The following is a 72089-nucleotide window of genomic DNA, read 5'->3' on the forward strand; positions in this document are numbered from 1 at the left end:
TACAAGCATGTAATTTATTTAAAGCTTGGGAGGCAATTCGTATGTGACCATTTTAGCGACTGGCAAGAAACCCTTTTTCGGGAGGGATTTCATATGCGGCCCTTGCTTTACCGTAAAGCTAGCAATACCCACTGTTTCTCGGAAACGGCTACAGCAATAAATTTGTTCTTTCCGTAATAAATTAGCAAGTAATTCCCTAGGGTTGAGTTTTCGAGTTTTATCATTTTTTCGGGGGTGAGTTTCGCGCTAGGGGATGATGGGGTAGTTTTTCGGGATTGGTTAATATACCAATTACGAGCAATTAATTAGCAATAAAATATGCCGTTAAAATGGGCTCTTTACTCCTTTTCATTGCCGAGATATAGGTTGGGTGCTGCTAGCTTTACCGTAAAGCTAGCAGCACCCACTGTTTCTCGGAAACGGCTACAGCAATAATTTTTCCTTTCCGTAATAAAATAGCAATAAATTAGCAATTAATTCCTTGGGGTTGAATTTTCGATTTTCATCATCTTTTTGGTAGTGAGTTTTACGCTAGGGGATGATGGGGTAGTTTTTCAGGATTGGTTAATATACCAATCAAGAGCAATTAAATAGCAATAAAATATGCCGTTAAAATGATCCCTGTACTCCTTTTCATTGCCGAGATATAGAGTGGGTGCTCCACTGTTTCTCGGAAACGGCTACAGCAATAAATTTCTTCTTTGCGTAATAAATTAGCAATAAATTAGCAATAAAATATAGTCGTAGTCTGAATTCGTTCTTATAAAATGGTGCTGCTGACTTTACCGATATTTTTTTCAGCTGGTAATTTTCGGTTTTTGTATTACATTCTTGGTATCTTTCTTAGTTTTCTCAAAAAGAAATTGTTTATTTCATTTTTAAACTAAAATAATTCAGTGTTTTTTAAAGATTACATCCTAAGCTTTAAAACAATATCAAAAAAATTGTATTAGATTTATTCAAACTTGAGTAATACCGTCTGGTGGGACTTCTGTAAATCTACGAAGTTTTTAAAAATTACATGTTTTGAGACAGCGTATTATTTGAATTAAATTTTTGAGATTTTTTTGAATGAAACATCATTTAGTAGGATGATTGAGAGGTAAGTTGTGCACGTTTGAGAGTTTTAAAAGTAACATTATATTAGTTACACATTTTTAAATCATTTTTAAACAAAATTCATGTAAGGCTCACTTTCCGACCACACCGTACCTATGTGTATACATTGTGTTTCTTTTTATTACAACCATAAGATAGATTATTTCATCGTCTTTCATGTCCAATTTGTAAAATTTTTTTGATCCATTAGTCAAAGAATTACATTAAGATAACTCAACCGTGCACTTCGCCGTACGCTAGTTTACAGTGCGCCAATGTTTGTGAGAAGGGTGACTTTAGCGTTATAAATAAAAAATTATAGAAGCTACCGATTTAATTTTAGAAAATCTTTATATAAGGTTTTTTTTGTAAAATTTTCTGAATTTTTTAAATGGCCAAGTCAGTTTTTTTCAGAAAATTATATTTTCGGAGTTATTTAAAAAAAAAAACATCTATTTTCGCAGTATATTTGTTTAATAAAAAATGAAGCACCCACTTCTCGAGTAGAACTTTTTGATATGTTGTTTATTAAATATTTCTTAATGAAATTACAAAAAGTTTTATCTTGTTTGATTTTTTCCGAAGTGAAAATCTAAATGCACTCCCCTATATAGAATAACATCTATAATACTTTTATTTTTGTATATTCTAACAAATTTTAATAGTTTTTTCCTACAAATGTATTAAAAATGCAATAATACAGTTTAAATTAAATTTAAAAACCTTTTAAACCACCTTTTTTAAATTGCGCAAGTTGTATTATTAATATTAATGTTAATAAATGAAATTTAAATATTTTGACGTTTCACAATTTGAAAATTCACTTTTAACTGCAGTTCCTTAAAATTTTTAAAGCACTGGCGCTTTAAAGTAGCATTTTTAACGCTCCTATGGAGTGCTCTAAATTGCATTTTTAACACGTTTATAGAAAAATATATTTAAAAACACTAATATATCCTTTCCACACCTTTTCTGGACTGATAGGTACATACATAAATTAAAACATTTAGTAACGAACTCCATACTGTCTGTGTGCGCATGCGCGCAGATTAATAAAATTTCACCCTCAATCGAAGCGCGCCTAAAGAAGTGTAACTTCAAAAATACAGTGATAATACATTTAAAGTCAACATAATTTTTTCAGGCTGTTGCCAAGGAATTAAAATATTTTCTTCATCCAATATCTTCTTATTCCTCTTTCTAAGCAATTCTGCTTGTTCATTGGCAGATTAATAACTTCTATGGAAGATTGTCACTCCATATTTTGCTTGATTGGCCGATACTTCTTCTACCAATTGGGGATTATTTTCTTGTTATTTTGACCCTCTATTCTGCTATGCGGTTGTTCTTTTTTCTTCTATTTAATGTCCATTTGTTTATACATTGTACGTTACATTTTCTTTTAATGTCTTTACCCCTCTTTCGATCTCTCAGCATATTTCCTGTAATTCTTCTCAGTACTCTCATCTCTAGTAGTCTCCTTTCCAGTAGTTTTTGTGTTGTGGCTGTATACTGTATAGGGTCTTGTTTCTGATGCAATATGTCATTATTGGTTGTACAATGACTTTATAAATTATTGACTTCATCGCTGTGTTAATATGTCGGTTTCGCCATATAGTGTTATTAAGACACCCTACCAATCTAGTTGCATTTTGTACTTGATTTCTCACTTCTTTGTGCAGGGCTCAGTAGCCTGACAATGTAGTTGTAAGGTATTTTATTTCTATTACTTGTTTAATACTGATTGGTTCTTTACTGATTACTATTGTTTTTGTTTTCATTTTAGTTCTCTCAGAAAACTAAAACAATAGTAATCAGTAAAGAACCAATCAGATGTTAAATAGAAATTAATGGTATCAGAATTGAAGTAAAATACCTTGGGATTACATTGTCAAGCCACAGAAACCTGGACAAAGAAGTGAGAAATCAAGTACAAAAAGCAAATAGACTGGCAGGATGCCTTAATAAAACTATATTGCGAAACCGACATATTAACACTGAGATGAAGTCAAGAATTTATAAAGCCAGTGTAAGACCAATAATGACATAAATATGCATCAGAAACAAGACCCGATACAGCCACAACACAAAGACTACTGGAAACGGCAGAGATGAGAGTACCGAGAAGAATTACAGGAAATACGCTGAGAGATCGAAAGAGGAGTGAAGATATTATAAGACAATGTAACGTACAGTGTATAAACGGATGGACACTAAATAGAAAGAAAGGATGGAATAACTGCATAACCAGAATGGGGGAGACACGTGTGGTCAAAATAACAAGAGATACATCACCAATCGGTAGAAGAAGTATCGGCCGACCGCGCAAAAGATGGATAAACAACCTTCCATAGAGGTATCCGCCATCAATCCGCCAATGAACAAGCAGAATTGCTTATAAAGAGAAGGAAGAAGAATAAGATCATTGTTTCAATCCAATATAATATTAAACTTTCTTCAGTCCACGTTTTATCAGACCGGAGAAAATACGCGTATTGCTGTCAAAAACTGAGTATAAATGCAGTGATATGGGAGAGAGTGAATATGACATGCGGTGAACTAGATGGGATCGGTTTCACAAACAAAAAGGGGAAAGCAATATGGTGGAACAACTCTTTGATAGTATACTCTTTGAAAATATATAGGTATAAAATTATATTATATTATATAAATATATTAGGCTCAAATGGAACTGGGCAGGACACGTCGCGTCGCCAGGCTGACATATTCAAGATGGACACGAAAGCTGATGGAGTGGAGACCAAGGGAAGATAAACGCAGTAGAGGAAGGCTGTCTAGACGATGGACAGATGATATCAGGCGGATTAGTAAAAACTGGCAACAATCAGCACAAAACCGTGAGGTGTGGAAACAATTGGGGGAGCCCTATGTCCAGCAGTGGACGTGAATTGGTTGGATGATGATATAAATATATTATATAATTAACAAGTTTAATAATTAATTAATAACATATTATATTCCATATATACCATATAAAAACCTGCCCGCCGCTATGTTGCTTTACCACAGTGTCAAATCAAGTGGTCACATTTAGTAAATGTAAATACAAAAGCATCATTTATGTCTTATCCACTCCCACCCACATCACTAAAGCTTGGATTATAGGCAAAATGCCTTTTTTTGCCTATTTTGCCTATTATAATAGTTTTTTGCACTTTTTGCCTTTTTTCGTAAATTCCGCCTATTGGTGCCTTTTTTAAAATTTCATGGTACTACCCATGATATTATTCTATTACTAAACCATTCTATAATAAAATTTTGGGTCAATAATAAAATATCAATGGTTTGTATATATAACAGATTTCTAGGAAAATGTACCTAATCGAGACTTGAGGGTTAACTATTTGGAAATCCCTAAGCTTTATTAGTTTATTATCAGTTGTATATTCGGTTACTGTATCAGAGTTTAGTCACAAATTGCTATATCCTAGTTTAGTTTTGTTACGTATACCGAAAAGCAAAGAACACGTTTTAAAACGTTTTAGACATTTGTGTGAAAACAATTTGACATCTAAATTAAGGCTATGGATCGCACCTTATTCGAAACTTTCTCTAGAAGGAGATGGAGCATTTTGTAAACCATGCGGCAAATCGGTAAGTTTTATTTTTTCTCTTTTTTTCTCGTCCCACAACATAACTAAATTCTAAAGCGGTTTTAGAATTCTAATTATTTTTTTTATTTCTCAGATTTCAAGTAGAAAAGTACTTTATTGACCAGCATTGTGGAACCCCACTTCATAAACGTAATTTGAAAAAATTAAATTCTTCTAAGTTAGCCCAAATATCTCTGCGGGATAGTTTAAGCAGTTCAAAAAAAAGGAGGAAGACGCATTTAAATTTGATTTATGCCAGATGATGATTGCATCCAACATTCCTCTATATAAAGTTAATAACCCTAGTTTTCAATGCTTTTTCGAAAAATATCTTAATAAATCCTTACCGGACGAGAGTACATTGAGAAAACATACTGTGGAAAAATGTTTTGTGGAATGTATTTCAAAAATTAAGCGGGAGTTAGAGGGCAATTTTTTGTATATTATCGTGGATGAAACGACAGATGTATGCGGCAGGTATATAGCTAATTTAATGATTGGAATTTTGAACGAAAACTTTGCGAGAAAACCCTATTTAGTTGCCGTTAAAGAATTGGAAAAAACAAACAATTTAACAATAAGTCGATTTATACAAGATAGCTTAACAAACCTCTTTTTATCCAACCCTATACCAGTGAATAAAATAGTTTTAATGCTTTCAGATCCTGCGGCATATATGTTAAAAGCTGCTGTTAATATAAAGATTTTTTATCCTAAGTTAATTCATTGCACTTGTGTAGCCCACGGGGTAAATAGAATTGCTGAAGAAATAAGAAATCTGTTTCCGTTGGTAAATAATTTTATAAATTTTATGAAAAAAGTTTTTGTAAAGGCTCCGTTGAGGGTGCAAATATATAAAGAAAGACTTCCCGGTGTTCCTTTGCCACCTAAACCAGTAATTACAAGGTGGGGAACCTGGCTCGAAGCAGTTTTTTTTACTTTGAACACTGCAATGAAATAGAATTAGTTATGTCAGAATTTGATGATGATATTTCCGAAGCCATTCGAGAAGCAAAAAAAAAATATTAAAAAATCCAAAATTGAAACAGGAACTCGCTTATATCAATGACAATTATAAATTAATAGTTACCACAATTACCTTATTAGAAAAACAGGAGATAAATTTATGTGAGTCAGTAAAATTAATAGATAATTTAAAGATGAAAATTAAATCGGCACCTGGAAGTAACGGTCAATTAATTTAAAAAAAAAATGAAATATGTTTTCGACAAGAATGAAGGTTTTTCGTTTTTATCTAATGTTGTTAAAGTTTTGAATGGGACATTTTCCGAGGAATTACAAATTATGCCAGATTTACTATCCGCTCTGAAATATGTTCCAATTACATCTGTCGCAGTCGAACGTTCGTTTTCAATGTATAAATTAATTTTAAGTGATCGAAGACATAGTTTTAAGACCGAAAATATTGAAAAACATTTAGTTGTTTCTATTAATGATAAAATTTTAAGTGGTTATAAATAATAAGTTATATTCCTTCATTGCCTATATTTTGCCTAAATGTTGATATTCCTGCCTTTTTTAATAAAAATATTTGCCTATATAGGCGCCTTTTTCTTCAATTTTTTACTTTTTCTTTACACATCACTGTATACATCAAGTATATTCAAATGGGAAATAAGCCACAATTTTACCTAAAAATGATTTTATTAACGTTTCGACGCCCAAGTCGGGTGTCGTTGTCAAAATACAAAATAATAAGTTATTATTTTGTATTTTGACAACGACACCCGACTTGGGTGTCGAAACGTTAATAAAATCATTTTTAGGTAAAATTGTGGATAATAAGTTATTATTTTGTATTTTGACAACGACACCCGACTTGGGCGTCGAAACGTTAATAAAATCATTTTTAGGTAAAATTGTAGCTTATTTCCCATTTGAATATACTTGATTATAAAAATGCCACAAGAAAATAGCTTCAGAACAACATTAAGAAACTGTATACATGTTACCAAACTGGAACAAAATTTAATATGTAAACGGCGACGAAAAGTAAACGCGACGTCTAATGAGAATGGTAGTTAAAATAATGGGAAGTGTATGGAACAAGTATGGGAAGTAAACGGAACGTATAGTGAGAATCGAATTTTAATGGGAGGTGTATGGAATGGGTATGGAATATGGAAAGTAAACGGGAGGTATAGTGAGAATTGACCCTTATAGTTCTTACGCTTATTATGCTGCTAGAATGTCTCCCATCAATCAATACGTGATCTATTTGATTATTTGTTCTTCCATCGTTTGATCTCCATGTTGCCTTGTGAATCTTTTTTCTAGCGAACTGTGTAGAGTTGATTTAGAGAGTAGTAGAATTCATTTATGAATATATAGAGTATTAATATATTTATACAATTAGAAGAATATACGTAGAATATTTTTATACAATTATGTTATTCTAATAAAAAATTTTTTAATTATTCTAAAATAACATGGGATAGCCTACATAAGATTTATTTATGATAACTCCGTTTGTTATTAATTTTACGAAAATTAGTTATTCTTTGTAAAAAGTTCTGCATGATCTCAAAACTCAGAATTTTGGATCAATCATAGGATATCAAATTTTATTAATTTTATACGAAGTATGTCCAAACAATGAATTTCGCTTAAAAGTAAAGTTCATTTAATTTTCACACTATTGAAAATTGTTATTGTAAGAAATTGTTCAAAATTAAAAATTATGTATCAATATGCAGTTACTTCCGTCTAATTGAACTGTGTATATTGTGAACTAGAAAGGTACGAACAGAACAAGTGGGTCGCGGCAGAGGTGGAGGTCGCGGTGGATGGTACTATGTAGTTAAGTTGCGGTCGATGTCCATAGCACATAGCGAGGAGGTTACCTGCGCAGCTCACTCGAGCTAGGACCAATATCAAGTAGTGAAGAAATTTGATTCAATTTGAATGACAAAAAGATGCTACGTTTGCGATGTTGTGTGAGTCAAGCGATTATAGTAATGAAATGTGATGGGAGCTGAGCTGCAGAATTGCTATCAGATTTTCCTTTACATTTAGCACCTGAAATTCAAAAATTAACTGAATACCAAAAAAATATTTTTAGTTACTCGGGTAGCAACCCGAGTATCTACACTTTCCATCATATAAAATTGGTACACTTTTTTTCCAAATGTAAACCTGTGTTCAGACTGGACACAATGATTCGTGAATCACTACGTTATTGCCATCACAGATAATGGAATTGCACTAAATCTAAATAAAAAATAACGTTCAAAAATATATAAAGTTTTTAGATAGGTATAATTTTTATCATTAACAACAAAAACCTGTATTTAATAAATTTAATAACCAGAGTGTGGGTTGAGTTAATGTCCAAAATGTTTGAAGGATCCCAACTCAATACAGTTTCGTGCTATACTTTACTTAAAACCAATGACACCTATCAATTTGAATTTTAACATAATAAATTTAACAAAAGCACTTCAAATAAAATACCAAACGTCAGACCGCGTATTTTAAATTTAAAAAATATTTTCGAAAAATTTAATATTTCTAAACTAGACATTACTCTTTCGAGGTGTGAACAGTTTCTGTTTTGCAGCAGTTAAAGTTTGCCACTAGTTTAGGCATAGGCGCCCATACACACGGGCAGGGGGGGCCGTGGCCACCGGCGCCCATACAAAAATTTTCAGGGGGGGCCAGACGTGAAGATGTTGCACATTACTGTATACTTTGGATAACCATATTATATAGTTTACAGCACCCGAAAAGCTAGGTGGGGGCCACGCCCCCCCGCCCATGGGTATGGGCGCCCATGGCCGTGGCCCCCCTAGCTTTTCGGGAAAGAACAAAAATTAAATTTATATTACATAAACGTATTTTTGTCAAAAAATGATTGTATAATTTTGAGGGATAAATTGGGTAATTAATAGTTTAACAGAAAATCTGTGTGTCTGCGACAGAGGTCTATATGGAATGTGCATAATACATATTTCGCACAGTCACGGTATGCTATTAACGAAAACATTGAAAGAGATTAGTAACGTGGGAACATAATAATATATACTGTAATCGACACCCAAAATTACTAATTAAATTAATCATTTTATAATACTGCAAAGAAAATCATATCAGCAAGAAATCCGATCTCTGACCGATAATCACTAATGAGCCATTTTCTTTAATAACTGGCACTATAAAGATAAAGTGTAAAATAAAAAGTTTTGTGTATTTTTTAAAATTGATTGAACATAGTTAGTCAAATTTTAGTTTGCAAAAGTATTTTTTTAGTAAGTAGATTATTTTAAAGTGTACATTATGATGAACAAAATAATTTTATTTAAATGAAAAACAGGTGATTTTTCATGACGAATGAGTGTTATATACAGGGTGTCCCAAAAGTAGCGGAAAGGTCGAATAATTCGCGAAATGAACATCGGATCGAAAAACTGAAAAATATGTATTAAATATTTCTCAAAAATCTATGCGATGACACTAAACAAGTCCACCACTTCAAACCCTGGGTGTGTAACTTTAAAATCTTAAATGGAACCCCTTATTTTTGTTGCAGATTTGGATTTTCCTTGTAAAAATAAGCAAATTTTATCCGAGCCATTTTGCGAATTGTGGATAGAGAGCGCTATAATCGGAAAAAACGATATATCGTGTGACCATAGCAAAATTATAGAAACGGTCTAATATCTCGAGAAATATACTTCCAAATAAAAAACTAAAAAAGACGTGTTCAATATTTTTCAAAATTCTATAGAATGACACCAAACAGGATTTTTCATTCCACACTCTGGAGGTGGGGGTGAGAGTTAACTTTAAAATCTTAAATATGAACCCCCGTTTTTTATCGCAGATTGAGTTTCCTCCTCAAAAATAAGTAATATTTATTCTAAACTTTTTTTAGAATTGTTGACGGATGGTGCTATAATCGGAAAATGCGATTTATTTGCGCCATCTGTCAACGATTCTAAATATGTTTGAAATATATGTGACTTATTTTTCATAAGGATTCTAAATCTGCAAAAATAAAGGGGGCTCCTTTTTAAGATTTTAAAGTAAAAACTTGGTTCGACACATACTCATGGTTAGACTACTCGCCAAAGTTGAAGGCAGGGCTTTGCAAGCATTGTATGCTTTTCAAACGGGTTTTAAAGAGAGGCGCAACTTTTGTGGTACCCATGACATTTCCATGTAAAAACTGGGTCTAGTATTTAAATGTATGAATAATTTCTCACAACAGAGTTCACACTAGGTTTTTAGGTGGTTTAAACTACAGTAGACTCCCTCTATAACGATAACTGAAATGGTGGTCTATTTATCTCGTTATAAGAGGATCTCGTTATATCAAACAACAATAATATGATGCCTTGTTTTGATGCCTCTTACGTAGTTTATTAGGTGTCGATGGTCAACCTGAACAGTAAACAATGAGACTTCGCCGTCATAAATTGTAAATTTCCTATAATATTCAATATCGGTCGATAAACAGGCAGAAGTTTACTACAGGTGGCAGAGTTTATTACAGCACTGGCCTCGATAATAAGACAGATGTTGGGCGTTTCTGTGTACAGGCAGTTGGGGCATTTATTTATTTATGACTATTACAACGCTAAAAACAGGTAAAGACACGTATTCTTCGATTTCAATTTTCCTCGTTGTAACCAAATATGCCTCGTTATAGAGCGTTATAGTTCAATAGGAATTTCATGGGACACCTAATGTACCTCGTTGTAAGCGAAACCTCGTTATATCCGTGCTCGTTATAGAGAAAGTCTACTGTATATATTGTCATCCGAAATATACAAAATGTAATGTGCAACATCTTCACGTTTGCCCCCTCCCCTAAAAATTTTTATATAGGCGCCATTGAGTTTAGGGTCTAAACCTAGCTAACAACCGCCGGTGCTGTTGCTTAAGTGTTTGCATATAGGTAAGTTGAGCATTTTTGCTTTTATGTTTTTCAAGCGGCTTTCTTTTATGCTATTTTGCTTGCTCTTTTTATTTCTTTTTGCTTTCTAGTTATTAATACTTCATTGACTGGTTTTTTCTTACAATGAGTGAGGAAAAGGGGGGCTCAGCCCCCTTATCCTGATACTTCTTCTCCGGCTAAAATTGCAATGACTAATAATTCCGAAAAAAATCAAAATCAGACTTCCGACAATAATTCTCAGGAAGAAAAAAAGGTTAATACATACTCCGAAAAAGATCATGGACCTTTTGTAGTATATCTTGAATCTACAAATATACCGAATATAAAAATTGGCACATTCAATACAATTAAAATAGCTCGAGATATATTCAACCTCAAATTTAATGACGTTAAAAAATAGATAGTAAAGGGCTCAATAGAGTTTCAGTTGAATTTGCCAATTTTCACTCGGCTAACATGCTACTTAAGAACACTCAACTTCTAAATCAGGGATACAAGATATATATACCTTTTAACTTCGTAACCTGCAAAGGTATCGTCAGACAGATTGATACAGATATTGATGAAAAAGAACTTCTTCGGTGTTGCGATACAGGAAATGACATTGAAATTTTACATATAAAAAGAGTAAATAGAAGAGTAATTAAAGATGGAGTAAGTTCTTATGAACCCACAGGTAGGACACTATTTACATTTCGAGGCGTTCTTATGCCCAAAACTGTGTTTTTTTATGGCATACCAAGACTAGTGGATACATATATTGCTCCAGTGACATAATGCTATAACTGTTTTAGATTTGGCCACACAAAAACAAACTGTAAAGGGAAAGAAAGATGTTTTAATTGCGGGGAAAACAAACATGAAGACTTATGCATGACAAAATGTTTTTACTGTAAGGACTCTCACAAATCTATTGACAAGAGCTGCCCAGAATATACAAGACAAAAGAATATTAAAGAACTTGTGGCGTATGAAAATTTGACATTTTTTGAGGCAAGTGAAGCCATTCCAAACTCATACATCTCAAACAATAAATTTATTTATAACCCGAGAGATTTTCCAAATTTTAAAAATAACAGCAGGTCATTAGAAATTACTCCAAGTACCAGTACAAATAATTCTAACACCATAGAACAATCGCAACGAAGAACAAACAATTTTAGATCATCTACAGTAAAACGTTCCTTTCAACAGGTGGTTCTAAACTCCGACAACAAACGGAGAGTCGTGCAAAAACGTCAAGATAAGCAACCAAATGAAAAGAGTACATATACACAGCAATTAAGACCAGAAAAGCCAACTTCTACCCCCACTAGCTCATTTTCTCGTTCAGAACCTTTCAAATCAAGAACCTTAGCTAATTTGTCACAAAACTCCAATCAAGCCTGGCAATCCAGTGCATCACAAAACTTTCAAAATATTGATACCTTTTCTTCAAATGACTTTTTAAACTCATGCCTAAATTTTATTAGTAATACATCATCAGAAAACTTAAATTTACTTAAAAACCATTTATTTCCCCGATTAAAAGTAGAGTCCTATATGGACCAAGAGGATAAATCTGATTCTGATTTTAATTAATTAAACATATATTAAATCACATAATCATGAATTCTAAAAAGAAATTAAAAATTATTCAGTGGAATATTAGAAGTATCAAATCAAACAGGGAAAACATAACGAACTTAATTTTCAAAGAAGACCCTGACATAATTGCTATTAATGAAACTTGGCTTAAACAAGATTTTAATTTTTCTTTGAAGTATTATAATGTTGTCAGACAGGACAGAGATGACGGTTATGGTGGAGTAGCTACTTGTATCAAGAAATCTATTATTTTTTTTTACAATATAGAAGTACAACTCAGAACAAATCCAATACATAACAACAAAAATTGGTAACTTATACATAATAAATATTTACTCCAATACAAATAATGCCATAACTCTTCGTTTATTGAGCTCAACAATAGAAAACATACCTACAGAAAACTTAATTATACTAGGTGATCTGAACTCTCACCATCCCCTATGGGATAGATGTCCTACCAATAAGGGAGGAAAAAATATTTATGATTTTATTTTTGATAAAGAACTAATTATCCTAAATGATGGGTCAGCAACATTGTTTCAACCTCCTAATAATAATCTTAGCGCTGTAGATCTAGCCATAGCAAGTAATAATATGGCTCTATGCTCTACTTGGGGTGTCATACAAGATTGTGGAAATAGCAACCATTTCCCCACCTTTGTCATAATAAACAACTGTGAGTTTAACAAAAATGATACCATCTATACACAAACATACAAAATGAGAAATATCAAAAGAGCAGACTGGTATACATTCCACACTGGAATGATAACAGGAATGCTTGATTTACCGGTAAACTCTAATTACAATGAGTTTTTGAAGGTAGTTAATCAAGTAGCAGTTAACTCAATTCCCTATAAAAACTGTAGAACACAGGGTAAACCTTCAAATCCGTGGTGGGATGAAGAATGTTCACTTGGGATTAAAAGCCGCAAACAGGCAATTCAAATCTTTAAACAATATGTTTCCTTAGAGAACTATATAAACGCTAAACGTATAATCGCCCAAACTAAACGAGACCTCAGAATTAAAAAAAGAAATAAATTCATAAACTTCTGTGAATCATTAAATAAGGAATCTAACACTACCTATGTTTGGAATAAAGTTAAAAAATTCTCAAATAACAAAAATTACGGCCAGACATTTCATAACCCCGCAGATAACATTAAAACAGAAATTCTACAGAACATGTCTGCAGTTTTTATTGATCCAAATTTTGAGCTTGACGATATAAACGAGCAAGTTTCCCCTTTTACAATCTGGGAACTTAACAATGCTGTAAATAATAAAAAAATTCGGCACCAGGTATGGACGACATTCCTTACCTTATGATAAAACATCTACCACTAGAAGCTAAACATTTTCTGTTGAACATCTACAATAATTGTCTAAATGGTGACAACCTGCCTGAAGATTGGAAAAACCATAATGTTATAAATATCTTAAAGCCACACAAAAATCTACTCTTAGCCAGTAGTTTCAGACCAATAGTTTTATCCTCATGTGTGCTTAAAACATTAGAAATATTAATCAAGAATCGCCTAGATTGGTCCTTAGATAGAACATAACTGTTCATTCACCAACCATCAGACAGGCTTTAGAAAAGGTAGAGGCACTGCTGACAACTTGACCCTCCTTCATTCCACAATTGTGGGAGCCTTTGAATCCTCCCAATCGCTTTTGGCCATCTTTCTTGATATCAAAGCAGCATATGATAATGTCAATATATACAAACTTTATAGCAAACTAAAACTTCGAAATATTCCATCTGCAATAAATAATATTGTGTTCAAAATTTTACAGTACAGACTTTTATATTCAAGATCTAATGATGGTGACTTTTTGGGACCTTTCATGGCAACTAAGGGGCTACCTCAAGGTTCACCCTTAAGTAGCATTTTGTTTAATATTTATATAGCAGAATTGTTTTGTATTATCGATAATGAAGTTAAAATATGTGGATATGCAGACGACTTGGTTTTGTATATTAAGGGATATGATATCCAAAGCATGGTAAGTAAAATAAACACAGAATTGGAAAACACATTACACTGGCTTGCAGAACATGACTTGTCCGTGTCCAAAGACAAATGTGAAGCTGTATGGTTCACAAAGGGTAGGCGAAGAGATAATCTAACAGAAATCAAAATCAACAACACAACCATTCCTCTAAAAAATGAAGTGAAATTTCTAGGCATAATTTTTCATAAGCATCTATCATGGGACTTACATGTTGACAATATTATACTCAAGGCAAAGAAAAATATTAACATACTACGTGCAATATGTAGAGTCTGGTGGGGAGCTGACCCAAGAACACTCCTAATGGTTTTTAATGCCTTGATCAGATCTCACCTCGATTATGGTTCCTTCCTATTCAACCCAATATCACAAAAATACAACAACAAACTCAATGCAGTATTTTTTGAGGGACTTAAGATATGTTTGGGGTGCATGAAGTCTACACCAAATTTGGCAATCTTGGCAGAGTCTGCCCAAATGGAACTAGAACATAGAAGATTTTTGTTAGCCTCTAAATTTTTAAGTAAAATCATCATTATTGAGAATCATCCCATAATATTACTCCTAATTGAAATACGTAAAAGACTCATAAACAAACCTAATTTTTATACAAGGCATAATGTACCGTACTTGGTTTCGGCATTAGAATATTTTTTCCATATTTTAAAAAAATATACAAAAGCGCAAATTTTCCATGCTATGAATTAGACTATGATACACTAATGAATCCACTTCCAATTCTAAATTGTAATATCAAAAAATATGACCCGATGATTAAAGAAAAATTCCTTATGACTACTGAACAATATGGGAAAGACCATACCTTTATAGATACTGATGCCTCAAAAAACAAAAAAAGGGTAGGTTTTGGGATATGCATCCCGAGTATTGAATATAATTTCTCCTCAAGACTTCCTGAAGCTCTAAGCATAAGCAAAGCAGAGAGTATAGCAATACATCAAGCGGTGGAAGTCGCAACTACAAAACATCTAAAGAAAGCTATAATATTTTCTGATTCGCTCAATGCAATAACCAATATTAAAACATGTAACATATCTGCTTCATCCCTAAAAACAAAGAAACTTATATCTTCAGCCAATGAGAATGGCACCAAAATTCTCCTTTCCTGGATACCTGGACACTCTAATATATTTGGTAACACCCAGGCTGACATACTGGCAAAAATAGGAAGAGACCTGAATGTACCAATGGAAGTACAACTGGATTCCCAGGATGCCCTATCAGTCATCAGAGGAAAAATTACAAAAGAGTACCAAGAAAAATGGAAATCTTTAGTCCAGAAGAAGACTTCGCAATACAAAACATTTCAAGACTTCTTTCCCACAAAACCTTGGTATTCAGATTTTCCATATAGAAATAGAAGACACACTACCACCATCATTAGAATGCGCACAGGCCATTGTTTAACAAAACAACATCTGTATAAAATGAATATAAAAGATAATCCTTTTTGTGAATGTGGTCGTCTCGAGGATTTAAAACGCATCTTTTTTGAAAGCCCGATTAATGTGATTCCTAATTTTGATATATACACAAAATTTATTTCCATGAACTTCAAAACACCGCTCTCTATATACAATATTCTAAGTTCCTTAACGAAAGAATCAGTCAATGTAATTATGCGTTTCTTGCAATTAACCAAATAAGCTTATAAACTGCAATGCGTTTTCTAGCAATTAACAAAATAAGCTTACAAATTGCAAGGCTCAACTGTTTATATGTATTCGTGTTATATGTTGCTTTTTGTCATTTCAATTATGTTTTAATTTTTAATCATACTAAACCTGACCCAATTAATCTCATTTAATTATAATCATCACACCTCATCAAAAGCTTCCTTACAAGAACATAGTCAGCGATTTTGGTATGGCTTAGAGCCAGACTACGTCAAGATCGCCTATATATCGTGCAAAAACAAAAAGAATAAGAATAATAAATTTAAAGTCACGTCTAGATTTATTATCTATCAATATTTTTGAATTGAAATATTATTAAAATTATAATAAAATACGAAGCAATGTATGGGTACCCACTTAATTGAGATGATGTAAAATTACAAAATTACATATTAGGATAATTTTTTAGGACGCATGTTTAAATAAATATGACTGACTGATCGAGAATGCTCGATATTTTTCAAGTTTTTAGCTAAAATGTCGGTCTGTCACACAGTCCTGCTTTTAGCTGATTTGATATATTTTCGTTGAACGGCAACGTTCCTCTAGAAATTAGAATGACATTATGTGACAAGATCAACTTACACAACTTGAAAAACACGATTTTCAGTTTTAAGAGTTGTACCAGTTTTTAGGACGCGAAGTGTACCTACCGTAGCGCATGAAATGACAGCGGAATGTTAACTTGGCCTTAAACGCACCAATAACAGGGAAGCATCCTTGTAGACTGCGCAGTAGGCATCCATGTAAAAACAAACTCATTTGATTTGCAAAAGCATCTATGTAAACCCCTTGGATGGCATCGCGCTAAACCTCCATCGCAACTTACCTGTTCTATCTCTTCCATTCTCTACAGTATGTTTGTTTTACATGGATGTCGATATCGACCGCGACTGCGACCTCCACCGCTACCCACTTGTTCTGTTCGTTCCATAATGGTACTTAACTCTTGAGTGAAATTCATATTTTTGTATGTACCTCGTATACAATTGATAAAATTCTATATCTTATGACTGCATCTTTGGTTTTAGACCACGCTGAATTTTTTTATAAAGAATAACTTTTTTTGTAAAATTGTAAAATTTAATATCTGATGATTGTATTTTAAATTTTAAAACATGCAGAACTTGTTATGAGGAATATTTTTTTTCGTAAAATTAATAGCAAAATAGGTTTGCATATGGTGCCAACTTAGTGAGATATATTGCATAAAATAATTTCTTGTTTGTTTTTAATTACATTAAAATTAATTAAAATAAAAATGTTCCTTCTTCTCCATTGACCAGAATTAGAAATAATAAGGAACTTGAAGAACTCTATAACGAACCAAAAATATCGACGGCAATTAAAGCGCAGAGAATCCGATATTTCGGACACATTGAAAGAATGGAAAGGGAAAGAATGCCAAAAATGGTACTATCACGTAAGCCAATCCAAAAAAGAAGAATAGATAGACCAAGAAGGAGATGGATAGAGAGCGTATATAAAGACTTTCAAAAGAGTAATATTGTGAACTGGAAAGAAAAAGCTTTGGACAGAAAACAATGGAAGGAAGTGGTCAAGAAATGTATGGAAAGACTATGGGGAATATTAAGTGTTTTATATAAATGAATGTAATATTGTATATAGTATAGTAGTATAGGATATAGTGTTATAAATATATAATATAATAGTAATTAATTGTAAGAAAAAAAAATTAAATCTTTCAGCCCTAGGTCTTCAAGGCCTGTTGAGCTTAATAAATAAATAAAATAAAAATGTTATCTAATTCCAAAAATTTTATATCATAATAATATACAGTGCTCTTCAGTTAAAACTATACACTTTAAGTAACTTTTGAACCACTGATTTTTAGGAAAAGCGCAAAACACGTTAAATAATAATTGAAGGAGGAGACATTATGCCATATTTAAGCTTGCTGGGAAAATCACCCTCTAACCCCCCGTACCATCCGTTAAATTTTTTAAAATTACTACCATCTTTTTTATTTGATATGTGGATTCTCCTCTTTGTACTGATTTCAAAAATATATGACGCTTGTAGTGATGTTTCTCATAAACACATGACTCTTATAGTGATTAGTTTATGAGAAAAAGAAATACAAAAGCAAGAAAATTGGATTGGAAAAAAATTATTTTTTAACAATTTTACAATAAAATTGTTGAAGATGACTGCCATTCACCTCCATACAATAGTGTATAGCTAATAAAGGGCAGACATTTTGATCAATAAATTGTTATTGTATAAATTTTTGGTAGTTATTTATTATTTATTTAGCGTATTTCACCTGACACATTTACATTTACATATATTTTGTATAAGACAATACATAGGTTCACAAACGTACATCTAACTTATTTACATAATCTATCGACTCTGGAGTCGCCATCAGGAAATCCTCTGACCTGCCACGATATAATCTTGTGGGACACTGTTCTGTGATGTGATAGATGGTTTGTGGTTGTCCACAGTCACAGAGTGGGGATGGTCGTTTACCCCATTTGTGCATCATGTAACCACATCTGCCGTGTTGGGTTCTGATTCGGTTCAGCATAGACCATGTGTGGCGTGGTAAGTCAAAGCCTGGTGGTTTTTGTGTGATGTAGGGTAAGTTGCTATTTTGTTGTTCCATCCATTCTCGAGTCCATGTTGTCGTTAAATTGAACTCACCCTCCACAGCAACTTTTGCTGTTTTTATTGGCAGGTTCTCGTTATCTACTATCTTTCTGTACTCACTAGTGAGTGCGTGCATGCGTCGTAGTTTGGGTGGTGGAATGTGGCTCAGTACTGGGAGCCATTGCGTAGGGGTGGATTTGATAACTCCAGCAATCATTCTCATTGTATTATTTAATTGGGCATCTATTGTGTGTATATGTGGGCTGTTAAGCCATGCTGAAGAGCAGTATTCCGCAGTTGAAAAGACTAGGCCCAAGGCAGATGATCGCAAGGTGGAAGCCGATGCTCCCCATGTTGTTCCGCACAGCTTCTGGATGATGTTGTTTCTGGATTTAAGTTTTTCCGCTGTTTTTGTCAGATGTTCCTTGAATGATAGTGTTCTGTCAAGAGTCACCCCAAGGTACTTTGGTGTTTTATTGTAGGCGAGTGTGGTGTTTTCGAACTGAATATTGAGTATTCTTCCTGCAAGCTTGTTATTAAGGTGGAAACTGGAAACCTCTGTTTTCGTACCGTTTGGTTGGAGCCTCCATTTACGGAAATATTTTCCCACTATGTGTAAGTCCGCCTTGAGGATTTCATCTGTTTCTTCAAATGACTTACACTTTGTTGCAAGGACCCAGTCATCGGCGTAACCAAACTTTCTTGATCTGGTTTCTGGTATATCAGATATGTATAGGCTAAACATAATATCAGGACAGATCCCTGAGGCAGTCCATTCTTCAGTTTCCTTGGGGTGCTGATGTCAGATCCCATGACCACGTGAATCGTTAGGTCGGCTAGCACGCTGTTGATTATTCGAGCGGTGGATTTACAGGGGATGGTAAGGAGGAGCTTGTATATCATGCCTTCTCTCCCGACTGTATCGTAGGTCGCTTTTAGGTCTATGAATGTGGCTGCAGTTTTAAGTTTTCGCTGGAACCCTGCCTCAATAAATGTGGTAAGTGAAAGAACCTGATCTGCGCAGCTTCTTTTGGGTCGGAAACCTGCCTGATCAACCGGTATTGTTTCAAGCAGCTTTGTGCTAATTCTATTGTAGATAAGGAGCTCTAGAAGCTTAAACGTAACCGATAGTAGGGCTATTGGTCTGTAATTCTTAGGGTTGTTATCATTTGGTTTTCCTGGTTTTAATATGGCAGTGACCTTCGAGCGTTTGAGTTCCTGTGAAATGATCATTCTAAATGTTTGTAATAAAATTGTTAAAAAAATAATTTTTTCTCAATCCAGCTTTCTTGCTTTTATATTTATTTTTCTCATTTACTAATCACTATAAGCATCATGTGTTATACATTTTTGAAATCAGTACAACGAGGACAATGCAAATATGAAATAAAAAAGGTGGTAGTAATTTACAAAAATTTAAGGGATGGTACGGGGGTGAGAGGGTGATTTTTCAGCAAGCTTAAATATGGCATAATGTATCCCTCTTCAATTATTATTTGAGGTATTTTTGCGCTTTTCTTAAAAATCAGTGGTTTAAAAGTTATTTAAGGTGGACAGTTTTATCTGAAGAGCACTGTGTAAAAAATAAAACTTTCAATAAATTAGGGCAGAATGCAAAGGAGTGGTGGGAAGACTAAATTAAGTAAATCGATTGAAGGTCTGTAATGATTTATTTTTGATTTTATGATTCATATTTTCCAAGAATATTTAAAACTTTTGAGTAAACGAGTTTGGGAGCGTCTTTTCCAAATAAGTAGTCCATGTGGTTCCAAGTGGGAAGCGGAACCCAATACTTTTCCTTACAACTTTTAAGTTCACCATGAAGTCTATTTACATCTGCTTCACTTGACAACCAATCATTAGAACTATAAATAAGATGAATGGGTGCACTTATTTTAGATAAATTATAGTCAGGGGCTGTTTCGGAACCGTTATAATAGTATCTGTTTTTGGTTGGTCCAAAGTCATATTTACGGAAACGCCCAGATTCGACTTCTTGTGCATAATGAAGAACCTGTTTGGTAGATGCACCAGCTGGGTAATGGGCATAAATCAGAACAGTGTCGGCAGGATCCATCTGATCTGGACTAAATCCAGATATTGCGAAAATAGAAATTTTACAATATACCTACAAAAAAAAATAATAGAGATTTTGGTTTGCATATGAAAGGTGCAGGTGAAAAACTAGCTAAGTCAAATTTTATGATTTTAAGATGTAGCAATTTTAAAGTTCAAAGCGCTACAAACACTAAAGCTTTTGGAGTCAGAATTTATTTTTTATCATTATGTTTTTAAATTATCTGAGATCCAAGGTAAAAACTTTAAGCGTTAAATTTTTTTTGACAGAATAATCAAGAAAATATTTTTATAATTTTGGGTCTATAAAAATAGTGAAACAAAACTGAACTTAAAAAATTCTCCAGTATTCTGGTATGCAATCGATTAACTAAAATGAAAAACGTGACATGAATAGAAGCGAGGAACCCGACTTAGTTCCTTTTTGCTCGGTACTGCATGGACTTATCACGTTATTCCCCTGTACAGGATATTTTTCCTATTAAATATTTTCCACCGTATCGTGTTTTTCTCCTAAGAGGTATATTTACAAAAAAATCTAACGTATGTTCTATATTCTATAGGATAACGTCAATATCTTAAATTGGCCAAATCTTGACTTAACCGGTTGATCGCCTGTACCCTTCATATAACAACTGCAGTGTTATAATTTGTATGGTTATGTCAACGATCAATATTGTAACGAAAAGGTTAAATTGGATCCGTATTTATCCGATCCGTTCCGACGTCGGTTTGAAAACAATCTCAAGGTATTAAATGGCAGCACCTACATTGGTACACCCTGAAATCGCTACAAGAATTGCTAAATAGAATTAACGATTATTGCATTCGATACGGACTAAAAATAAACAAGAAAAAAACTAAATTTATGATTGTCTCAAAAACAGAACATGGAAATGAAAGGTTAATGATAGAGCAAACCCAAATAGAAAAAGTAAAGACATACAAATATCTGGGAACCTGGGGAAGACACTACTTACAAACAAAGACCTTCAGTTGCCTCTCACATTGAGGGCTCTAAGATGCTACATATTTTCTATATTGCTATACGGAATGGAAGCTTGGACATTGAAGAGACAACACATAAGAAGAAGAGAAGCGTTCAAAATGTGGTGTTACTGAAGAATATTGAAAATTTAGTGGGTTCAAAGGATTACCAATGTTGAAGTGCTACGACGTTTAAATAAGGAGTTAGAAATTATGAAAAGTATAAAACTAGAAAACTGGAATATTTGGGTCACATTACCAGAGGAGAAAAATATGAGCTGCTGAGAATTATTATGCAAGGAAGGATCCAAGGAAGAAGAAGCATAGGAAGAAGACGCATCTCCTGGCTGAGGAACCTTAGAGAATGGTTTAACTGTAGTTCATTACAACTATTCAGAGCAGCAGCCAACAAAGTGACCATAGCCATTATGATATCCAACCACCGATAGGAGACATAACTTTAAGAAGAACCTACATTAGATCCCGTAAATCGCCCGATAAGTTACAGCAGAGAAACAGGTTCGACGTCGGTCGATATCGGATCGGATCGGAGAAAAACGGATCCAATGTAGGCACCGCCATTTAATACCATTGCTTTATTTTTTAATCCGTCGGATTGGAGAAATACGGATTCAATCTAGGTGACGCCTAAGTAAAACCGGCTAGATGCAAGGTCATGCGATATACAGCTGGGCGAACCTTCTGGAAAATAACCTGTTTTGTATACAGTGATGAGCGCGCTAATAGAGAGATATCGCAAAGGTAAACGTTAATAGCGTGTCAAGACGTAAATAACGGATAAAGGTCTATTTCAACACAAGCATCAAGAGAGTTATCGCAAATGTTCTGGGAGCTGGGCTTAACGTTATTATAATCCAGGAACCGAAGCTTTTTACTTCGCAATTTATACAGACTGGAGCGATTTGTTTGAAAATTTGAAAATAAGTAGTGGATAGTCCAAGGATCACAATCTATATGGTGCTGAAAGGCGCTTTTCCATGGGGGTGGTTGCCACCCCGTCTCAGGGGTGGAAATTTTTTATTAGAGTTTGACTACAAAAGTTGATAAAAACATTTTTGCACGATTGATCATTTTTGACTGTTTACCGTGACAGATTTTACGTCAGTAGGTGACATTTACTAGCAACTCGACAAGTAATCCAACTCGACGGTAAGTACTCCAACTCGACGGTAAGTAATTCACTTACCGTCGAGTTAAAAAATCTCTTAATTTTAATTTATTTTTTGAAAGAATAAAGAAAACTAACGAATTATTTATTAATATTGAAACTTATGGTACAATTTGTTAATTTTTCTCTTCAAATACGCGATCAAAGTTGAAAACTTGGAAATATCAATGCCATCATAAAGAAAAACGGTGGATTTAATCAGTGAATATTCTGCCCAGAGGCTTCCAGGAGCTTTCAACTGCATATGTCTTTGAACGAAATATGCCAATAGAGTCTTTTCTTCGATTCTTAAATTCTTGCCTTCGCACCATTTTTTAAAACTTTGGTAGGTATTTTGATAACGGATTTTGGATTTTTCGGGAATAATTGCCGAACACCCTTCTTCCCAAGCCCGTTCAATTTCTTCAAATTCACTTTCGCTCATATTTTAATTTATAATAATCAAAATTGTACTTAAAATTATTGACCACTGAATAAAAACTCAATTCTCCATTGTTGTTATGCACCCTAGTTACTACCTAACAACCAAAGTATCTATCTTGATAAAATGAATGAAACTAGTCAATATGACGAAAATGTTTAATTTTATAATTTATAATGGTATCAATCGTGCAAAAAACGTTATAAGCATGTCGAACGTTAAGGGTAACCGATCTCAGACAATAATTGGAGTCGTCGCTCCGCTCCTCCTCCAAACAATTGTCTTCGATCGGTATAAAAACCTTACCGATCTCCATACTTAATATACTATTATTCTAAGCAAAATACGTTGTATACATTTTTTGATAAAATTAATAGTTTTCGATTTATTCGTTATCGAAAATGTTATAACAGTTTTATATCTAAAAAATCAATGTTTTTCGATGGTATACTCATTTACGATTCACTCAATTTTTGCCGAAGAAAAAATTTTTTCAAACCAAGTTCTTGGGAATTAAATAACGTAAAATTTCATACTAAAGATTTTTTTTAATCTTTGATGCTAATTTTTCTATTCTGAAGATAATGCCATTTTTTACCAAATTACAAAAATTCGTTATTCGTTTTATACTTCAGTTTTTTAAAAACTGATCACTCTAAGCAAGTCAAACTTTTAAAATCTATTAATAATAATATATAAATAAAGAAGAATGAATAAGGCCAATGACTAAAACACCGCTAACTTACATTATTATGCTACCAATTGGATTTCTCCTTTTTTTTTTCAAAAAAATATATTGATTTTTTAATCGTAATTTTTTATGTTTTATCTTAGAAAGGTTATTAAAAAAATTTTTTGTAGGTTTTTATAAGATCCATAAAGCTATTAATATTAAATATTTTTAAAATCCTCAGTCACAAAAAGAGGTGACATTGAAAGGGTTGACGAAGGTAGTTTATGCATGTTATTCCAAGTTTTAATTGTCAATATCTCACTCAATTTTTTCCGTAGAATAGTATATATTGTATAACAAGAGAGAAAAAGACATATTTCTCACGAGCGCAGAAGTTTGTTGGCACGAGCCGAGGTACGAGGCGAGTGCCGCAAATCAAGCGAGGGAGAAATATGTCGTTTTCTCACGTGTTATGCATTGTACTTTTTCTATGGATGCGTTTTTGTCAAGAGTTCAATCTTCAAAATTAAATAATTTAGGTGCTACTATGTAGATTATATGCCAAAATTGAAATAAAATACATATTATATACATATGGAGGTATTTAATATTCTTAATATTTATATACTTTGATTTATTTAAAATTATAGTAACCAGTTATATTTGAACAGTTTTCAAAGGTAACTCCTCGTAATCGTTTTGATTTGACACATTTTATTTGACAAATATATTTGTGTTTGTATTGTGCATGTTACCATGGAAACCGCGATTCTACGTATGGAACCCGTGAGAAAAAAATTTTCTCACTGCAATGGCCGACTTTTCTCACACCCTGAGAAATTGTTCGTTTTGAATGTATGTAAGTAGTGAAAGAAGTTGCATATGGTATAGCATCCATAGAAAAAAAAATTTGCGAACCAATTTCTTGGGAATTATATGAGCTACAATTTTATATTTAAATATTTTTTCTTATCTCTGATGCTAATTTTTCTATTCTGAAGAAAAGGGCAATTTTTACCAAACTACAAAAACTAATAATTCTAAGCCGATCAAACTTCTAAAACCTATTAATAATACACTGAGCGGCACAAAAAGTGGCCACCCCACAAAATGGGTAATTTTTGATGTCGTCAATTTTCTAAATCTGTCGTCCGATTTAAGTGATATTTTTAACATTTTATAGCCTTATTCTTTAACAATATCGCTGTAATAAAATTATTGCTAGACAGGTAAATGATCATTGTATACCGGGTGTACCAATCAAACTGTGTCTTATTCTCAAAGTTCACCACACCCTGTGTAATATTCTAGCATTTATAAAATATCGAAATTAAAACCCAACTTAGCCGCAGGTTTTCTTAACATTCTGTTTTTTTATTCATTCGTTTATGTTGGATAATAAAAAAGTTAGGTACTTTAACAACTAGCCATGTTCTTCATTAATACAGAGTGTTTCTAAATAAGTGCGACAAACTTTAAGGGGCAAATCTGCATAAAAAAAATAATGGCAGTTTGCTTTATAAACACATGTCAGCAAATGCTTCGTTTCCGAGATACTGGATGTTGAATTATTTTCTTACAAACTGACGATTTATTTATTGCTCTAAAACCGGTTGAGATATGAAAATGAAATTTGGTAGGTTTTAAGATACAGTTATTGCATATTTTTTGACATACAACTAAGAATTTTATATTCACCATTGGCGTGCATGCCGGTAATATTACCTGTCGTATTACCCGTATGCGCGCCAATGGAGAATATAAAATCCTTAATTGCATATCAAAAAATGTGTAATAACTGTATCTTAAAACCTACCAAATTTCATTTACATATCTCAACCCGTTTTAGAGCAATAAATAAATCGTCAGTTTGTAAGAAAATAATTCAACATCCAGTATCTCGGAAACGAAGCATTTGCCGACGTGTGTTTATAAAGCAAGCAGCCATTATTTTTTTATGCAGATTTGCCCCTTAAAGTTTGTCGCACTTATTTAGAAGCACCCTGTATTAATGAAGAACATGGCTAGTTGTTAAAGTAACTAACTTTTTTATTATCCAACATAAGCGAATGAATCAAAAAACAGAATGTTAAGAAAACCTGCGGCTATAGTTGGGTTTAAATTTCAATATTTTATAAATGCTAGGCTAGAATATTACACAGGGTGTGGTGAACTTTGAGAATTAAACACAGTTTGATTGGTACACCCGGTATACAATGATCATTTACCTGTCTAGCAATAATTTCATTACAGCGACATTGTTAAAGAATAAGGCTATAAAATGTTAAAAAAATCACTTAAATCGGATAACAGATTTAGAAAATTCACGACATCAAAAATTACCCATTTTGTGGGGTGGCCATTTTTTGTGCCGCTCAGTGTACATAAATAAAGAAGATCAAATGAGGTCAATGACTAATTTTAATTAGGGTGGTGATTAGAGGGTTGTTTCCGATCACTTTTTGCTGAAAAAAATAGGCAACGGCATTCTTTTCATTCTTTTCATTTCATTATAGTCACTTCATGTTTGAGCTGGAGACTTTTTTATTTCGGGTGATAGATGTTTTTAAATGCTTTAAATTAGTTTGAACAAGTTATCCTCGAAGAATGCATAGTTTTCCCTTCTTTTGACTTTGAAACTACAATTTTTAGCATTTGACGAAGAAGGGCTAACATATACTAAAGTATAGCTCAATTACTATTGGTCTTAAAGAAAATAAAAAAAAAACAGTTTTGTTTATTTTTTCAAAAGGTACATTTTTGTTAAGTAAAGTTGTTCTGATGAAACGAAATTTTTTTGAGTTATTAGCAGAAAACTGATTAAAAACATTAACATTGATTTTTTCGATATAAAACTAACACTTTCGATAGCGAATAAATCGAAAACTATTAGTTCGAAAACTTTTTGAGTTATTAACAGAAAACTGATTAAAAACATTGATTTTTTCGATCTAAAACTCAAACTTTCGATAGCGAATAAATCGTTTTTTGCTTACAATGAATGTTTTTACCAACTTTTCTGGTCAAAATATAATAAAAAATTTCCACCCCCGAGATAGGGTGGAACCAGCCCCATGCTAACAGCGCCTTTTGGCATCATATAGATTTTGATCCTTGGACTATCCACTACTTATTCTCAAATTTTCAAGCAAATCGAAAAATTCTGTAAAAATGGCGAGGTTTTGTCCTATTTTAAGCTTCATTACTTGGATTATTATGTCATTATATTATGACAACCTACTTTTGGGATTAAAATGTAACCTGGAAATTAATGCTGAGGAATACTGTAATTGTTTTTTTTTATTGAAAAATGGATTTGGATATTGAGCAGGTTGACATGCATTTGAATGATTTAACCAATAAAAAATACAGGGTGTAACAAAAATACAGGTCATAAATTTAATCACATATTCTGGGACCAAAAATAGTTCGATTGAACCTAACGTACCTAAGTACAAATGTGCATATATAAAAAGTTACAGCCCTTTAAAGTTACAAAATGAAAATCGATTTTTTCCAATATATCGAAAACTATTAGAGATTTTTTATTGAAGCTGGACATGATTCATTCTTATGGCAGTAGTATCTTAAGAAAAAATTATAGTGTAATTTGGACAATCCATAAAAATTTTATGGGAGTTTTGTTCCTTAAAACCCCCCCAAAATTTTGTGTATGTTCCAATTTAATTATTATTGTAGTACCATTAGTTAAACACAATATTTTAAAAAGTTTTTTGCCTCTCAGTACTTTTTCGAAAAGTCAGTTTATATCGAGGTATTTTGAATATTTGTCAAATCCACCACATATTTGTATATGGTTTAGTACGATTATGGAGACTTGGTAATAATATGAACATTTATTTATGATTTACATTTTTAGGTATATTTTGAACCATATTAAAAAAGAAGCCACATCTCGATAAAAGGTGACTTATCGAAAAAGTACAAAGAGGCAAAAAAGTTTTAAAAACACTGTGTTTCTAAACCGCAGTAATAGTTTAATTGGAACGTACACAAACATTTGGGGGGTTTAAAGGAACCAAACCTCCATAAATTTTTTATGAAAACATATTAAAAAAGAAGCCGCAACTCGATAAAAACTGCCTTATGGAAAAAATACATGGAGGCAATAAGTTTTAAAAATCTTTAGTTCAACTAATGGTACCACAATAATAATTTAATTGGAACGTACACAAAAGTTTAGGAAGGTTAAAAGAAACAAAACCCCCATAAAATTTTTATGGGGTGCACAAATTTTACTATAATTTTTCTTTAAGATGTTCCTGCGATAATAATGCCACATGTCCATTTTCAATAAAAAAACTCTAATAGTTTTCGATATATTCGAAAAAATCGAGTTTTATTTTGTGACTTCAAAGGGCTATAACATTTTTATGTACATATTTGTACCAAGGTAAGTTAGGTTCATTCGAATTATTTTGGGTCCTAGAATATGTAATTTAATTTATGATCTGTATTTTTGTTACACCCTGTATAAATATTCAGTATAAAAATAATATAAAATATCTAAATAACTAATATCCTAACCACACAAGTAATCTACGGTAGACAAAATAAGAACGCAACGTGTTTCTCAACATAGGAAACAAGATGATTCACAGTTTTTAGTTTATAAAATTTGTATTCTATAATAGTTATTTATGATATAAGTGTTAAAAGTACACGTTTAAGGCACGCATGTGAAAGTTTTGCAAATGAGCGATAGCGAGTTCTGCAATTCACATAAGTGCCTTAAAAATGTACTTTTTAACACGCATAGCATACAATATTTTTTCTACAAACGTAATTACAGGACAATATCTACAAAAACCTTTACTTGAACTTGACTGACATTCCATTTTTATATTTTTTTGACATTAGATCAAAATTGCCTATACGCTCTGAGCTTCGCTGGTGTCGCTCCTGGCGGATTACTAATTCAACTTTCACCGGTAATTTTTAAATTTATTATTTAATTGCAATCGCTTAATATTTACAACGCAAAAAAGTAATTAAATTGTAATCGATTTTTTTAAGATTTTGCTAATCATTTTGACGTTCTTTTGATAAAATATGAATTTCTTACTTCGGATACTTTCACAATTATCGTGTAGATGGCGCTAAGATTTTAGATTAAATTATAATTACATATTACGGAACATTAAAAAACTTAAATTCAGTATTTAAAACGTAAGTATATTTAAGGTAAAACTATATACCACAGCTTTGACCAACTATTTTTTATAATTAATGTTTTTAATTTTAATTTTAAATTAATCACTTTGACATTTATGTCAAATTTCCGGTAAACGTTTACAGACTTGCCACTACTGGCGCTCGTGAATTTGTAAATATCGCCTCTACGTACGAGCTCACAGCGTCCCAAACAGCACAGTACGTTTTGAGTACGTACAATTTTGGTACTGTACGTACATGATGTAAAATGTACGTTTTAAGTACGTACACTGGGGTACATACCAGTACGTACAGAAGAGTACGTACTATTACGTCTTAAGTATGTACCATGAGAAAAAAGAGCTAAATCACATTTATTATGTTAGGTTATGTTAACCTAACCTAATTTATTTGGCTAGGAACTTTCCACCTCGAGTACAGTTTTGATGTGATAATTCATTGTAGGACAGTTTCATTTATATTTTTTTTTACTTATTTTTGGTGTTGGACCTTATATAGTGTGGTTTCCGAGGTGAGTGTTTTTTAACTTATATAGTCATACTGAAAAATATATTTTGTGAGTGAGGAAGTTAGATAAATGAAATTAAATAAAACTAAATATATTTAAAACAAAACCATTTGGTAAACTTTAAGATTCATAAGTTTTGCTTGTCTTTGTACTTCAATTATGATTTTTTTTTCATATTGGTGAATAAAAAGGTAATTTTAACAATTAGTTCATTTAGGGATCTATTTTAAATTTAAGACATGTCATCAAATAGTAAACATTACAAAAATGCTACAAAGCAATTGAAACGATTTAATGAAATGAATGTGCAAAAAATATCTAGTTTTAATATTTCAGTGAAAAGTGAAATACTAGTTTAGATAATAAAACTATGGATATGGCAGACGCTAATGATAATTCAATGGATGTTTTTGAAAATTTAGAACATCATCCATTACCACACTCTCTTTCAGACACACTCTGTTTTGAATATGAGAATATATTATTAGAAGATGAAAAATGTATTAGTGATACTACGGAGGATACTACATATATTAAAAGTCTTACCAGTAGCAGTAGCTTATCAGAAAGGTGCTGTAAACCTAATATTACACATGTGGTTATTAATGACCTGTTAAATATGTTAAAACCATATCATCCTGAATTACCCCGAGATGCTAGAACTCTGTTACACACTCCAAGGAAAACTATTCTACAGCCAATAAATTCCGGTCACTTTGTTCACTTTGGATTGAGAAATTGTTTGCAAAAACTACTGTCTCAGTATTCTGGAAAAGAGTGTCTTGATACTGTAGATATTTTAATTAATATAGATGGTCTTCCACTTTCAAAAAGTTCATCCAGTCAAGTGTATCCAATTTTATGCAGTTTATATCCGAAACAGGGGCCAGTTGGTATAGTTGGTATATATCACGGTTATGAGAAACCCAAAGCTTGTAATTTATTTTTAGAAAAATTTGTAAAAGATGCCATAGAAATAATTAATAACGGTATGAGATATGAAACTAGAACTTATTTTATTAAAATTAAAGGTTTTATTTGTGATGCTCCTGCTAAAGCATACATTACATGTACTAAAGGTCATTCTGGTTACATGTCTTGCAGTAAATGTGACATTAAAGGGGTTTACACTAATATTATTTGTTTTCCTGACACGAAGAATTTTCATTTGAGCACTGCATAAATTTGACTGTATTTAAAGTACATTTGACTGTAATTAAATGCATTACGTAACAAAGATATGTACTATACATTTAACTATAATTTATTGGGCTTAAAATAAACCATTTAAGGGTACTAGAGGGACATCAGTCTTAACAGATTTTTTAAAATTATTGTAAAAAACAACCCACTTCTAAATTTCTAAATATTTTGAGCAGTTGCAAAAATGAATTGATTTTCGGAGACACACAAGGCAGACATACATTTAGCAGTATTATTTATTTATATGGGTGTATTTTCATGGGTTAATTAATGCTTCAGTTAATGATGGTTGTGATAAAATATTCTTTATCAAAATTATCGAGTTTTATAATTTGATATTCTTTCTTTATAGAAGCGGCAATAAAAAGTGAAAAATGTAGTGATAAGAAGGTGGCGGAGCAAGAAATTGGACGATGGTTGCGGAGAGCCGGGGATCGCTTAAAAACTTTCAAGGAAAATGAATCAGAATAAAAATTGAATTTATTTTTTTTAAAATAATAAAGGTATATTCACCTATATTTACTTTTGTTTACATAAATCATCATAAGTGTGTATAGTATGTACATAATATGTATATACAGTGATGAGCGCGCTAATAACCGGCAAAATAGCGCAAAAGATGGAAAACATATTAAATTGTGAGATAAACAGAAATAAAACTAGTAGAGTTGTTAAATTTAGCAATATTAACATTACTCTGGGATAATTAGCAAAATACAAGGAAAAGTTATTTACCAGCAATTTTATTGCTGGAATCGAATCTTATGATTGTATATATTAATAATATAGGTATGCAAAGTCCGCAGATAGTGTGCTACTTTTTTTATAAACAAAATGGCGCCCGAAAATCGTGTTTTTTTCAATTTTTGCTCTATAACTCCAAAGATTTTAACTTTACACCAAAAACACTCAAATAAAAATTCACCGCAATTAAATTCTGCATAGAGACGTGTTTTTCCCGATTCACTTCGACGAAAACTTTCCCCGTAAAAAGCGGGTTTTTCCAACAAAATCTTTAATTTTCAACTAAAATTTTAGATAAGTAATTGTTAATCAATAATTAAATAAGTTGGTAATGCAAAAGCCCTTTTTGTATAGATTATAATTCCAGAAGCCGATGGAAATTGAATGAACAATTTAGCAACAATTGAATTGTTAATTAAAAATTTACAGTCTCTATAATAACGACAATAATTATGATGCATAAGAATAACTATAACTTTTTCATAAAAAGACACTATACCTATCTAATGTACTTTACAGAATTGAAATTAAGCGGCCTCAGGAATATTTTAAAATTATAAACAATTTTTTGGCTTATAAACAAATAGAATATCTCGGGAAATATTAAACTAAGTTAAATTGTAAAAACGGCATTCGAAAAACAGCGGCAGGGAGCTTCTTTTAAAAGAAAAAATGTTTAATTATGATGAGTAGTTCCTGAGATACAACCGGTCAAAGTTGACCAGAATTTACGGCAAAGAGATAAACAATAGGATCATAATTTTCAAACCATCATCTTTTTTTTTGTCCTATTTCTCCACACCAATTTTCATATCCTTAAAATACTCATAACATATATTATTTTAATAAAAACTATCGATAATACGTGTGAAAATGATCTAAAATAGCAAAATTCCAATCAAAAATTAGGTTGGAGAAACTGTAACCCTCAAAGTTCAAAATCGGTATACGTTAAAAAATGCATTTTCTCGGCTTACCATGGAGCAATTTCCTTCATTCTTTTTTTGTTCCCAAGTAACTCAAGTAGAGCCATCGAACTAGCGCATTATTAAATGTCAGACTTGCTTTTGTTTTGTTATAATAGATTAATTTATTTATAACAACACAAAACTACATATTTTTTCCAGTTGTTTGCTTTTTTTTACATAAATTTACTACAGGTGTACCTTTTAAAGTTAAAAACATAAATATTCTCATTTGAAAGCTGTATAATTATTTAAACAATTTTTATTTAAACAAATTAAAATTTTGTGTTATAATAAATAAATTAATTAATTATAACAAAACAAAAGCAAGTCTGACATTTAATAATGCGTTAGTTCGATGGCTCTACTCGAGTTACTTGGGAACAAAAAAAGAATGAAGGAAATTGCTCCATGGGAAGCCGAGAAAATGCATTTTTTTAACGTATACCGATTTTGAACTTTGAGGGTTACATTTTCTCCAACCTAATTTTTGATTGGAATTTTTGGCAATTTTCACACGTATTATCGGTAGTTTTTTGTTATAATAATATACGTTATGAGTATTTTAAGGATATGAAAATTGGTGTGGAGAAAGAGGAAAAAATAAAAAGGTAATGTTTTGAAAATTATGATCCTATTGTTTATATATTTGCCGTAAATTCCGGTCAACTTTGACCGGTTGTATCTCAGGAACTACTCATCAAAATTAAACATTTTTTCTTTTGAAAGAAGCTCCCTGTCACGGTTTTTCGAATTCCGTTTTTACAATTTAATTTAGTTTAATATTTCCCGAGATATTCTATTTGTTTATAGGCTAAAAAATTGTTTATAATTTTAAAATATTCCTGAGGCCGCTTTAATAGTCCAATTTCAATTCTGTAAAGTACATTAGATAGGTATAGTGTCTTTTTATAAAAAAATCATTGTTATTCTTATGTATCATAATTATTGTCGTTATTATAGCGACCGTAAATTTTTAATTTCCAATTCAATTGTTGCCAAACTGTTTATTTAATTTCCATCGGCTTCTGGAATTATAATCTATACAAAAAGGGCTTTCACATTACCAAGTTATTTAATTATTGATTAACAATTACCTATCTAAAATTTTAGTTGAAAATTAAAAATTTTGTTGGAAAAACCTGCTTTTTACGGGGAAAGTTTTCGTCGAAGTGAATCGGGAAAAACACGTCTCTATGCAGAATTTAATTGCGGTGAATTTTTATTTGAGTTTTTTTGGTGTAAAGTTAAAATCTTTGGAGTTATAGAGCAAAAATTGAAAAAAACACGATTTTCGGGCGCCATTTTGTTTATAAAAAAAGTAGCACACTATCTGCGGACTTTGCATACCTATATTATTAATACATACAATAATAAGATTCGATTCCAGCAATAAAATTGCTGGTAAATAACTTTTCCCAAAAATGGCCTATTCTCCGATAATCAGCCCAGACTACATATGAATTGATATTACATTGATTGTTTCCCACCTGTAGACGTATCAGAGGAGTATGTCAACTAAAACTGTCACTGTGACAGTGGCATTTCTCAAAATCATCCGATACGTCTAAAGGTGGGAAACAGTCAATATAATGTCAATCTACAAGTTACTATCGCTAAATTTAACACCTCCACTAGGTTCATCCCTTTTTATCTCACAACTTAATATGTTTTCCATCTTTTGCGTTATTTTGCCGGTTATTAGTGCGCTCATCACTGTACAGGGTGAGGCAAATAAAGGGCCTATTAGAAATATCTCGAGAACTAAAGGCAACAGAATCATGAAAATTGGAATAAAGGGGTTTTGAAGGATGATCTATTATCCGGAAGGGGTATAACCGGAAGTTGCAAAGAGATGAAAACATTTTCGTTTAATAGATCATCCTTCAAAACCCCTTTATTCCAATTTTCATGATTCTGTTGCCTTTAGTTCCCGAGATATTTCTAATAGGCCAGTTATCTGCCTCACCCTATATAGTATGTACTACGTACATACCTTCAATATGTACCTACTAGGTACGTACCTTCAGTACGTACTAGGTACGTACCTTCAGTACGTATTAGGTACGTACCTTCAGTACGTACTAGGTATGTACCATAATTTGGAAAATGTACGTCTTATGTACGTATTAAGTACGAATTTCTTAGAGCAAAGTACGTACATTGTACATACTTTATGTCCCATCATTACGTACTTAGTTTGTCTTATGTACGTACTTGTGCTTACTGGGGTATACGGTCAATACGAACTGCGGTGCCTTAAAAATTTTAAAGCACTAGTGCCTTAAAGTAGAATTTTTAACGCTGGTATGGAGTGCTAAAAATTGCATTTTTAACACGGTTGTAGAACAATTATTCTTTTTAATATAGAAAAAGTATACATTTATTTTAAAAACTTGATATAAGAGATTTTGCTTAGAATTATAATTAGAAAATAATTTTCACCCCAGAAAAGGGGTCGCATCAACCTCCAGGATAAAAGCGCAAGTTAGCACCATGTCACCTTTGTTCCTTGAGGTATCCTCTAACCACTCACTAATTTTCATGAAAATCGAAGGAGGTTCAACGAAATCGGAGGTAATAGCTCATATCCACCTTCAGTGACTGCACTATAAATAGTGGGAAACGTTATCCGGTATTAGCGTAACATTCCCTCTGCGCTTGCGTACATGTCCAAATAGCGTATTCCACTATTAACGTGCGATAAAAATGCTTTTGCGATATGTCTCTAATAACCGGCAAAATAACGCAAAAGATGGAAAACATAATACATTGTGCAATAAAAAGAGATGAAACTAGTAGATGTGTAAAATTATCGGTAGGAACCTATAAATTTACATTATATTTCATAGTTTCCCACCTTTAGACGTATCGGAGGAGTAGGACAACTGTCACTATTTGTATTTGTTTATATTATTATCTGGTGCCTATTATCAGATTAAAATATAACAAAATATACAGTGATGAGAGCGCTAATAACCGGCAAAATAACGCAAAAATGGAAAACTTAATAAATTTTGAAATAAAAAGTGATGAAATTAGTAGAGGTGGAAAATATCGACATAAACGTATAAATTAACATCACATTACATAGTTTCCCACCTTAAGACGTCTGTGACAGAAATATTTTATAAAATTCTACTGTCACAGTGACAGTTGTCATATTCTTCCGATACGTCTAAAGGTGGGAAGCTATGTAATGTAATGTTAATTTATACGTTTATATCGACAATTTGCACCTCCACTAGCTTCAACTCTTTTTATCTCACAACTCAATATGTTTTCCATCTTTTGCGTTATTTTGCCGGTTATAGCGCACTCATCACTGTATAGTAATAAAACAATATATTAAAGATTGGTAGAAATTTTGTTCGAAATTAAATTGTGTAAATCGAAGCACTACTACATTTTACATTTTTTAAATATGTAGGCATATAATTTTTTATTACAATACTAAAATATTTACAGTTAAGTACCTGTTGCTTTTAAAAACTGTTTAAAACGTCACTACAACTATAAACTTACTTTTGCCTCTCTTTTCACAACAATGAAAACCAAAACACAACATTTGTTAGCTTACTGCTGCCATATTGAATAATTTTAGACACGTCGCGCGTCGTTGGAATGCCAAATCAGAGCAAACCTATAACGTTCATCTGCGCTTAGGGCCAAACATTTTTAATGAATTCGCTCACATTTACATTTACTCCCAATCCCAACATTTTTCCCAATCGCGCCTAAAGAAGTATAACTTCAAAACAGACCTAGTATAAAAAGTAATTCGTAAATAAGTTCATGCTGTTCATTCGTAAATAAGTTCATGCTAATAAACTCTATACTGCTAAAGTTTTTTGAAACTTACTGCTCCTATTCCGACGCTACACATAGCGTTGTTAACTAAAACGAAAAATGCGTGGGATGGCATAAACTCGCTTTTTCCAATCATCAATTTATTTCCAAAGACAAATCGACCAAAAGCTAGGGCTCTCACTAATGGACTGACCAGATTTTGCATATATGCCACTGGAGCAAGACTGATGTGTGCCTGTAATGTATTAAATATTATTTACTAAATATATAGTTACCGTAAAAACCCGATTTCAGTTAAAACCCGAATTTACTAGGAAAACTATGGACTTTAGACAATTCTAGATTTAACTAGTGAAAACTAGAACTATCAAATATTTTCAGTTAATTTAAGTTGACAATATAGTTACATAATTTAGTCAAAACTAGTTTTTACTAAACTTTTCAGTAATTTCCAGATTCAAATAAAAATCAGTAAATAATTTGCTGCCGCGGTTGTTTGCAAATCATATTTCTAAAACGTAAAATACCGGACAAGATCATAAAAGTAAAAAATACCAGTCCTTTTAAACACGTTGGTGTGCTATTGTCTTGCATCCAGGCTGCTAACATTTTCTCGACTTGGTTAGTAGACCAGGGCGCATCTGTAAAAATATTAGTACATTTGGACGTTGAGAGGTGACTCAAATTTTTTTGCAGAAATTGCTTGAAAATAACTCAAATAATAATATTTGAGTTATCCTCCCTCTCAAAAAGTTCCGGAACATTGTTTAAATAATCAAAATGTCAAAAAATGAAGGAAAAATTCGATTTTTTTCTTTCGTTTTTTGATTATAACTTTAAAAGAATTCATTTCCGAGAAATGTTGTACTGACATAAAAGTTGCGTAATTAAATTTCCTACAATATAGAATTAGTTGAAAATTTAAAAAATAGTCACCCTGGTTGAAAAATAGCAATAATTGCGAAAAAACCATACAAAAATAAGTATTTGCATTTTACGGTTTCCAACCATCTATGCTACACTTAGGACCTTCACATTTCACCCAGAAAAACTTTAGGATACAGTAAAACAATACTGAGAATTTCATTAAGATCGGTTCAATAGATTTTGCAAAATAAATTTTGCAATCCAGCTTTCGCAAAAAAAAATTCATTTTTTCAAAATGTTACAGGACTAAAAATAAAGAAGTTGAATTTTTTATGCGTATAGAAGTGTACTGTACCTTTCATTTGCAATTTACAAAACCAAAATAGATTAACTACTACGGCGTCAGGAATTTCTTTAAATAAACAATAATTATTGGTGCTACGCGCAGGACAGCGGATAGTTTGCTCTGATTGGGCATTCCAATGACCTTTGATAAGGATTGATACATTTTAATTTTTATTACATTTCGATATAAATAAATAAATTTGTTTATTGTTAAATAAAAACAAATACTCTATCCTTTGAAATAACATTTTTTTTTAGCAAAAACTTTCTTTGTTCATATATTTTAACTTAGAGAAAAAAAGTTTATTATTTTTAAACATGCAATTGTTTAAACAATGTTTCACAAACATTAATAAAATTAGTTTCATTTTTGTGGAATTAAAATATTAAAATACAACAAAATATAGAGTAAGAAAATAATATATTAGATAAAGATTGGAAGAAATGTTGGTGTAAATCAACTTATGTGAATCGAACACCTCTGTCCTGCCCGTAGCACCAAAAATTATTGTTTATTTAAAAAATTTCCTGACGCCGCGGTAATTAATCGATTTTAATTTTGCAAATTGCAAATGATCTGCTAGATTTTCAGTCCTTTAACATTTAAAAAAAATGAAATTTTTTTTGCGAAAGCTGGATTGCAAAATTTATTTTGCAAAATCTATTAAACCGATCTTAATGAAATTTACAGTGTTGTTTTACTATATTATAATGTTTTTTTGGATAAAATATGAAGGTCCTAAGTGTAGCATAAATGGTTGAAAGACGTAAAATGCGAATACTTGTTTTTGTATGTTTTTTTTTCGGAATTATTGCTATTTTGCAAGAAGTGTGACTATTTTTTAAACTTTTAATCAATTCTATATTGTAGCAAATTTAATTACACAACTTTTATGTTAGTACAACTTTTCTCAGAAATAAACAGTTTTAAAGTTATAATCCAAAAAACAATAAAAAATCGAATTTTTCCTTCATATTTTGACATTTTGATTATTTAAACAATGTTGCGGACCATTTTGAGTGGAAGGATAACTTATATATAATTATTGAGTTATTTGCAAGCAATTTCTGCAAAAAAAATTGAGTCACCTCTCAACGTCCATCTCAAAAGAGATGCGGCCTGGACTATAGCTCGGTCGACTGAACCTTGACTCTTGCTGTGCCTTGGTTTTCCATGAACTAATTTTGCCTCAGGCCAGTATGACATTACCCCATTTATAACTACATTAACGAACTCACGGCCATTATTGGAATGTAAAATGCATGGTGCGCCAAAAGTCAAGAATATATCCGTCAATTGATAAGCAACTTCTGTCGCCCTCTTACTTTGCAATGGTCTCAATAAAACAAATTTTGTTAAATGGTCTTGATAAACCATATTAAACTTATAGCAGTGATTCTCTTGTGATTGCATATCGATCAAATATATCTAACAGCGACTATTCATTTCTGAATGCAATATAGGTTTCGACACAAGACAATTATTCGCTTTACTCTTCTTACGTTAGCAGGTTTCATACATTGATATAAAATTATTGAACATATCAATTGTCATATTTGCGAATTTTATTGCGGTTTTTGTCTTCAACCTATTTCAACCTTCATGACCCATAGCAACGTATGCTGTTTCAATTAAGTATGCCTAAAATGTCTTCAGCAGTTACATAATATTTGATGGGTTCAGTTCTAGAAGCAAACTTTTTTATTTCGCCAACTTCAACAATTCTAAATCATTTTGGAGTTTTCTTGGCAGACAATTATACCGCATCTTGTACTTCGGTCATTAATTTATTATACATGCTTTTGGTCGCAACATTGTAGTTACTTTCTTTCTTCTCGCTCTGTTCTTTCTGTAAAATCTTTTCCAAAAAGCGTTATTTCCACGTTCTTATAAATATCTCTGCTCTCAACCTGATCTTGGACATTATCACTCACGGTTAATAATACACAGTAGTGTAATATAACCAATAAAAACGATGCGGAAAAATCAACAGTTGCACACACTACACTAGTTTGTTAGCAACCAGCCGCCTTCGTCACTAACCCTATCCCGAACAAGCCAAACCGTATTATTTGTCTCTTCTCGCAATGATTTTATTCGCTAGTAATTCCAGTACAAACTATTCTAAATGAGATGTGTTCGGGATTCTTAGTTTTAACTGAATTTAGCAGTCAAATCTAGTTTTGACTAGTTAAAACTAGAATTGTCTAAGGCGCATAGTTAAAACTAGTTTTTCCTAGTAAATTCGGGTTTTAACTGAAATCGGGTTTTAACGGTAACATATACAAATATATGTATACAAAATAATAAGCAGCGGAGAAGAATGGAATGGGGTGAAATCCCATTCACACTGTGAATCTTGAAGGTATAAAGATGTTGGTTAGCCATATGTGTTGTTGTTTATTTGGGTTTATATGACTGCGGACACTAAATCCATTCGCCGATTTGACTATTTTTTATTTTATTATTAGTCCAGGGCGCATCTGTTTTGAGATGGACGTTGAGAGGTGACTCAAATTTTTTTGCAGAAATTGCTTGAAAATAAATCAAATAATAATATTTGAGTTATCCTCCCTCTCAAAAAGGTCCGGAACATTTTTTAAATAATCAAAATGTCAAAAATTGAAGGAAAAATTCGATTTTTGTCTTGGTTTTTTAATTATAACTTTAAAAGTATTCATTTCCGAGAAAAGTTGTACTGACATAAAAGTTGCGTAATTAAATTTGCTACAATATAGAATTGGTAAAAAATTTTAAAAAATAGTCACCCTAGTTGCAAAATAGCAATAATTGCGAAAAAACCATACAAAAACAAGTATTTGCATTTTACGTTTTTCAACCAATTACGCTACCCTTAGGACCTTCATATTTCACCCAGAAAAACTTTATGATACAGTAAAACAATACTGTAAATTTCATTAGGATCGGTTCAATACATTTTGCAAAATAAATTTTGCAATCCAGCTTCCGCAAAAAAAATTCATTTTTTCAAAATGTTACAGGACTGAAAATAAAGCAGATAGCAAGCTGAATTTTTTTTTCTTATAGAAATGTACTGTACCTTTCATTTGCAATTTTCAAAATTAAAATCGATTAATTACCACGGCGTCAGAAAATTTTTGAAATAAACAATAATTTTTGGTGCTACGCGCAGGACAGCGGTGTTCGATTCACACAAGTTGATTTCCACCAAAATTTCTTCCAATCTTTATCTAATATATTATTATCTTATTCTATATTTTGTTGTATTTTAATATTTTAATTCCACAAAAATCAAACTAATTTTATTATTGTTTGTGAAATATTGTTTAAACAATTGCATATGTTTAAAAATAATAAACTTTTATTATTTAAGTTAAAATATATGAAAAAAGAAAGTTTTTGCGAATAAAAGTGTTATTTCAAAGGATTGAGTATGTTTTTATTTTGCAATAAACAAATTTATTTCTTTATATCGAAATGTATTAAAAATTAAAATTTATCAATCATTATTAAAGGTCATTGGAATGCCCAATCAGAGCAAACTATCCGCTGTCCTGCGCGTAGCACCAATAATTAATGTTTATTTAAAAAAATTCCTGACGCCGTGGTGTTAATCGATTTTAATTTGGCAAAATTGCAAATGAAAGGTACAGTACACTTCTATATGCAAAAAAAATTTCAACTTGCTATCTGCTTTATTTTCACTCCTGTAACATTTTGAAAAAATGAATTTTTTTTACGAAAGCTGGATTGCAAAATTTATTTTGAAAAATCTATTGAACCGATCTTAATGAAATTTACAGTATTGTTTTACTGTATCATAAAGTTTTTCAGGGTGAAATATGAAGGTCGTAAATGTAGCATAAATGGTTGAAAAACGTAAAATGCGAATACTTGTTTTTGTATGTTTTTTTCACAATTATTGCTATTTTGCAACAAGGATGACTATTTTTTAAATTTTTAACCAATTCTAAATTGAAGGAAATTTAATTACGCAACTTTATTTCAGTACAGCTTTTCGCGGAAATGAATAATTTTAAAGTTATAATCAAAAAACCAAGAAAAAAATCGAATTTTTCCTTAATTTTTTGACATTTTGATTATTTAAACAATGTTCCGGACCTTTTTGAGAGGGAGGATAACTGAAATATTATTATTTGATTTATTTTCAAGCAATTTCTGCAAAAAAAATTGGGTCACCTCTCAACGTCCAAATGTACCAATATTTTTACAGATGCGCCCTGGTCTATATACATTTTTTCGTATCTTATCCTAAACTAATACTAATATTAATCTCTAATAAACAATTCTACTAATAAATAATTATTTTTGTATTTTTTTAATAATTTTTTATAATATATTTTTTGCATTTTTTTTCTAAATGATGTTCTCAGAGTTCCACAGCAAAAACTGCAACATTCTTCTTTAGCCCTCTGCTTAATTCGAAAGCTTTTTACTATGGACTGTCCAAGTTCGTCATTCATTTTTATCTACATATTTTTTAAAAAACCATACAGAAGTAAAAACTTCCTTTGTATAATGGTATAAAAAAGTTTTATTAAAAAACATTAAAAGTCATCCAAAAGGATTTGCAAAACGTTTTCAATCTGGATCAGATCATCCTCAGTGCGATCTGCTTAGTACAAGAAACTAGCAACTTTTTGAAATAGGTTACGTCGAGTATTATGGTTTACATAATAATTATATGGTATTTATAGCGACTCCAAGTCGATGTTACAAGATTAAATGTGCTAGGAGTGCTCAAAGGGCAACATGGTTCCCTGCTCGATAAGAACTTATGGTTCTTGCCAGTTCAATGGACACAGACCAACAAAAGGGAAGGAGGTGACAATCTAATTGAATTAGTGATGCTCACGACCATTTGATTGTTTCAGCTTCCTTCCCAATCTACTAAGTTTCCCATCGGTGCATATCCACGTATTATCTAATGATGAAAGGGTTACCAATGTGAGTCCATTATACTATTTAATATAGAAATTGAGTCAAGTCCAATGAAAAAGACCTACGCATTATTAAAAATCTTTACTGGCATCAATGTGCAAACATCAGGATTGGCCGGGACACTTCTCAAGAGCTTCAAATACGAAGAGGTGTAAGGCAGGTTTGCATTTTTTCTCCACTAATATTTAACATCTATTCTGACGTAATTTTCAATAAACAGTGGATAATGTTCAACGTGGTATCAAAATGAATGGCGTCCACATTGGTCGTGACGTGATATTCTTTTTCTCATGATCATCTTTCAGTGCGTCACAGTTTTTCGATTTCTTTCTAACGCATTAAATTGTATGTGACAGAAAAAAAGGCACGTCCGTGATTACAGACATTTACAACATTTATTATAGTTATTCTAGATGTCGATAGATGGCGCCATAATAAAAAAAATATTTTTTTTTAAATTAGGTAATAATATTACAAATATAATCTGTATAATTTATAAGACTATACAAATCAAAGAAAATACCATTTTATAAATGCAAGAAACACATTTGATTTGTTTTTATTCCAAATTGAAAATAAAATGTGACAACTGTCAGATTTAACTAAAATGTCATGTTAGAATAAATGTCATAAATGTGTATTATCACGGACTTACCCTTTTTCCTATCATTTGTTACGCACTGAAAAATGCTCATGAAAAGGACAATATCATTATAGTATTTGAAGTCCTCGCCATTAATTCATTAGGTTTGGCATTCATTTGACACTCAGTTTTATAAATATTTTGATAGGTTGCTATTTCTGACCAATATTTGAGTGTTTTATATAAACTGGTATATATTATTACAATGACATACGATAAATGTCATTATAAAATATATTGATGTGACGTCACAAGTGTTCGCGCGCTTTTTGGGTGGTTTAAATACACACAAGATTTTAAATTTGTACTTTTAAGATATCTATTATGAAAATTTTTGGAAATCTTGTTTTTAAACAAAACTGAATATTATTATATATTAAAAAAATGTGCAAGTTCCCTATTAATGACAACTTACTTTAATCTTTTGATTATACTTGACTATACTCAGGCGCTCTGATGTCATAAAATGATGTTGTCGCTTGAAATTGAGCAATATGAAATAATTGTGGCTTTCCTGTGGCCTTTAAAATAGTCGACCATACCTGGAATATCGTATATTCCTATTTCGTTCGAACTAAATTTCCAAACTTGACTTTCTTCGGTAACTAAATAAGTATGATTTCTTGAGAAAGAAGAAAGAAGGAAAAAGAAGGAAGTGGAACATAACCAAATTAAAGATGCAACAATCAAAACAAGAGTATTTAGAGGAACTATACTTTGTTTAAACCAAGAGGAGTACATTAAAAAGAGTTCACATCCAAGAAAGTCCCTAGAAATATTACCAACTACATCTTCGTTTTTGTTGATCATGTCAGCATTCGACGGTAATCCACAAATATTATATTATACTAATACGTCGCTAAAGAGTTCAGAACGAGAAAAAGTAAAGAACAACTGCATTTTGTATAAAAGCAGACTAAAAATTTATTACCATTTCCAAAACACAACAACAAGACAGTTTAAATATAAGAGGGGTGTCAACAGAAAAAGTAAAAAATACAGATATCTTGGTACAATTATTAATGAGAATAACGAGTATACAGAAGAAATAAAAATGAGAATTGGAGCAACATTTAACAAGATGAGAAGAGTCTTATGCAGTAGAGACCTTAGTTCGCAACTCAAAATACAAATACTACGTTCATATGTGTTTTCTGAGCTGCTGTATGGGGTGGAGGCCTGGACCTTAAAGAAAGAAATAAGAGATCGACTGGAAGCATTCGAGATGTGGACCTACCGAAGAATATTAAAAATAAGTTGGGTAGATAGAATAACAAATGTTGATGTCCTCAGAAAGATGAAAAAGGATAAGGAAATTATGAATACAATTAATATAAGAAATTATATCTTATATATCTCGTATATCTCTGCCACGTTATGAGAGCGGATAAATATGTGTTGCTACAAACTATAATGCAGGGAAAAATACAGGGAAAACGAATATTGGAAGAAGACGCATCTCCTGGCTCAACAATCCGAGAAAGTGGTATAATTGCAGTTCCCTAGACTTGTTCGGAGCTGCAATCTCAAAAGGGAAAATAGTTGTGATGATTACCAACCTCCTTAGAAGAGACGGTACCCAAAGAAGAAGAAGACTAAAAATATACAAATTAAAGGAATAACGGATAAAATACAAAAAATTGCTTCTTCTTCTTCTTCTTCTTCTTCTTATAATAGACCTCTTGGCCTGTTCCTTACCGATTTTGAGCTTGTATTCGTAGCTGTGATCTTGACTGCCAGCTATCTCGCCACCTTTTAAAGGGCCTTCCTATTGGTTTCTTGCCTGTTGGCTTCGAATCCCTGGCTATACGGGCTATTCTCTCGCTGTCCATTCTCGTCACATGTTACAGAGATCTCTTATTCTGTCGTTCGGTATTCTGTCTCTCAGCGTTTTCCCAGTTATTGACCTCAACGTTCTCATTTCTGATGTTCTCAGTATCCTCTTGGTTTCTGCTGTGTCACATTTTGTTTCTATCGCGTACGTCATGATCGGTGTTACACATGATTTGTATATGCGTACTTTCCCTTCCAGCCTCATATGTTTGTTTCTGCAGATGACATCCCTCAGACATCCTGACACGTAATTGGCTTTATTTGCTTGCTTTCGGACGCTCTCTTTAACATCTCCATAACTACATATTTCGATTCCCAGATATTGGAATCTCGAGACTTGTTCAATTAGTTCGTTGTTAATTACTAATTTGCATCTTATGGGCTCCCTTGACACTACCAGGGATTTTGTCTTGGCTGTTGATATTTTCATGTTGTAGTTCTTCGCCACTGTATTGAAAGTTTTTGCCATTCGCTGTAGGTTATCCTCGTTATCGGAGATTAAGATTGCGTCATCAGTATAACAGAGGATGTTTATTTGTTTTTCCGCCATCTTATATCCTTTTCCAGTACCTTTAATGTTCTCTATGATTTTGTCCATGACTAAATTAAAAAGCAATGGGCTCAAGCTATCCCCTTGTCTGATTCCCGAGTTGATTTCTACTTCCGATGTTAGTTCATTCTCGACTTTTATTCTGGTTTTGTTCTTCGTATTAATGTCTTTAGTTATCCTTATCATCTTGTTGGGCTGATTTTTCTCCTTTAGCAATCTTAGCACATCTGGCAATCTTACACAATCGAAGGCCCTAGTCAGATGTATAAAGCACATAAATGCAGGTTTATTATGTTCCAGTGCTTTCTCAGCAATTTGTCTGGCTATGAATATGGCGTCTATTGTGGACATATTTTTCCGAAAACCTTGTTGTTCCTCACTAATTGTGTATTGTTCATTTATTTTATTGGCAAGTATATTTGTTAAGAGTTTAAGAGTTGTGTTCAGAAAGGTGATGGTAAGGTAGTTGCTAGGGTCTTTGCTGTTTCCTCTCTTGTGTATAGGTATTGTTAAACTCGTCCTCCACTGGTCTGGTACACGCTGGCTACATATTATTTCTTGAAAGAGGATCTCTATGTTTTCAATTAAGGTTTCTCCTCCGTATTTCAGGAGTTCATGTGGTATCCCATCGGGTCCTGGTGCTTTTCTGTTTTTTAATTTACGTATGTTATTCCTTATTTCTTCTTTTGTGATTTCTAGTTCTGTGTCTATGTTGGATTCGTCTTCATTTCCTGTTTCTTCCTCTTCTTCAGGTATTATAGTATCCTCCTTATATAGTTCTTCTATATAGGCGGTCCATTGTTCTGCTTCTATTTTATTTAAACTTCTATATTCGTTAATGGGTTTTTCCTACTTTTTAGTATTTTTCAAACTTTTCTTTGCGCCCCATACAAATCGTGTTCCATTTCTTTGGTAAAGCGTGTCCAATATTCCCTTTTTATATTTCTTATCTTAGAATTGATGTAATTTCTTGTGTCTCTGTATTGTTGGTAATTGTTTGGTGTTTTGTTAGTGCAGTATTGTAGGTATGCTTCTCATATACGCTCTTCCCATACATATATGCTCTTCCCATACGCTAAATCTCTTATTTCAGTATTGAACCAGGGCTTTGATATTTTTGTTGCATTCAGGTTAATTTTTATGGCCCCTATGCTTTCCTTTGCGGCTTGTAATATATTATATTCTGTATATATAAAAAAATCGCTGATACAAATTAATTAACCACTCCCTGTGTGGCTCAGTGGTAAGAGCGCCTAACCTTTGTATCGAAAGTTCCGAATGGTAGTGAGTTCGAATCTCACCAGGGTCAGGAATTTTTTCATTTATTATAAATTAATAAATGAAAATAGTTTCTGTCCTTGTGGGATCGGTACTCACCGGAGGGACCGCAGACGTTCGGATACAATTAGCGTCTCTTTTCAAAGACAATGACGTCGACTTTGCAAAGTAACAAGACACTTACTCAACACACACACTACACATTACACCTGAAAAAGTGATAAGTTATACAATTACGTGGCTAAAGGTTCTAGTTCTAAACCAAGGCCAGAATCAGAGAGAAAAAAACTTAATTAACCTATGAAATGCCAATAGTGTCAAAATTTTATAAAAATGTCATTAATGTCAAAATTTGGTAACAGTGGAGCAAACTTGCCTGAGGTTGGGCCCATTACAAACAAGCTTTACGGCGCGGGAAATTTGAATTACTCCTCTTGGTTTAAAAATAGACTATAGTACAAAAACTGACGAGGTACGATGGCCCTAATGTAGAAATGGAATGGACAAATATAAAAAGCAGCATCATAGATGCTGCTGAGCAAACCATACGACTTCAAGATAATAAAAAAACCAAAGAATGGTTTGACGAAGAATGTCGATATCAAAGTCAACTTAAAAATCTGGCACGAAATAAATGGCTTGAAAATAGCGAACAAGAGGAAAAAGAACAATACCAAAAAGAAAAGAAAGAAGCGGCCAAATTTTATAAAAGTAAGAAAGAGACATGGATTTTCGATCAAATGCAAGAAATCGAAACAAATAATAAAGACAACAAAAAATTATTTAAATATACAGGATGTAGCAAAAATACAGGTCATAAATTAAATCACATATTCTGGGACCAAAAATAGTTCGATTGAAGCTAACTTACCTTAGTACAAACGTGCACACAAAAAAAGTTACAGCCCTTTGAAGTTACAAAATGAAAATCGTTTTTTTCCGATATATCGAAAACTATTAAAGATTTTTTAATGAAAATGGACATGTGGCATTCTTATGGCATGAACATCCTAAAAAGAAATTATACTGAAATTTGTGCAGCCCATAAAAATTTTATGGGGTTTTGTTCCCCTAAACCGCCCCCCCCCCCAAACTTTTATGTGCGTCCCAATTAAATTATGTTTGTAGTACCATTAGTTAAACACAATGTTTTAAAACTTTTTTGTCTCTTAGTACTTTTTCGAGAAACCAGCTTTAATCGAGATGCGGCTTCTTTTTTAATATGTTTACATAAAAATTTTATGGGGGTTTTGTGCCTTTAAACTCTCCAAATGTTTGTGTACGTTTCAATTAAACTATTATTGCTGTACCATTAGTTAATCACAGTGTTTTTAAAACTTTTTTGCCTCTTAGTATTTTTCAGATAAGGCACCTTTTATCGAGATGTGGCTTCTTTTTTAATATGGTTCAAAGTATACCTTAAACTGTAATTTATAAATAAATTTTCATATTATTACCAAGTCTCTAAAATGGGTCTAGGACGTTTCATCGCCGCCGTTTCGATGCCGCCAGTTCGATGCCGATGCCGGCCGATTCATCGCCAGTCAATTAATCCCTATCTGATATATTTCCGAATTTTCGACAGTTACAATTATTAGTTATTTTTAGTATTAATTAAGAATTCTAGGAAATGCGAGATATGAAGGCGATGAAATGGACTGGCGGTGAACCGGCGGCATCGAAACGGCCGGCGATGAACCGGCGGCATCGAAACGTCCCATTCCGCTCTAAAATCGTACTTACAGTACACAAATATGTGGTGGATTTGACAACATATTCAAAATATCTCAAAAAAACTAACTTTTCGAAAAAGTACTGAGAGGCAAAAACGTTTTAAAAACATTGTGTTTAACTATTTGTGCCACAATAATAATTTAATTGAAACGTACACAAAAGTTTGGGGGGTTTAAGGGAACAAAACCCCCATAAAATTTTTATGGGGTACACAAATTTCACTATAATTTTTTTTTCAGATGTTCCTATCATAAGAATGTCACATGTCCGTTTTCAATAAGAAACCTCAAACAGTGTTCGATCTATTGAAAAAAATCGATTTTTATTTTGTAACTTCAAAGGGCTGTAACTTTTTTTAGGTGCACATTTGTACTAAGGTAAGTTAGGTTCAATCGAACTATTTTTGGTCCCAGAATATGTGACTTAATTTATGACCTGTATTTTTGTTACACCCTGTATATAAGAACAATATAATGGTAACAAAGTGACCAGCAAAATAAGCAAAACAGATTGGGAAATTCACTATAAAGGAATAAATATAAGCAATTAAGCAATCGACGCAAAAGGAGAAGATATAACAGATAACCGAAATGCAGAAGAAGAGGCACTTACCTATCAAGATTTATACAAGTACATAGTCAACAACTAAAATCTGATAGAACTCCAGGATCGGATGAGATTAACAATGAATTGATTGCAAATGGAGGAGATGGCCTTCTAAACCGCATATATAAATTAATGGTCAATATATGGGAAAAGAAATACAAGTAAGTACATGCCTGAAGAATGGAAAAACGGATTCATTATACCAGTTTTTAAAAAAGGAGACCCAACGCCTTCAGCAATTATAGAGCAATTACGCTATTAATTACAGCATATTATAAGATCATGACAACAAATATAAGAAATCGGCTAACCAGATACACAGAAAAAAACCTAGGACCGTATAAACAGGGATTTAGAGTTATGAGTTAAAAGTTACGAGCATGGCATAGAATTGTACATATTATTTATTGATTTTCAACAGGCTTTCGATAGCATCCATAGAAAAAAGCTACTAAAAGAAATGAAAAATATGGATATACCTGCAAAGTTAATAAGATTGACCAGAATGACAATGCAGGACTCAACAGCAAAGGTTAAAACAGTTGATGGTGAAACATAGACTATTAACGTAGAACATGCGGTAAGACAAGGTGACAGCCTATCGACAACTCTCTTTAATATAGCCTTGGAGGGAGTAATTAGAAACACAGAGCTAACAAAAAAGACAATAATCCAAAGCTCGATACAAATAATAGGGTATGCAGATAACCCAGGAGTGATAGCCCGTGACAAGAGAAGTCTAGAAGATGCACTGTTAATATTGACCAGAAAGACAAAAATCAGGGGTTAATAATCAATCAGAGAAAAACAAAATACTTAATAAGTACGAGAAATAAAGACCAAATAAATAGAATAAAGGAAATAAGAATAAGTGATAATGTATTCCAAAGAGTTGACTGCTTTAAATATTTAGAAGTGATAGTAGACGGTCAAAACAGAAGAAGCATAGAGATACAACATGAAAGAACTAAAGCAGGGAATAGGGCATTTTTGAAATATGTACCACAAACTACTTAAAGATAAAAACCTGAGCAAGAAAACAAAGACAAAGATATATAGAACGGCATAGACCAGTCATCACCTATGGAGCAGAAACAATGTGCATTACAAAAAGAAGATAAAGAAAAACCGAGAATAATAAAAAGAAAAATTATGAGAAGAATACATGGTCCAATTTAGACAGATCAAGGAGAAATACGAATTGTGATGAATCACGAAATAAGAAATCTAATGGAAGGGGAAGACATAGTGAAATTCATTAAAACACAAAGACTAAAATGGTTTGGCCACATTCAAAGAAGAGGAGAGGATAAACTAATTAGGAAGATAACAAATTGGACGCCAGTAATAAATAGACCGAGAGGAAGACCGAAAATAAGATGGGAAGATCAACTGCGAGAGGATATATCCAATAGAGAAATTACAGACTGGAGAGAAAAAATACAAAATAGGAAAGAATGAAAGCAGATCATAGAACCAATTCACCGCATAAAATGGATTAAAAGAGCTCATGAACCTATACTCTACTCAAGGGCGGATCCAGGACCGATTTTCGGGAGGGGCCATGAACTTTTTTTTGGAGAGGGATACCGGAGGGTCTTGGGATAATTTTAAAAAAAAATTGGTTTTCAATGGTGAGTTTTAAGACACTTTTCACACACTTTTAAGTGCCATAAAGACATTCAAAACTTATGGTTATTAAAGTATTATTAAAGTCAGTAAAGATTCCTACATATTTCTTCGGATCCAAGTGCAGTTCTTTCAACAAGTTTAATACTATTTTCCCAATGCTTCTCCTGTCAGGCCTTGTTATTTCCCTCTTTCTGATTTTCAGTAATTACTTTTATATTCTCATAAGTGTCAATGACCTTAACAAAGTCTTCACGAATGTTGTTATTGTGTATGTATGTATGTATCTTAAATTTAGAGAAAGCTGTTCCACGTGGGATACCTCGGTTATTTTGTCAAATATGACAGAGTAATAATTTGCACTTTGAACCTGATTCATTATTTGTGCAATTATGTCTTCATCACAACATGTTATCGATTGATTTTGACTGGTGCTACTAATGTATGTTGCTCGGGAAGATGCTGTGGATAGGTGTTGTTTAAGAGTCTTATCTCCTGATGCGATTTTAAACTTTAACAATTCCCCTCATTGTTAGGTCCGGCATCTTCGTCCAGAAGCAGAAGGCTATCATCAGGATGGCCTCTTAGAGGGTATTTTATCGACTTAAGAACACTATAGGTTCTATTATTAGTCGTAGTCTTTCTCTATTTTCTTGTACCTATTTAGACCTCTGAGAGTGTATCTGGTTAATGACTGACTTTTGTGGGTTGCGATAACTTTGTAGAAAATCCAGCTCCACCTGAACGCACTCCTTGTGGTATGATGTTTTTTCATGGGTTTGTCTTTGACCATGACTTTGGCGAAAGATGTTAAACGTTTCGAGACAAGACTTTGGGCTACCATCTCTTTATTGTGACCATATTTTTCGTTAAAAAAATAAAACGCAATACTTGATAAACAATCCTTTCTGACTGTGCGAAAGTACCAACCAATTCCTCTGTTCTAAGTGCTGGTGACCCAAGTAATGCTTCATTTCTTTTCTATTCTTTGTGTGTACACAATATGGAAATTGACACGACTTTGATGGCTGCCAAAGTCGTTCTAAAAATTGGCACTTTGTAAAATTATTAACATTTTGATTTGCAAAACATCCTATGTCATTCTTCAAGAATTTTGTTAATGCTTTTGTTCGATTCTAGTTTAGACAACATAGTATTTACCTCCTGTTTTGTACAAATACATGTGTTTGAAACTAAAAACATTTGAACTGCAAATATTTAAATTTATATTTTTTTAAATTCTCGGAGGGGGCCATGGCCCCCTCCCTGGATCCGACCTTGACTCTACTAGAGTGACCGGTCTAAATATATTTGTTAAAAACATTAAAAACGATTATAATAATTACTACTACAAATAACTAGTAAAATACAATTGTTCGTGACAACTTACTTTAATCTTTTGATTATACTCAGGACGTTCTGATGTCATAACATAAAATGATGTTGTCCCTTGTGAATGTCCAATATGATACAATTGTGGCTTTCCTGTGGCCTTTAAAATGTAGTCGACCATGGTTGGAATATCGTACATGCCCATTTCGTTCCAACTAAATTTCCAAAATTGAGCTTCTTCGGGAAATAAATAAGTATGATTTCTTGAGTACGTGTTACCGCGTACATTGCCCATCCATACGTCATACCCTGCGTCAGCAAGAATAAACGCAAGAGCTCTCTTTGGACCAAATATAACCCAGTCGGCTGAGGAACATAAAAGACCGTGCTGCAAATATACAGGTGTGGATTTCCTTTTTCCTTCTGAGTGCTTACCTTAAACATATTTATAAACACTGATCAAAACGAAAAAGGAGCCACTAACTTAATTCAATGTAAATTGTTTATTGTTTATTTCATTAGGTAGGAACTTAAAAATATACGTCTATCCAGTAGACACACAAATTTTTAATAAATGAAAGAAAAAAACAAGTTTATAGTTTTCGTTTCTCTTGTATTCAGTAAAAAACAAAACTTAATAACATTTTGGAATCACATTTATTCCGCTATTGAGTTTCTATCGATACTTCCGTTAAAGCCATTAAGAATTGAGGATGGATTTTGAAGTGCTTGTGCTTGGAAGGCCCCGAAGGCTCAGAGTGTATTTCACAAAGATTCAAATTGCTAGGGCAATAACTTTAACTCAAGAAGGTTACTCAAGACGCCTTATAGCAGAAATGTTAATGTTAGTCGTGATGCGATAAATAGAGCCTGGACCAGACATGAAATGTATGGAGTTATTAGAAGACAACCTTATACGCATCGTGCAAGGTAGACTACAGCTAGAAAGGATCAACTTTTACAACTATGGACCGTCAGAAGCCGTCGAAGTACTGCTCGAACGCTACAAAATAAGTTGGTAGAAGCTACTAGTACAAGAGTTAATTCTCAATCTATACGTAATCGGCTTCAGGAACATGGGTTGAATGCAGGAAGGCCAGCTAAAGTACCTGTTTTGACCCTTGCACATCGTAGAGCCAGACGCATATTTGCAGAAAAACACATGAATTGGACCAAAGCACAATGGAGTAACGTGATGTTTACTGACGAGTCCAGATTTCTTTTAAATCATGTTGATTGACGTATTAGAGTCTGGAGAAGACCAGGCGAGCGCGTTTTGGATTCCACAATTCAAGCAACTCAGGATTTTGGGAGAGGTTCCATATTGGTTTGGAAGGGAAAACTTTAAATAGCTGTTCTGACTTATAGTAGTTATTCGGCGAGGGGCTATGACAGCAGAGCGGTACATAAATGAAGCTCTCGAACCACATGTTGTCCCATTTGCTGAAAATATGGGTCCAGAATTTATCGTTCAGCAAGATAATGCGAGACCGCACATGGCCAGAATAAGCGCAAAATTATTTAACTACCCACAATATTCAGGATCTGCAACGACTGATGGAACGCATTAACCACTACTGCAACAGCTACGGACTTACATTAAACCTCAGAAAAACTAAATGGATGGTAATAACAGAAGATCCACACGCCAGGAATGATTTGGTTGTCAATAACGCCGTTATAGAAAGGGTATCCTCCTATAAATACCTTGGAGCTTGCCTGGATCATACAGGCGATCAAACAAAAGAAATCAGAGCAAGAATAGAAATAGCTAGATCAGCATTTAACAAGATGAAAATATTTCTCTGTAGTAGTGACATAAATCTTGATCTGAGAGTGCGTATGCTGCGGTGTTATATCTTCTCCACTTTATTATATGGAGTTGAGTCATGGACCATGAAGATGGGCAGCATTAAAAACATTGAAGCTTTTGAGATGTGGTGTTACCGTAGAATGCTCCGTGTATCTTGGGTGGACCACGTGACGAATGCCGAAATTTTACGTCGGATCGGAATTGGATGTGAAGTTGTACTTACTGTTAAAAGAAGAAAGCTTAAATACTTTGGCCATGTTATGAGAGGTGACAAATACTCACTGCTGAGACTGATCATCCAGGGTAAAATCAGGGGTAAGAGAAGTATCTTTAGGTGCAGAATAAATATCTTGGTTAAGAAATCTGAGGGAATGGTTCGGCTGCAGTTCCATCGACCTATTTAGGGCGGCCGCCAGTAAAGTAAGAATAGCTGTGATGATTTCCAACCTCCGATAGGAGACGGACTTTAAGAAGAAGAATATTCAGGATATAGAGTGGCCAGCGAGGAGTCCAGATTTAAATCCCATTGAACACATTTGGAATACACTCGGCAAGCGCTAGAAGGATAATCAGCAACTAAGGAACCTACAACATGTCGAGGAAGTTCTCGTTGAAGAATGGGAACTAGATCAAGGAACTATTCGAAATGTGATTGAAAGCATGCCTGGGCGGTGTGCAGAAGTTTGGCGAGTTAGAGGAGCCCATACACCCTACTAGTTTTGTTTTAAAATAATTTTTAGCAACTCTGTCTGAAGGAAAAATTTTTTTGGTACACTCTGTATAAATAATTATGTTAATGTTTACATTACTCAATAGAGAATTAAATAACCTTTCAAATGAGCTATCAAACAACCTGTACTTTTATTTAAAAAAACATCGATTACATCATCCAAATATGCCATCATATTGCCAAATTATATAAGTCATAATTTAAAAATAAAAATCGACCTGTCTCAGAATTTCTCTCAAAATTCGTCCATTCTCGAAAAAATAAATTTATTCCAACTCAAACGTCCTCACTGTATAATTAAGCAAGGCATGAAGCATAAAGCGTATTATAATTTTGAGAGAGTGGTCCATTTTACGTCTCTGGGGTTATTATAGACGAGAAAGGTGAGAAAGAATGGAAACATAATGCCAGATTGCCAAAGAGAAATAGAAAGATGGGAAGCCTAAGACCATTGATGAAATCCAAATATGTATCGAGAAAAGCAAAGCTAATATCCCATAGTGACGTATGGTAGCGAAGCATGGACAATAAAAAAAGAAAAGACGGAGAAATTGGACACATGGGAAAGGAAAATGCTCAGAGGTATATATGGAAGCAAAAATACGGCGAAATCTTGGCTGCGACGAACAACAGGGAGCTAGAGGAACTGTATAACGAATCAAGCATCAGTCGCTTTAGAAATTAATGGCGAAGGATGCCAAAGATGATCCTAAAACGGGGCCCAATCATGAAAAGAAAGAAAGAAAGAAAGACCCAGACAAAGATGATTTGGCAACGTACAGGACGATCTCAGAGATGAGGGAATTATTGAACGGAAAGAAAGAGCAACAAACAAGGATGAGTAAAGGAGAACAGTAAGCAAATTTAGCAGGCAAGGTGCATGATTGGACAAGTAGCCACTCCACTTAATAGAAGTTTTAATAGATAGAATAATAACAGATAAAAGTTGTAATACCTATATTCTTTTAGATAGTATTATATTATTGTATTATATCAATTAGGAATTTAAGGCCTGCTGAGCTTTGTTACTAAATAATATATAGAAAATATTTAATTATAAAAATATTACCATGTGGGATCCTGTGGAGATTTAGTATATAACCATCTGGAGTAGTGACAAAGTGGCTTTCCACTTCATATCCTTCACGTTTAATAATTTCTGGAACAGTAATTCTATCTGGTAGATCATTAACAGTTAAAACATTATCGAGCACGTCTTTAGTAATGGAAGATCCGACGTCGATAGCATGCTTGGCCAGCTGAAATATGTTGAATTCAGCTGAACAGCAACAAAAAAGTGCTATGAAATAAAAAACCGATGTCTTCATTTTAAAGACTCTTCGATTACACAACGAAGGTCATCTTATGCGCCAAATTTATATTTTTATTGTTATCTGTTATTTGTTTAATTTTAGTTATGTCAGTTGTATTGGGTCAATGATAAACAGATACTGTTCTAATGAAGCACTCATTTTTAATTAATTTTTTTGTTTACTTCAAAGGCATAATATTTATCCAATATTTTTGTAGAATATTTACGTATAATAAAGTATGTGATTATTTTTACTCATTTTAACTCCTCCTCCGGTAAGTGCTGGGTGGATTGAGTAGCTCAGTAAATGCCGGTGCCGGTCCCAAGCCCGGATAAAGGAGGAGGGTTGAGGCGATGGGCTAGCAACTCGTCCCTTGTCAAAAGAAATAAATGCTACAAATTTCGACAAAACGCCTCGGAATGCGGACGGATCAAAACAAAGATGACTAATGCAACGGAAAAGGAAAATGATATTGGCTACATGGAATGTGCAAGGACTTAAAACCAAACAAGCAGAAGTATTCAAAGAATTAGCGGAAAGAAAAATAGATGTATGTGTTCTTACCGAAACCAAGAAAAAGGGAAAAGGAAATGAAGAGATAGGAGAGTATATACATATCTTCAGTGGAGTGAGCAAAGATAACAGAGCTAAGAGAGGAGTCTCTATTGCTATTCGAAAAAATCTTAAAAACAATATTAAATCGTGGACTGAAGTAAATGAACAACTGTTGATGCTGGAAATTACAAAGAATGGGCACAATATCGTAATTGTCGGAGTGTATGCCCCAAATGAAGATGCAGATCCAGAAAGTAAAGACGATTTCTACGACAAGATGAATGAAATAATCTCTCAAGTTAAAGATAACTGTGAAATCTATGTACTAGGAGATTTAACGGCAGAGTAGGTAGAGAAGAAAATAATAGAGTCGTAGGAAGATATGGGGAACAAATAACCAATGACAACGGAATGCGTCTTAGAGATTTTTGTGAAACAATATCTCTCAAGATTATGAATGGATTTTTTCAACATAGAGACATCCACAAATTTACATGGATACAACCTACTAAGAATCTGCGCTCGATAATCGACTATGTAATTCAACGTCAAACTTCCCAGCTGAAAACCACTGACGTAAGGGTATACCGTGGATCAGAATGTGGATCCGATCATCGTTTACTGATGGCCAACGTGATAGTTAACTATCGCAAAAACAATAATACTCAGGTACAAAATATAGAAAAGGGACAAGAAGTAAGATCTCATAAATATAACCTAGAAAGCTTGAAAGAAGACTCAACTAAATTTCTATATAAATTACGACTGGCCACAAAATTACAAAATGTGGGACGAGAAAATATAACAGCGGAAGAATTATACCAGCAAATTAAAAAATACATTCATGAGGCTGCAAGTGAAGCTTTGGGGTATAAATACAAACATGAAATAAAAAATACAGAATGGTGGTCGGAGAATATGCAAACGTTAGTAAACAAGAAGAAAACTGCTTATCAGAAATGGATGTCAACAAGAAAGGAGGAAGATCACAAGAGATATGCAGCATTAAATCGAGATGTAAAAAGAGCAGTAGTGAAAAGTAAAAATGAGATGTGGGACCGAAAATGCGCAGAAGTGGATAGGTATATGGGTGGAACAGGAGTTGGGCAAGCGTGGAAGGTAATAAAGTCTCTCCAGAGGGAAGGAAAGGAGACATCTAACATAAAGTTAATAGATCTTAAACAGTGGAAACACCATTATGAGATTTTACTGACAGAAGATAGATGTAAATTCCAAGAGATCGAAATGGAAGAATTAGCCGAACATACACAAATAGTTGAGATAACAACCGGAGAGTTAAGCGAAGCCCTCAAAAGATCTAAAAACGGTAAAGCAGCAGGACCTGGAGACATCCCAATTGAGTTGGTAAAGTACGGACCAAACATATTACATGAGATGTTGGTTCAACTATTTAATAAATGCTTAAAAGGACAAAATATCCCTGATGATTGGAATGTTGGATACATCAGCTCAGTATTCAAGAAAGGGGATAAACGCATATGCTCTAATTATAGAGGAATAACTGTTACCAGCTCAGTAGGGAGGTTGTACGGTCGAATAATAAAGAAAAGAATAGAATCAGAATACGAAGACATGGAAGAACAAAGTGGATTTCGTGCAGGAAGATCGTGCACTGATAATATATTCGTTCTGCAGCAGGTAATAGAAAAACGGAAGGCAAGGAATCTATCTACCCACCTATTGTTTGTAGATTTGGAGAAGGCATACGATACGGTACCTTTGAAAAAACTGTTTCAAACATTGACGAAGGTAGGTCTCAGTAGAGAGTATGTGGAGGCTATCGCAAATATATACAAAAATGCAAGAAGTGTCGTTAAAGAAGGAAACTTTATATCTGAATCATTTCCTATATCAAAGGGGCTTAAAAAAGGATGTTGTCTGTCTCCGACTTTATTTAAAATATATATTCAATCGTCGCTAGAGCAGTGGAGGAAACAAGTATCCGGAATGGGAATAGACATAGGCAGTGGTAAATGTCTAACAACTTTGTTTTTTGCAGATGATCAGGTAGTCGTAGCGAATGATGAGGAAGACATGGACTACATGTTTAGAAAACTAAAGAAAGAATATGAAAAATGGGGCCTCAATATGAATAGGTCAAAGACAGAGTATCTTAAAATAGGGGATGATGAAGAAGATCCAGAGTTAGAAATTAGAACCACGAAAAGATGTAATGAATATAAATATCTCGGATCTATAATATCTAAAGAAGGCACTACCAAGAGAGACATCGAAAAGAGAACGCAGCAGGGCAAAAAAGCGGTAAACATTCTGAGCTCTCTACTGTGGTCTAAATATATAAGGCAAGAAATGAAATTGACAATCTATCGTACCTTGGTAGAGCCTACTATGACTTATGGGGCAGAAGTTTGGCAGATGACAAAAAAAGATAGGAAAAGAATAGAAGTAGTAGAAATGGATTATCTAAGGAGAGCGTGTGTTATATCTAAAAAAGATCACATCAGGAATGAAGATATTAGAAGGAGGACACATACTGTATATTCCATGTAGACAAAATTGAAACTAGACAACTAGTGTGGTATGGTCACGTGAAACGAATGAATGAAGATAGATGGCCAAAGAAAGCTTTAAATTACATACCACACCAAAGAAGAAGAAGGGGAAGACCTTCAGTTGCCTGGGAAGAAAATGTACGGCACATCATGAAAAATAGAGCCATCAAAGAAGACGAATGGATGGACAGAAAACGATGGCGGTCGAAATGCGAGAAGCGGCAGAGGCTGTAGGAACCTCGCTGATAGATAGATATAGAGATTATTTTTAATAGGTGCTACTTAACATTTGATTAAACGTATGTTTTGGGGTGAGAAATGTTATGTTTGTTTAAAAATACTTAATTAGGCGAGAGGCAGGCACCCCCAAAATGACACGGTACAGACCACGGTGTGATGAATGACTAATTTTGGTCATTCGTTATGTTTGATCGTGCTGAAAACGAAAGTAAGGTTTATGTTAAATTATAAGAGTGATTATGATATGCAACGTGCGTTTAGGAGACGGAAATAAAAAAGTAACTACATATTTGATTTGTCTGCTTATGCGATAATTGAGAATAAGTAGGTATACCGTTACTGAGAATAAAGCACCCGGACCAGATCAAATCCCTGCTGAGCTATTTAAACTTTTAGATGAGGAAAACATTACCTACTTAACCACTTTCTTTACAACGAAGGAAAAATACCAGATGATTGGTTGGAGTCATTGTTTATAAGATTGCCAAAGAAAAGCAGGCCCACCAAATGCAGCGATTTTATACTAATCAGTTTAATGAGTTTTTAATTTAGTCATGGACAAAACCATAGAAAACATTAAAGGTACTGGAAAAGGATATAAGATGGCGGAAAAACAAATAAAAATCCTCTGTTATGCTGACGACGCAATCTTAATCTCCGATAACGAGGATAACCTACAGCGAATGGCACAAACTTTCAATACAGTGACGAAGAACTACAACCTGAAAATATCAACAGCCAAGACAAAATCCCTGGTAGTGTCAAGGGAACCCATAAGATGCAAATTAGTAATTAACAACGAACTAATTGGACAAGTCTCGAGACTCCAATATCTGGGAATCGAAATATGTAGTTATGGAGATGTTAAAGAGAGCGTCCGAAAGCAAGCAAATAAAGCCAATTACCTGCCAGGATGTCTGAGTGATGTCATCTGGAGGAACAAAGATATGAGGCTGGAAGGGAAAGTACGCATATACAAATCATGTGTAAGACCGATCATGACGTACGCGATAGAAACAAGATGTGACACAGCAGAAACCAAGAGGATACTGAGAACATCGGAAATGAGAACGCTGAGGTCAATAACTGGGAAAACACTGAGAGACAGAATACCGAAAGACAGAATAAGAGATCTCTGTAACATACAAGATATAGTACGGTGGGGAAGACAGAGATGACGAGAGTGGAATCAGAATGTAACGAGAATGGACAGCGAGAGAATAGCCCGTATAGCCAGGGATTCGAAGCCAACAGACAAGAGACCAATAGGAAGGCCCTTTAAAAGGTGGCGAGATAGCTGGCAGTCAACATCACAGCTATTATAAGAAGAAGAAGAAGAAGTTTAACGAGTCACGCACTTAAGATATTTTTACGAATTATACAAAACCGAGTATTCCTTCTGTGTAAAAGTAGGATAGAATAGAATAGAAATATGCTTTATTGTCATGAAAAATTGTACAATTTAATCGACAAAGCTTATAAAAAGTCAAGACAACAAAACAATAACAATCCAATTTACTAAAATTACATAAATCGTCAATATGTTTACAATAATAATAATTGAACGTGTCCTGTGGGAGTTTTTTGTCAGTTCTTCTATCAGGCGCGGCCCCCTGCGAATGGGGGATGCTTTCTGGGTATTCGTAGCGCCAATATCCAGAGGGTAGCAGGGGTATTTGCCGTGGAACAAAAACTGACACCTGGCAGTAGGTATAAAATGCACACCCATTAATATGGAGAATATTGATTTATGTTTAGGATCGCTGCCTGGGGATCGCCAGGGCACGTCTGGAGCCGGAGCTGGACGTGACAGCATGCGGGACGTCGGTGGCAGGGTGTTGAGGAGGCGGGCCCCTGTCATACAATCAGCTACAGCCCAACAACAACAACAACCACAAGCGAGCCAAACAACAGCAAGAGCTCCACCCGCTGAAGGTGCTGCGCTGGAACATCAGCCGGCGCTCACTCAAACGGGATGACCGAGGCAGCGCATGAAATGGACTGTGTCCATTAACGAAAGCATTTTACGCTTCTATTATAAGGTGACAAACCTCGGTCAAGAAACGATCGGCTACAGACAACATCTGTATGCCGAATTTTCCAGTGAGTACCCAGATATTCAAGTATCGGAGCAAAGAGTATCAGATCAATACCGGGTAATCATAAGGAACAACCTTATCCCAGAGGCTAGACGCAATACGATCAAAAACGAAGTCGAACGGGAAATTAACAACCAAGGGCTAGTTTTAGATCAGGTCCCTAATGAAATCCTTGATGAGCAGGTTCCTGAGATTTCCATACCAGAAACTCAACCTGACAATACACAGCAGGGAAACAACGAGTTGCGCGATAGTCTAGTAAACGAAATGGCTCGTACCGTACAAGAGTTTAATGGAACAAATCCACTTAGCAGACCACCGCTACCACGAATAAACTCTTGTAAGAAACTAGGTGCGCTGTTACAAATTGTGAACACTGAAGTCCTACCCAATTATGTAGTAGAAGCCCACACATTGGAATATCTGCATTTGCTAATCTACTGTGCAGCAACAGCAATTGCTTATGTAATGGGCGTTAAGATCAGAACACGACGGGGTACTAATAACGGAAGGACTGGTAACAGAATTGCACCCTGGGAAAAAAGACTTCTCGGAAAAATGGAATTACTGCGTAGGGATATTGGTCAAGTTACAGAATATATAAGAGGTGTAACAAGTAGAAAAGTCATTAAGAGAGCTTAAGAAATAATGTGGAGCACTGCAAGTCACTCGAGATGCGATCCAGAAAATAACACAGCCCAACAGTGTCTGGATACATTAAAATAAAAACTCTCCGTCTATTCAGGACGATTAAGAAGGTATAAAGTTAGTAACAACCGAAAATGTGACAATGCACTTTTTGAGAACTCTGAGAAGGCGTTCTACCAAAAACTCAACTCCACCGTAGAAAGTGTCGACAAGTCTTATCCAAGCCAAGAAGAGATTCACGAGTTTTGGGGAAATCAACTTTCCACACCAGCTGCTCTTAACAACAATGCTGGCTGGATAGAAGATACGACGCACAACTGTCACCACTACGTCACAGCTAACTACGAACCCTTCACTACTGAAGAGGTCTCAAATATCATCAAAGAGCTTCATAACTGGAAATCTCCAGGACCATACGGAGTTCAGAACTTCTGGCTTAAGGAGTTTTGGAGCATTCATGAGTGCTTATCAACATTAATTAATCATGTTATTTCTAACCCGCAGGAAATACCATCATTTCTAACTCAGGGAACCACTTATTTAATACCGAAGAGTCAAAATAACACCCAAGATCCAGCCAAGTACCGCCCAATTACTTGTCTTCCAACTTTGTATAAATTAGTCACATCCTGTATAACCCGGCGTATCTACCAACACTGTGCTCTAAACAATATCATAGAGCCTCAACAGAAAGGATGCGCTAAGGGTTCTATGGGTTGTAAAGAACAACTTATCATCGACTCAGTCATTTCTAACCAGGCATTCACCAAAAAAAGGAACCTCTTTACTGCCTTTATTGACTACAAAAAGGCCTTTGATTCAGTGCCGCATGAATGGCTTATAGATATATTGAGAATATGCAAAGTCGATGATAACATAGTGACTTTTTTAAGGCATATAATTACAAGTTGGAAGACTAAAATTCACCTCCAAATACCTGGTGAAAACAATATCGAAACGGAAAATATCGCAATCAGCCGGGGCCTGTTTCAAGGAGATTCGTTGAGTCCACTGTGGTTCTGTCTAGCTATGAACCCCCTATCACAGCTATTAAACTCCACTGACTCAGGTTTTAGCATTAAAAACAACAATGCTATAGTAGCGAAGCTTAATCATCTGTTGTATATGGATGATTTGAAATTAATGGCTTCTACTCGAGACAATCTAGAACAGATGCTAAAAACAGTAGAAACATTCTCTAATGATATTAATATTCAGTTCGGCCTAGACAAGTGCCGTGTTTTGAATATAGTCAGAGGAAAGGTACAGCCCGGTGGATTCGATATGCAAAATGGCCAGAACATCAAGGCCATGGGTGAAAACGATATATATAAATATCTTGGAGTAAAGCAGGAGCGGAAAATTGACCATAAGCAAATGAAAACTGAAATAACTACTGAGTCTATACGAAGGATAAAACAGCTGCTTCGTTCACAGCTTAAGAGTAAAAATTTGTTTAAGGCACTTAATACCTACGCTTGTTCCGTACTTAGCTATTCATTTGGTATTGTTAAGTGGACAAAAACAGATATAGAAAATCTTCAGCGAAAAGTACGAACACACCTCACAAAGGCACAAAATCACCATCCTAAAATTGCAGTAGAAAGAACAACATTACCACGGAATCTAGGAGGAAGAGGACTTATGGATATAGGTGAGCAATTAGATAAACAAATTGCTAATTTAAGAACTTATTTTCAGATGCAAGCTGAGACATCTACTCTACATCGAGCTATTTGCGCAGTAGATGACACAACACCGATCAAACTGAGGGAACCAGAAATGCGCAGAAACCACCTCACTAAAGACGAAAAAGTGCGCACCTGGATTGGTAAACCTCTGCACGGGCGACATCCCAATGAGGTCAGCCAAGACTATGTCGACAATACAGCGTCGAACTATTGGTTGACATCAGGAAAGAAGTTCCCTGAAACGAAGGGTTCATTACTGGCCATTCAGGATCAGGTTATACCAACCAGAAATTACCTGAAATATATCATCAAAGACCCTCAGGTTCAAAACGACAGATGCCGATATGGATGTCAAGCCCAAGAAACCATCCAACATCTTACAGGGGGCTTCCAGGCATTTGATGCAACTGAATACAAGGAACGGCACGACGCAGTGGGAAAAATCCTTAATCAAGAGATAGCTATCAAGCTGGGACTTCTCCAAACGGACCATCTCCCGTATTATCAATACGTCCCTGAGAGTATGCTTGAGGATGGCAACTACAAGCTATACTGGGACCGCACTGTGCTCACAGACCAAACAGTGGCACATAATAGACCAGATCTCGTACTAGTTAATAAATTAACAAGACAAACGACACTAATTGATGTGGCGATACCTAACAACAATAATCTACGTAGTTTTACTGAAAAGATCGCAAAGTACAGAGATCTGGAAATTCAAATACGAAGGCAACGGAGAATGCAAAGTACCCAGACGATACCGATTATTATGTCTACTACTGGAGTCATTCCGAAGACCCTCCTCGAAAGCATAAAAAAGCTGGGTCTAAATGAACACCTTTATAAGACCATGCAGAAAGCTGTACTACTCGCGACGGCCAGATGCGTACGAAAATTTCTGGGAGAAACTCCAGCATACCAAGTCACCTAGGGTTCGATAACACGGAAAGAGTCCCACCAGAGCTCAATCCTTTTGATACCGTAGGTATCTGGGATGAGTCAATTTTCCCCTTAGAGGGAGTGTGAGCCGTATGGCTAAATCTGGATTGAACGTGTCGATAAGACTTACCCAAGCCAAGAAGGAATTCATGAGTTTTGGGGAAATCAACTTTCCACGCAGCTGCCCTTAATAACAATGCTGGATGGATAGAAGATACGACACAGAACTGCCAACACTACATTACCACCCTTTACGAACCCTTCACTACTGAAAAAGTCTCAAGTACCATCAAAGAGCTTCATAACTGGAAATTTCCTGGACCAGACGGAGTTCAAAACTTTTGGCTCAAGAAGTTTTGGAGTGTTCATGAATGCTTATCAACACTAATTAATAATGTTATTTCTAATCCGCAGGATATACCATCATTCCTAACTCAGGGAACCACTTATTTAATTCCGAAGGATCAAAATAACACCCAAGATCCAGCCAAATACCGCCCAATTACTTGTCTTCCAACTTTGTATAAATTGGTCACATCCTGTGTAGCCCGGCGTATCTACCAACACTGTGCTCTGAACAATATCATAGAGCCTCAACAGAAAGGATGCGCTAAGGGTTCCATGTCAGACATTTCTAATCAAGCATATTCCAAAAAGAGGAACCTAATTACTGCTTTTATTGATTACAAGAAGGCCTTTGATTCAGTGCCGCATGAATGGCTTATAGATATATTGAGAATATATAAAGTCGATGATAATATAGTGACATTTTTACAACATATAATGACAGAGTGGAAAACTAGAATTCATCTTCAAATACCTGGTGAAAGTAACATCGAAACTGAAAATATCGCAATCAGCCGGGGCCTGTTTCAAGGAGATTCTTTGAGTCCACTGTGGTTCTGTCTAGCTATGAACCCACTATCTCAGCTACTGAACTCCACAGACGCAGGTTTTAGCATCAAAAATAACAACAATATGGTGGCGAAGCTTAATCATTTATTGTATATGGATGATTTGAAATTAATGGCTTCCACTCGAAACCAACTCGATGAGGTGCTAAAAACTGTAGAAACTTTTTCTAATGATATTAGCATGCACTTCGGACTAGACAAGTGCCGTATTTTAAATATAGTCAGAGAAAAAGTACAGCCCGGAGGATTCGATATGCAAAATGGCCAGAACATCGAGGCCATGGGTGAAAACGATATGTATAAATATCTTGGAGTAAAGCAAGCGCGGAGAATTGACCATAAACAAATGAAAACAGAGATAACTACTGAGTTTATACGAAGGATAAAACAGCTGCTTTGCTCACACCTTAATAGCAGAAATTTGTTTAAGGCAATAAACACCTACGCATGTTCCGCGCTTAGCTATTCATTTGGCATTGTTAAGTGGACAAAAACGGACATAGAAAATCTTCAGCGAAAAGTAAGAACGCACCTCAAAAAGGCATAAAAACACCATCCAAAAAGTACAGTAGAAAGAACGATATTGCTACGGAATTTAGGAGGAAGAGGACTTATGGATATTGGTGAGCAATTAGACAAACAAATTGCTAATGTAAGATCTTATTTGCAGATGCAGGCTGGAACATCTACCCTACATGGCGCTATCTGCGCAGTAGATGACACCGATAAAACTGAGGGAAGCAGAACTGCGCATAAACCACCTTACTAAGGACGAAAAAGTGCGCGCCTGGATGGGTAAACCTCTGCACCGGCGACATCCCAATGAGGTCAGCCAAGATTATGTCGACAATATAGCGTCGAACTACGGGTTGACATCAGAAAAGATGTTCCCTGAAACGGAGGGTTCATTACTGGCCATTCAGGATCAGGTTATACCAACCAGAAATTACCTGAAATATATCATCAAAGACCCTCATGTTTAAAACGACAGATGCCGATATGGATGTCAAGCCCAAGAAACCATCCAACATCTTACAGGGGGCTGCCAGGCATTTGCTGCAACGGAGAACAAGGAACGGCATGACACAGTGGGAAAAATCCTTCATCAGGAGATAGCTATCAATACGTCCCTGAGAGTATGCTTGAGGATGGCAACTACAAGCTATACTGGGACCGCACTGTGCTCACAGACCAAACAGTGGCACATAATATACCAGATCTCGTATTAGTCAATAAATTAACGAGACAAACAACCCTTATTGATGTGGCGATTCCTAACAACAATAATCTACGTAATAAATTTACTGAAAAGATCGCCAAGTACAGAGATCTGGAAATTCAAATACGGAGACAATGAAGAATGCAAAGTACCCAGACGATACCGATTATTATGTCTACTACTGGAGTCATTCCGAAGACCCTCCTCGAAAGCATAAAAAAGCTGGGTCTTAATCAACATCTTTATAAGACCATGAAGAAAGCAGTACTACTCGTAACGGCCAGATGTGTACGAAAATTTTTGGGAGATTCACCTGCATTTCAAGTCACCTAGGGCTCGATAACACGGAAAGAGTCCCACCAGAGCTCAATCCTTTTGATACCGTAGGTATCTGGGATGAGTAAATTTTCCCCTTAGAGGGAGTGTGAGCCGTATGGCTAAATCTGGATAATAATAATAATAATAATAATGAAGTTAAACAGAAATAATTAATTGCAAAATTTAAATAAATTGCAAATGCATAGTCTACCTAGTGATTAATAAGTTTAAAGGTTAAGCTGCTGCATATGACACACAAATATAGACAAAAAAATAATAACAAAAATACTACTTGTGCAAAGTGTACTGTAACTTCTTAGTTATTGATTAAGGAAACCTTCTACTGAATAATATGGTCTTTAAGATAGGTAGGTTTTTGTCAGTTTACGGAATTTGGGGAAAGATGGTGCAGATTTAAGTTGTAGAGGGAGATGTTTGTAAAGTTTTTTTGCGGAATATAATACAGATTTCTTTACCAACTCAGAGTAAGGGGTCGGCAAATAGACGTCAAACGTAGAATTTCTCGTGAAGTAGTCATCATCAGGTCTTGGTGGAAAGACATGTAGATGTTTACGAATTAAGCAAACAGTTTCTAAAATATACAAAGTTGGAAGGGTTAAAATTCCGTGGTCTTTGAAGTAACTTCTGCAATGTGTTGTTCTTCTGAGGCCAAACAATTATCTTATTGCTCTTTTTTGTAATTTGAAAATAACATCGAATTGGGCAGCTGTACCAGAACCCCAAAACGGAAGACCACAACGAAGATGTGACTCGAACACAGAAAAATATGTTATTTTGGAAGATGCTAAATTGAGTTCATTCGAAACAGATCTTATAGCATAGCAAGCTGAAGATTGTTTCTTCCTTAACAAATCGATATGGTGGGACCATTTAAGGTTGATGTCTAAAAAAATACCAAGAAATTTTACAGAATCAACGGTACTGATCTGGCTGTTATTAAGAGGTAAGGGTTGAAGAGCTCCTTTATAAGACAATGCTACTGTTTTATCTACGTTAAACGAGAGTAAATTAGAGTCAGACCAGATTTTTATTGTATGTAGATCAGAAGTTATAGTAGCATGAAGAGTTGCAATATTTGAGTTGCTCCAAGTGATACTGGTATCATCAGCAAAAAGAAAGATTTTTCCATCGATTCTTAAACTAGTGATGTCATTAATAAAGATAAGGAAAAGTAGAGGACCCAATACTGAACCTTGAGATACCCCACATACAATGTTTTTGAGGCTAGAGTCTGTATGATTTGCTCTAACCAGTTGTTTCCTATCATCCAAGTAAGATTGGAACCAATCTAAAGAAATACCTCGAATTCCGTAGAAATTTAGTTTTTTTATCAAAATGTTGTGATTTACACAATCAAAAGCTTTGGCGTAGTCACAAAAAACGGTGGCAGTGTGAAGATTTTTTTGTGCTTGATAAACCTCATGTAATACAGAAAACATGGCATCAGTGGTGCATTTATTATTTAAAAAGCCGAACTGATTTTGTAATAAAATATTGTTTTCAACTAGAAAAAACATAAGTCGGGCTTTTATGAGACTCTCAATAATTTTGGAGAGTACCGGTAGTAGAACAATAGGTCTATATTTGCAGGTATTAGATCTTTCACCACCCTTATGAAGAGGAATAATGATGGCTGTCTTCAGGCACTCTGGAAATATACCTTTCTCAAAGGAATCATTAATTAGTGAGATGAGGACTTCTAACACATTTTCTGGGAGATTAGAAAATTTTTTATCTATAGACCATCACTATTACAGAAAGATTTGCTTTTGATACTATTGATTGTTTGGATTAGTTCATATTTATCGACTAGTTTTATAAAAAATGAATTCGAGACCTTCCTTGAATTAGGGAGATAGGCAATGGGATCTTGTTGTGGCAAAATAGTTGATGTAATATTTTTACTCACATTAACAAAGTATTCATTTAGATTTTCAGGGTCTGGAAGGGAAATTGTTTGAGCAGTGTGGGTTTTATTTCGAAGATCATTTATTATGGACCAAGTTTCTTTTGCAACAATTTTTGAGCTTCCCAGACGGTTATTGTAGTAGTCTTTTTTAGCTGATTTTATAAGTTTAAGATAGGTTGCTCTGTACTTGGTGATATATTCAGTGATAGAGACGTTGGTAGTAAATTTCTTGATATAGAGGAGAGAACGCATATTCTTGGAAGATATTCGGATACCTTTAGTAGTCCAGGGTTTGCGATGTTTTGGCTTAATTGCAATTAAAGGAAATGCTTTATTGAAGGCACAGACCAAACACTGAAATTAGTATCCACGTCCATAGCAGGAAAGCGCCACTCAGAGGTTAAGCATAAATTTTGGAAATTACGTAAGTTCCGGGTGGAAAAAATCCGGCCTAAACGTCGGGTTTTCGAGGAGGGTTTGCTTAAAATATTAAACTTCGTATAAACTGCTTCATGATCAGATAGTCCAGCATTAATAATTGTAGAGTGGACATCAAGGGGTGAGAAATCTGAGAAAGTATAGTCAATTATGGTAGATGAAGTTTTTGTAATCCTAGTAGGAGAATTAACATGCATTGTTAGACCATACGATTCAAATATGTTGAATAAGGATATTTGTGTAGCACTAGCAGCAGCATAATCAATGTTAAAGTCCCCACATAAAATTTTTCTACTTTTATGGGGCAGGTCATCTAACAAATTTAGCAGGTTCTGAAAAAATAGTTCCACGGAAGAGTTAGGTAATCTATAAATGCAAATAATATAAAGATTAAGATTCTTCTTGTAAACTAAGGAAAACTCAAAGAAGGCTTCACTTAACAGAAAGTCATATTACGGTGCCTTCATAAGCTGAGCTTGGACGATCATACCTAGCAATTGTGGTGTATTTTTCTACAAAAAAAGGCTCGTTGACTTCAAGCCAGTGCTCTGTAACCGCAACTACCGGGGGAAATCCCAATTCCTCTAGGAACAAAAATAATTCATCAGTTTTTTACCTTATAGAACAAATATTAATCAAAACCATGCTAAAGTTGTTATCACTAAAACAACTTGAGGATTCTAGTCCCTCAGAACACGTCGTGATGTTTAAAATTTCGCTTTGGAGAGGCAGCGGAATAGTAATTTCGGTGACATTCCCTTGATTTTTGCAGGTGTATAATTCTTTCAGAAGTGAGAAAGGACCTATAAGCATCAAGATCAGCTTCCACCTCATCTGGACCAATCCCATAGGAATTGTTAAATTCCAGCAGAATTCGTCGTAGATCTTCAGTCTTAGTGGAAATTCCCTCGGAAGCCAAAAAGAGTTTAATGCTTGTGTTGGTAAATCCATCGTAAAACACTGAAGCTGGTTGGTCGTGTAGATAAGCAAGATGAAGTTTAATGGCTTTTAAGATATCCGGTTCCCTTAATCTGACTAGAAGGTATCGACTATTCGAGTTATTGGTTAATCGTTAATCTAACTCTTGGTGGGGTCAAAGGATCCAGATTTATCGAAGGTTCTAAAGTATCCTTCTTAATGAAATTTATAGGCGAATGGAACGGATTCTTAGATTTACAAACTTCGACGGCCTGCTTGTCTGTACGTATGTTTGTGTTTTCTACTTTATCTTTGTTCTTGCGAGAATTGGTAATTGGATTTTCCAAGGTGACAGGACTTCTGAGATTCTTCGGATTCTTATGTGACTCAGATGAAAGCGTTGGTTCAGAATAGGAAGATTATATAGACCATTTAATGTTAACACCAGGTGGCCAAATTTCCTTATTAAATAATAAGTTAATCGATGTTTTAGATTTTATACCTATTTTGAACGAACAGCCAGTTATTGTGTCGGCATCTTTAAGGAGTGCGTAATAAGCATGGGTAATAAGCAATTTGAGAGGCACTATTTTGTACTCGAGAAGACATTCGACCGAGAACAATACGATATATTTTCAATTACCTACAGACTGCAGGCCTTGACCACTACGATATAAGACTTCTAAAATACTTATTTTACAATCAAGTAGCATCTATCCAAGTTGGAGAGAGTCGTACTTAAAAACTACCCATCAAACGTGGAGTGCGACAGGGTTGTATTTTGTCACCCAGTCTCTTTAATCGGTATTCTGAAGAAATCTTTAGGGAGGCTTTAGATGACAGACAAGAGAGAGTAAGACTGGACGGAGAAATAATCAACAATATCAGATACGCTGACAACACAGCCATTCTTGCAGAAAATTTAGAAGATCTCCAGACATTAGTAAATCTGGTCAGTGAAGAAAGTTATCGCAGAGGCCTAAGAATCAATATTTCAAAGACAAAGTTTATGACAGTTGGAAAGATAAGTAGATCAAGATGTGCTTTCCCTTGATGGAGAAGAGATAGAACGGGTTATCCATTTTAAATACATTAGCAGTTGGTTAAATGTAAATTGTTACTCGGATGAAGCGATAATAATCAGGATTGAAATATCACGAAAGGCCTTTATGACCTGGAAACCAGTTTTATGTAACTGAAGCCTGTCGATGAATATTTGCAAGAAGTTCCTTAAATGTTATGTGTGGTCTATATTATTGTATGGTTATGAGACGTGGACGGTAAAAACCACAAAGCTAAATAAATTAGAAGCATTCGAAATTTTGGTGCTATTGACGAAGTTGACGATATCCTAAAGATATAACTTGTTTCGCACACTTCCAATGAAGGTGTTCTCCAAATGACGAATTGAGACCGTCTGCTCATAAACATCATAAAGAGGAGAAAAGCAGAATACTTCGGCCATGTAATTAGAGGACTTAAATACCATCTACTTCGCCTTATAATACAAGGAAAAGTGGAGGGAAGGAGATGGATTGGTCGAAAGAAACTTTAATGGTTGCGTAATATTAGATAATGGTGTGGTTCTACGGTAGAAAAATTATTTCGCGCAGCAACCGATAGAGAGGATTCAGGGGAACTTGTAAACATGATCACGGCCAACGTCTGAATACAGATACGGAACCTGAAGAAGAAG

The 72089-nt window shown here is 34.0% G+C and overlaps 1 protein-coding gene across 1 annotated transcript; it reads right to left on the minus strand.

Moving 5' to 3' along the window:
- Positions 1 to 20208: 20208 nt before the first annotated feature.
- On the minus strand, positions 20209 to 55998 carry LOC126884450 (lipase 3-like). Its single transcript, XM_050650376.1, has 4 exons — positions 55704 to 55998; positions 52150 to 52526; positions 36382 to 36564; positions 20209 to 20685 (listed from the first exon to the last, which is right to left on the minus strand). Exons 1-4 carry the CDS (start codon positions 55960 to 55962, stop codon positions 20239 to 20241), a joined length of 1266 nt encoding a protein of 421 aa, XP_050506333.1. The 5' UTR covers positions 55963 to 55998; the 3' UTR covers positions 20209 to 20238.
- Between the last annotated feature and the right edge of the window lie 16091 nt (positions 55999 to 72089).

This window comes from Diabrotica virgifera, chromosome 5 (genome assembly GCF_917563875.1).
Source record: "Diabrotica virgifera virgifera chromosome 5, PGI_DIABVI_V3a".
NCBI lineage: Eukaryota > Metazoa > Arthropoda > Insecta > Coleoptera > Chrysomelidae > Diabrotica > Diabrotica virgifera.

Coding starts and splice junctions, on each gene's coding strand:
- LOC126884450 (XM_050650376.1), bottom strand. CDS start 55,962: ATGAAGACATCGGTTTTTTATTTCATAGCACTTTTTTGTTGCTGTTCA. Junction 36,565..52,149: donor AGTATAATCAAAAGATTAAA/GTAAGTTGTCAC, acceptor AATACATTACAG/GCACACATCAGTCTTGCTCC. Junction 20,686..36,381: donor GTAGCGTCGGAATAGGAGCA/GTAAGTTTCAAA, acceptor TTTTTTTTGTAG/GTATATTGTAAAATTTCTAT.